This window comes from Adiantum capillus-veneris, chromosome 13, assembly GCF_014529385.1.
Source record: "Adiantum capillus-veneris isolate H3 chromosome 13, ASM1452938v2, whole genome shotgun sequence".
NCBI classification, from domain to species: Eukaryota; Viridiplantae; Streptophyta; class Polypodiopsida; order Polypodiales; family Pteridaceae; genus Adiantum; species Adiantum capillus-veneris.
This window is the reverse complement of record NC_140943.1, coordinates 42377926-42450014: the sequence shown is the minus strand read 5'-3', so window position 1 is coordinate 42450014 and position 72089 is coordinate 42377926.

The window sequence follows — 72089 nt, the reverse complement described above, 5'->3', positions numbered from 1 at the left end:
ATATCCATGAGTATTTATGCGTAACGTTGATTGGTGAATGATACTTTTTTGAGTATGAATAATGATTGAGTTGACTAATATGTGTAAATTCTAGATGGAATTGGTTGTAATAGCTTTGATTGGGTTATTAAACAAAGTCTATGAAGTACCTTTGATTGTTTTATTTCGTAGTAGTAATGGCCCCTAGGGTGACTTATAATTGCTTTAGAAAAAGGGTATGAGGTTTTGACGATAGTATAATTGAATTTTTACATCTCATAACTAGATCTTGTCTTTTGGCTAAGTATAAATGACTACCTATAATTAAAAAATTATGGTTTAAAATTCTCCCTTCCATCCACCCTTTTGATCTATAATGTAGCCCACATTAGTGCCACATATTATCAACTATTTACTTTTGCATATACATTATTGAATATAGGGTTTTGAATTTGACATGATACAGCAATCAAGCATTCCTCCTAGAGGAATTGGAGTGGCTGTTAATGCCAGTTTCCAGGTCACACCTCAATCAACTATCATCAATCATGATATCAATGCTATGCTTTGGAAAGCTTAGCTTGGAAATTTTAGTGGTGAGGGCAAAGATGCGGACAAAGTTTTCAAAGATTGGATTGAGCATATGGATGATTTGGCTCATTCATCCACCAAGACAAAGGCCATCAAACATGACAAGATGACATAGCATTGGTGTTAGCGGATCTCCGCGACGGACGTTTGCAGCATAGCTCTTTTGTACTAACATAATGTCAATATGCAAGGAAGCGACTCGGGGTGGGGCACGAAGACTTAATGAGAGTGTCAATCTCACCAAAGTGAACTCAAGGGCTACTTGTTCTACAAAAAAAGCAAATCAATAACTTTCTAGTCAGACAATCAGTATGCCTCCAATCAGGGGCATCCAAACGAATTTGGAACTCCACAAAACCTAAGGAGAGGTATCACAACACTTAAGGGCTCAATTCTATCAAGTTCTCACCATCTGCGAAGGTACATAAATCATGATCCATCATAAAAAAATGTGCAAAAAACTGAAACAGAAGTACTTGGAAAGGTCTTCCTTAAGCATAGAAACACTTATCCATGGTCAAAACATCAAAAAACAACCATTTTAACCTCCAAGCCAATGCATTTAGCTCACAAACAATGCGTCGCAAACCACAACAAAATTGGAAATGATTACACTTAGATTGTAGAGCAAGAGACAAGGAATGCAATGTGCTATTCGGAAACGAATTCTGATTACCAGCTCAGGAGAAAAGAAGATTACAAGTTGTAGCAGGAAGAGGCCTCCACAATGCACGTTTTTTTATTCTTCAAGCTAATGATAATTCTCCCCTCAAAACTAAGGGTTTTGACTTAGAAAGTTAAGGGGGCTTTCCCACGACCATCCGGCCTCTTACAAGGGTGTAGACTCAGAGAAGTAAAGAGGGTATTGTCTAATCACATCATGATTACAACTCATCCTAGGCTGAATTACATGGCTTTATTTGGCACAACAGAGTGTTTACAGGGTTTTGTGTGCATACGCATGTATATGCCTGTATTCACCAAACATTCCTCCCTTTCTATTCATTGCACGTCCTCGTGCAAGCTGTCTCTGAGCAAGTCTACTACCTTCTTTCGAGCGTTGCAGTGAGATTTCTAAATTTCTAAGCTCGTGCTTCAATATTGACTTTGGTGGCCAGCTCTCTGAAGGGATTATTACTGAGGGTACTTTGGCAGGCGATGTGGCGGGCTGACAGCTCTTTTGTCATTGGGTTGAATATGGAAGAGTCCACTTTGAAGAAGCCTGTCATGAAAGCCTCTTTGAGGGTCTACATGTAATAAGAGGGCAGAAACATGACTCTTGCGTACAATCCCATGATGACATTCTTGCTTGGGATTTCAGTCTCCATATCCCAGCAAATGCCCTGCGTACCTTTGACAAAAACTTGGGCCAGGGATGCTTTGCTGCTTTGATATCACGGAAAGCTGTAATGCATGTGATAAGCATTAGCATTTTGGCAATCTTTACAAGCATCTGGTAGGCGAGATTTGGGATCTCCTTCATCATGTTGATTACCTCTTTTAGAGTTTGATTCATTTTAATACTTGGATGGTGGGTTGTTATTGATAGGCTTTGTAAAAGTTACCTGGTAGTTTAGCACTGCCAGTCTTTTGCTTTGCCAAATGTAAAAACTATCCCAAGATCTCCATCTGTTGATGGGACAGTAAGTGGGGTCGATCCTGAGATGCTGGGAAGCGTTCCTGTAATATGTTTCATCAGCTGGAGCCATTTTTTCCGCCAGAGGGGCTGATTGTCTAGGATGGCCTGAATTTGAAGGGCCGTAACAGGAACCTCTCTGTAGTCCCCTCTGCTATTTGGAGCATCTTTTGCTACCATAATCTAACTTCTTGCCGCATCAATGGTAGTGCGATCATCTCGTGCCCATGATTTTTTACTACCTCATCTGGAGTGATCATGAGGAGGGCAGCCGATTCCAGCACCTTCAGTTCATATTGCATATACGCCTTGTGTGAAGGGTCCTTTACTTCTAAAATCCAGCGCTCCATTTCATCCCTTGTCGACTCCGAAGTGGATGTCGTGACTGGATCTGCAGATTCTTGCGTGCCTTTTTCAATGCTGGTAGTGGGCACCTCTGTTTGATGAGCTTCAAATGTTGATTGTTCAAATCCTCCTCCCTGCTCAAATTCCCCTAGGACTTGCTGATATTTTGGCTGATCTGCTCTCAAAGCATTTTTCTCTTGCCTCAGCTAGCTGCCTTTTTAATTCATCAATTTCCTCATCCTTGGCCTATTGTAGGGCCCTATGACCTGCCGTCATGATCTGTCTTTCATATTTCTCTTATTTTAGGGCTTCTTTCAACTCTTTGATTTCTTGGCTCAAGGAAGTAGATCCTGCAGTCATCGTTGAGGAGGAGGGGGTCTCTTGTATGGCCAGGAGATGAGTTAGAGATTTGCTAACCATCGCATACAAGCCTTGTAGCTTCTCATTTTGTTCTCTTTCTTTAGTTAGCTCCTCCTCGAGGTGTTGCTGCTCGATCTGCAATGTGGAGTTTGCCTCATTGAATTGTTGCGCTTCCTTGTAATAGTACGCTGCATTCTTCTGTTCTCTTTGCAACTCCGATTGTGCCTGAAGTTGTGCCTTCTTTAGTGCTTCGATTTTTTGCTTTAACTGCAAGGAGTCTGCTGCCATTCTAGATACTTCCTTTTTGTTGTTTTGTAACTCTAGCTCTCTTAGGTTGTAAAGAGCCCTTTGACATTGAAACTGTAGCTTGATCTGCTCTAAGTGAGTGTCAATGTCAAGGATTTGACTATCTCTGCTCCTTCCTCCATGGCCACTTGTGAGTGTGGCGATCTTGGCCTATACTGGCCTTTTTGGCTCTGATCCGATTGCTCAACCACCTCAGCTTGCTTTTCTCTTTGTTTCGAATCTTTTAGAGCATCAGAGGTTGTGGCAGGCTTTGTTTGTGCGGACTCCGTTTCTTGATCCATTTTGTGTTCCTTCTGCTTTCCCTCCGCCCCTTGCTCCGGCAGTCCTGCACTTTCTCCTTTCTCTATTTCCGAAGTCTCTGTAAGTGGCTTAGCATCCTTGGGAGAACCAAGGTCTTGACCTTGTTGGTTTTGTGTGTCATGCTGTTCCTCTCCTTGCGTGTGACTTTCCTCTTTTTTGCGTTTTACTAGATTGGTCAGATGATTCAAGATCATCGACATGTGGCTTATTTGTTTCTTCTCTTTGCCTCTGCTCCATCTTTCGCTTGAGCTCATTGTGAATGTGCTGCCGCATGGCATTGACAATCTCCCGTTTTTCTTCAGCTTCCTGCCTCTTTTGTTGCTTGATCCTTTCCAAAGCCCCTGTTTGCCTGCGTAGTAGCAGAATATTTTTGGCTTCATCATCTTCTTTTTCATCATCCGCTTCTGTTCCTTGGGTTTGATGCTGATCTTGCTTTTGTTGGCGGAGCTTTTCCCTCACTGCCTGAGCTTCTTCCATTGTCCTCCTGGCATGAGTAATGGGGATAGCCTCTGCCAAGTGCGCAACCTTTTTCTTCAACCGGGTATATCCAAGTATGTATGGGATGTCCTGCTCCTCCTCCAAAGACTGGTACTCTGAAGGAGTGTCTCTTGGGTGGGACCCCTCTTCTTGGCTACTCCAAGCATCTGACTTGGTCTTCTCACTGTCAGAATCCTTTAGCGGTGCACTTTGCCTTGTTTGTTTGAATTCTAATTTCGGCCTTGTAGAAGGTTCTGCCATTGGTCTTACAGCTCTTTTGGATCTGTGGATCAGATAGATTTGCGCTTCGCTAGGTAGATCCTTGATCATTCCTAGTGCTTGATAGGCTACACGTGTGAGCATTGGTCCCCCGTTCATGTAAGCTTTACTTCGTTGACTCCCCTTCAGGTTTGCTTCCACAATAGTGTCAAGAAGATAGTTACCAAAGTCGTAACTGACCACCCTGCCTTCAGCCAAGCCCATCGCCATTACCACTGCCATATGCAACAAAGGTTCAATATATCTGAGCGGCTTCTGCACCTTGAAATGTTGCAATATAAGGCACAATGGCAATTTAGTTTTTGAGTAGATCAGGTCTTGATAGGTCAGCTTGTGGCCTCGTTGCTTCAAAAAGGCTTTATCATTGTCTATTGCCTTTAGTTTATGCAAGAGATTGTGTGTCCCTTGCGGTAGGTGGAGGGCTTCATTGATAATTTCCGTTGTGATTTTACCTTGACGACTGTCCCATCCTTGTCTGTCAGAGTTGCTTCCCCATTGTACCGAGTTGAACTTATGAGCTCGTGAGCTCGTCTGAAGTCCCGTTCCCCAAGGAGGCAATCGTAAGAAGTTTTCTAGATGTAGGCACCTGACCCCTGCTTGCACTTCTAGTTTTTGGTGCAAAGTCCACATTTCTTGTGGAAAGATTGTGGCCTTTACAATTTCTCCGTCTATTGCTTGAAACCTGTTTGCCGGGATTGCTTCAAGTACCTGTTCGGTGAGGTGATCTTTCTCATTCGATGAGATATTGGTTATCTCATAAGGTGCCGTATTCCACTCCCTTTGTGCTTTTCTTTGAGGTATCCTATTGCCAATTTTAGCAAGTGAAAATAGGTTTTAGCCATTGATCAAAATTGTCAGAAAGTGTAAACTTGACCATAGAATGAAAAAATGAGCATAACTTTGTCAAAACTACTCCAAATTTGACCAAATTTCACCAGTGTATCTAGGATTACTATAGGCACAAGACTGTAATGTAACAGATGAATTTTGGCAAAAAGGAACATGGATCGCGATCCATGTTGGGAAGCATTTGAAAATACTGACTTTGGAAAGTTATTCCTGGGCATATGGAGATGCTACTGAGCAATTTTCTCTGGATTTAGGGCTGAAGCTACATGGATCGCGATCCATGTTGGGCAACATTTTGGAAATTTGATGATACCATCTAGTACGGTTCATCTAGATTATGCCTTGGTCCAAAAATTTTGGGATGTGGATCAATGGTTTGACACTTGAACTAAATTTTGGAAACCATTTGCATATTTAGAGATTTTTGGCTTTTTGAAGTGGATTTTGGGATTCAAATGGTTTGAAACTCCATGGCTTGGCTTTCTTGAACATACTAAATCAGATGGCATGGTTTTTGCTTATATTGGGCAAAAAGGTACATGGATCACGATCCATGCTGGACATAATTTTGATACAGTTCTTGTGCACATTTGTTCCCATAGGTTTTCCTAGTACACTGGTGAAATTTTTTCAACTTTGGACATGTTTTTTCCATTTTGACCATATCTGTTTTTGGCAACCACTTTTTGGACTCATGTTTTGCCTATGATCTATCATTGTTCCGATTTTTGATGATTTAGGTATGTAGTTCATAGCTTTGCCTGGTTCCTTGGCAAATTCCACCAGACATTGAATTCTTTTGAGAAGACAAACTGAATCTTGCAATTTTCACCATTTTGTAAGTAAACTTTTTCTTAGTTTTGATCCTACCACCATCATTAGGTTACAATTGCTTGTTGATAGGCTCCAAGGAGAGTGTGAAGTCTCCCAATTGACCTTAGCAGTAATTTGAAAATTTGACAGGACTTTATCTTTAGCCATTCTTTATAGGTCTTGCTAGCATCCCAACACCTGTCCTGTCCTGAGTTTTTTTCTTGGGATTCCACCTTTTTTCCTGTGAAAATGACCAAAAGACCATTTGCAGACTGAAAGTAGCAATCCAGGAGGGTTTGATGATCTTTAGAGTACTTTTTGTGATCATTTTATTTGTACATTGTCCAGCTAGTGAGCCAGTTTTATCCTGATTTTGGCAAAAAGGGACATGGATCGCGATCCATGTTGGGATGCATTTTGAAAATCCAGTCATAGGAGTTTGTTCCTGGCCCTCTATTATTACTCCTGTAGAAATTTCCATGATTTTAGGGTTTGGGGAACACGGATCGCGATCCATGTTCCACCACTTTTTTCTGTTGTTTTTACCTTGGGTGATTCTGTCAGTGAGTTGGGGTCTACTGATAAAATATTTCTGGTTTTTGATGGGTTTTGGACTTCCCTATTGGCCCTGCTAGTTTGCCGATTTTTGTGACCCTATACTGCTTTGATCTGTTGTTTTGGCAGTGTTGATGCAGTATGGGACACACACACATGCTCTTGCAAGGTTAATGATCATACCTGTCAAATCTGGTGTAGTAAGATCCATGATCGCAGTGGACAGAAGAAACTCCGGAAACTCTATGCTCCTGTGGCTCTCTCTCTCTCTCTGAATGCAAATGAGCTTATGTTGCCCCATTTGACTATATGTTCTCAGTGTACCCGGAATGCCCCATTTATACTTACCTTCCTTGATCATATCTTGTTGTTCATATCACCTGCGGTTTGAACCGTTTGTCATTCTGACACTCGGTTTACAAATGGCGTTCGATCTGCAGTTTTGATCCTTCAAAAGTTGGCTCAAAGTTCATCTTGTATCGAATCTTTTCATATTTTCCATGTTCGAAGTCCTTGCTTTGAAGTTTTGGCGTTTGCTTTCAAAAGTCAATTCTGACTTTCCTGGCTTGACTTATCAATTTTTTGTTGATTATCTATCATTTTTTGCTTTTTCTGTAAGAGAAAATAATTTACAATGATTATTAGTCGGCCAAAAATTGGCCAAAATTAGTGTCACCTCCCTTATATACATACTCTTATTCTGGTATTAGATGGTGACGGTATGGCTCATGATTATGCCAACTAAGAGTCTATCAGGCTCTGAAAAACTTGTTGTATGTTTTTAAAAGAAAAAGAAAGGAAAGAAAATGAAAAGAAAAGAAGTAAGATTATAATAATAGTATATACAAATGATAATCCTGCTACATTTCCCCCCTTCCTAGAGTGAGTCATCCCCGGCGAACTTGTGGCAGAGTGTTTGGGAATAAAGCACGTGTCTATGCATAGCCGTATAGTGTGGCTCTATGATGCTGATGGAGGATATGCATGGGGAAACAAAATGCTGTGCAAGAGATAGGTGCTGAACAATATGTTCAGTGGTTGTTGGTGGCGAGGTTCTCTGGAAGGTGCGTGGTCCGAACAATAGTAATTGGAGAAGACGTGCTCTGTGTTTGACTGTGACCTGCAAAAGTTTTGATGTTGACGGCTGGGTTGCGTTTTGGCATTGTTTGGGTTGCCATCAAAATTGCTTAGGTTTGGATTTGCTAGAAGAGGCATCGCGAAGGCGAGGTTGTTTTGGTTGCCATACCCATTTGACTGTGTTTGAATTTTGAAGATAGTGGTCCATTGGGTTAGGCCGTGTGACAACAGCGGTAGGCAATTTGTGGTGGTTTAATTTTTATGTAGGCAATGTAGGCTCACGTGTATTGGTTTGTCCTTTAGGTATCCACAATTGCCTAGGCTTGGTTTCCATGATTGATTTTTTAACCCATATTTTCTTGACCATGGTGGTGGAGTATCATTGAGATGGTGCATGTGGCGATGGTAGAGGTTCCCATACATGGCCTATTTTTACGAATTGCGTGAAAAAAGATTGGCCCTCATGTTAGAGAAGTAAGGTGTTGTCCTGCCAGTTTGGTGTGGGTTGATAAGTGTGAATCCAGGGCACTCCTAGAATAATTTCTTGGTTAAGATGTTGATCTTCGACCACATGAAATTGATGCAAATAAATGGTTCCAGCAATGGCGCCACTTTGCGATATATCATGAAAAGAAAAGAAGTAAGATTATAATAATAGTATTCAGCAATGGTGATTGGTAAATTTATGTGGCCCAGACTGTCCATAGTGCCTTTGTTTGCTGCTTTGAACCCCATAGTGTTAGGCATCAGAGGTTCCTACGTGATTTTTCTGAAAGTGGAGTAGTTAACCACATTAGCTCTGGCCCCTGTTCCACTAAGGCTCTTTTGGTGGTGTCGTCAGCAAGTTGTAAATGAATGCGTAGAGCCATTCCTCCTAACCATGTATATGCCATTTGTATGGATGCTATCGGAGCATTCTCAATAGCCATGTCCTGTGTGCTTTCCTTTGGAAGTTTGCATGTTCTTTGTGTTTCAATATTTTGAGTTTGGCTTCTTGCTGTGCTTGTTCTCGAATGTCTTGTGCTTGACGTCTGCGCTGAGCTGCTGCATGGAGTGTTGCGAGTTCTTCTAGTGTCAGCGGAAGAAGATATTTCTTTAATCTACAGCCACTCATCCAATTAGGCATCTCCTCTCATGCTAATGTTGTAAGTTTGATGGCGTCACTTTGCGATATATCATGTATTACAAAAGGCCCCATTCCTCGCTTTTTGCGTTTTTTGGAGTGCTGTTTGAGGGTATACATGAGAATGTAATCCCCTTTTTGGAACTCCTTTTCAATAATGTGTTGATCATGAAAATCTTTCATTTGTTTTTTCTTAGCATATATCCCAGCTATCGCTCTAAGTCTGGTTTCATCTAATTGTTTTAGGGTGTCTAGTCTCTCCAATAGCTCATGGCCCGTCAATCCTAATTGTGTTGCCACTCTTAGGGATTTGATTAGGAATTCCAATGTTAGGATTGCATTAATCCCGAAACCAGGTTAAAGGGAGTCGTTCCAATGGAAGTTTTAAAAGCTACTCGATAAGTCCATAAGGCTGTGTATAGCTTTTGATCCCAATCATTTCTTGAGTCACTGACTATCTTGGTGAGCACGGTGCATAGGATTTTGTTGGTACTTTCTGCCTGCCCATTAGCTTGCGGGTGATAGGGTGCCAATTTCTGATGGACCACCATGAATTCGTCAAGGAGGCTTTCAATGACGTCGTTCAAAAAGTATGTTCCCCTATCGCTCACTATTTTGATTGGTAGTCCATATCTCGTAAAGAAGTTTTTGAAAAGGAACTGAGCTATAGTTTTGGCATCATTTTTTTGGGTTGCTTTTGCTTCCGCTCATTTTGTCATGTAGTCTGTTGCTACGATGATGTTGAGGCGGTCCGGGGCGGGCAACAAGAAGAGCAACCTCTAGACACCCTTCAAGGCTCCCGTGCTGCTCAATGGGGCTGGGGCACAACACAACACAAACCAAAACAACAAACCCACAGCCAAATCCTAACTACACAAGGGGCACCACCTAGTTTAAGAGCGAACTAGGACGCAAAAGAGGAGAATCGTTAGAGCAACCCACAAACAAGCAAGGAATTTACACTAACCCTAACACCAATGGAACACTCTCACACACTAAAACACGAGAGAGAGAGAGAGAGAGAGAGAGAGAGAGAGAGAGAGAGAGAGAGAGAGAGAGAGAGAGAGAGAGAGAGAGAGAGAGAGAGAGAGATAGTGCTCGGGCTGCTTTGAAATGTATCGGCAATGATCAAGCAAACACAACTATATATTTAAGAAAGAGAGAGAAAGGGGGAGGGGGTGCTTGTTGCATTAATAACTTCTTACAAATCTGTCATGACAAATCAAAGTGAGATTAGTATTTGTTCAACATAGCTTGCGTAAATTTCACCACAACACATCACAAGAAAAGCCACCCCAATCACTGTCTTAAGGCCAGGGGAGTCCTCTCCACCCTGTCGCCCTCTTACAGTATGTGGGATTTATGGCTAGATTGATGACAACACCAGAGACAAGCTATCAAGAACTTAACAAAAAACACCAAGACACTTACGCATCATTGTTGTCCATTACTTCACGTTGGAAGGGAGACAAAGTATCCAAGCTTAGTCCAAATCCACCCTCCTTGATTCAGCAAATGTTGGGCTTACACTAGTAGGAGAAATGATAGATTTCCTACTCTCAATTGAATGATCACTCTCTCTCTTACAATGGCATAGAGTTCCCTTGCTAATCCCCTATTACAACACATGCACGTGCATAAGACAATGAGCTTCCACTCAAGAGCTCCTTCTAGAGAGGTTGAGCTTTGCTTCTCAAGCTATAGCATAGTGCTCTTGCTTATGGCTCCCCCTTTTGTGCTAGCTACACCCTCCTTTTATAGCAATTTTGAAGGCTAGGGTTACTCCTCTAACCATGGTTGGGTTAGATTTTCAGCAATTTATCTAATTTCTTTTGCTTGGAATTATCAAGAAGTTGGTGGGGAAAGAGAGAGGAGAGAAATGGAGGTGATAGGACTTTTCATAGTGGGTTAGTGTTAGTAGAGTTATTATTAATTTACAAATGGAATTGGATATTTACAATGGGAGTATCCATGTAGGATACAAATAAGGAAGAAAAACTCTTAAGAGGTAAGAAAAGGTGGATTTCTTACAAGGTTGATGCTCCAAGTGTCTTGAGTAGGGCCAATTTTGACGCTTGTTGACGGTCCACTAGCTTTGACGGTACATTTTTTCTCCACTCTTGACCTTCCTTGAGAGACAAGGTAATTGAAGCTGAGTAATCAACCACCATGATGCTGTCTTTTTAAGAGAAGAGGCTGAATTTTGTGGTTTTTTTGATAGATATGGGTAATTTGGAGGAGGAAAAATGAGACTAGGCGGTCAATTTTGGAATGGAATTGTGTGTGGGAGGTATGAGTTCACCATGGTTTCTCATATTCTTCAAGGTTGAGGAGAAGGTGAGTAGGGTGCAGAGAGGAGTGGTGAGAGAGGTGGGGATGATGAGTGGAGAAGTGTGTGTGAAAGAGGAAAATGATAAAGTGGAAGAGGGAGTGTGGCTGCATAGCATGGGAAAATTGGGGTCCACTAATAAAATCATAGCTCACAGCTCGTAGCTCAAAAAAATATGAAAAAATATGAGGCAAAAGTTCAGCCCACGAGCTACAACTTTTGTTTGTATCACCTTTTCAAATTCGGAGAGCAAGTGAACTTTAAAAATTTAGCAAAACCGACCGTTTTTTTCCACTGCACAAGGTCCTTGTGGGGTCCTTCTTTGGATGATTCTTTTGAATACCTCCAAGAGTGAGCCCTCCATAGTGCATGTATGCATGCCACCTACCCTTGACCTTATTTGGTAGGTCTATAATTGAAGATATTGTTGAGATTATGATATAAGTGAATAGTACAACTAAGAAAATCAAATATTAAGGGGTCTAAAAAATATGTACATGTCAAATATAAATAATATAAGTGGAAAAAATATAAAGGGGGCAAAAGAAATCTCTCTCATTATAAGGCTACCATAAAAAGATAAATATTTTTGGTGTTCTAATGTTTTAGAAAAAAAAACAAAATAGATGTAGGAAGGGAAAAATCACAATAGTTAAAAAATATACACATAAATAAAACTAGTTTTTTTTGGATTTTTGTTGGGGTGGAGTTACACCAAATATAAGAGAAGCTTACATGAAAATATTTCTATATGGAATAAAGAGTATGAAAAATGGTAAGAAAAATTGTGGTAATGGTGAGGCAATGTGCAGAGCATAAATAACACACACCTAGGTAGAAATATTTAAATAAATACCAAAATAATTATGAAAAAATCTTTTATTTAGGCCCTATATACAAAGAAATATTTACATACGCATGGACCATAATATACTTATATTTTTTATATTTTTTGGCTCAACTAGCCCAATGACTAGCTAATTGAGGGTTTTTTATTTCAGTAAGGAGATATGGAAAAAGTCCCCTAACTCACACGCACCTATATACAGTGAAAGGGTGAGGGTAACCACGGTGTTTGAGTGATTTGATAGGGTGAGATAACTCACTATGGCAATTACAAAGAGCCGAAAAACGGCTATCAATGTATTGTGCGTGAGTCCTATATCTTGGAGGTATGATGGGACCAATGAAGTCAATGCTCAGCACGTACGCCCATCATTGGCCTCAGTGGCATTTTATCTCTCCTTTGGGGTGGTTTTGTGCGTTGACATTCATCACATCCTTTGACATATGTCTTTGCATCCATAAACAGGGTTGGACACCATATGCCTGAGTGCAGCACGAGCCTTGCCGTTTTATTAGCAGAGAAGTGTCCCCCTGGCTATCCTGAGTGTGCTTGATCTAGGATAACATAATATTTGCTTTTTGTAGCACACAGTCGTAGTTGTTTGTCCTTTCCCCGCCTATGTTAGGATATAAGACGTAGCTAAATATATCTTTGAGTAGATTACTTAATGGTGAGAGATAGATTTCACACACAAAAGATTATAGAGTAGAGAGAGAGAGAGAGAGTACACACGATATACGTGGTTCACCCAATGTGGGCTACGTCCATGGTTTTAGTACTTCAAAACAAGAAGTAGTTTACAAAGGGATTATACCCTTAATGGAGCTCTCGCTTTGCTTCACTCTCACCACCTCACACTCACCTAGTTGCATCAACTTCACACTATAAAATGTGTGTAGAAATGGCCTCCTTTTATAGGCCAAAAGGGCTGCCCTCTCTCATGAGAGGCAGCCATGTGTAGCTGTCTTTGTGTGAATAAGTCCAAATCGGACCCTCCAATCCGCCCATGTGTAGACAAATCCGCTTTTGAATTCGGCCACCGGCCACCGGCCAACCAACCGGTCGATTTTCGACCACTTTCCGGCCGCCGTCCGGCCATAATATTCCGGCGAAAAGGAATATTCCGGTGAGGGAAAAAAAATCTCGGGGGCTTCCGCCCCTGAGGCCCCTAAAGTTGCCCCTGATTTTTGGCCCGTGAAAATTTTGGTTTTCGGTGAGTGATTTTCCTTCATGCACGATGGCTTCTCCTCATAATGGGGGCCTTACAAATGTGCGCTTTTACCACAGAAAATTATAGAGTAAATCAGGCTCCATACTTAACAATCTCCCACTTGGAGACTGATCTCCAAACCAAACCTGTGACTGCTTTCCATCCTGGCTTCTTATCCTTGAATGCCGATTGAAGATGAGCAAAAGCTCAACTTCTCCTTGTTGACCACCTTTGTAAACATGTCTGCATGATTTTCACTTGTATGCACCTTTCCTAGCTTTAGCTGTCCCTCTTCCAAAAGAGTGCGTATGAAGTGATATCTCACCTCAATGTGCTTTTTCCTTGAATGAAAGGCTGAGTTCTTCACAAGATGGATAGCACTTTGGCTATCACTGTACAAGACACAATTGTCTTGTTTGAATCCAAGCTCTTCTAAGAATCTGTGAAGCCACATAATTTCTTTGCTTGCCTCCGTCATTGCTACATACTCTGCTTCCGTGGTAGAAAGTGAGACCACTTTCTGCAGCTTTTAAGCCCAGCTTACTGCTGTGCCTCCAACCATGAAGACATAGCCAATAGTTCTCCTTTGAGTATCTTTGTCACCTGCCATATCTGCATCAGCATACCCTTCTAGAAGAATATCAGTTTCTCCAAAATACAAAGCATTTGTTGTTGTCCCTTTTAGATACCTAAGTATCCACTTCACAGCTTGCCAATGCTCTTTACCTGGGTTGTCCATGAACCTACTCACAACTCCCACTGCATGTGCAATGTCTGGCCTTGTCCATACCATAGCATACATTAGAGAACCTACCGCTGCATCATATGGAACTTTAGACATATAGGCTATCTCCTCTTGTGTCTTTGGACACATATTCTTCGTTAGTTTAAAGTGACCAGCCAAAGGTGTAGAAACTGGTTTTGCATTTTGCATTGCAAACCTTCTTGATGTAATCTTCTTGAGATAGCGTTATTGTCTTCTTCGTCCTGTCCCTTGATATTTTCATACCAAGTATCCTCTTTGCAGCACCTAAATCTTTCATTGAAAAAGATTTAGACAGCTCCTCTTTTAGGTCTTTGATGTCCTGCATGTTAGCACTTGCAATCAACATGTCATCAACATACAACATTAGGATGATGAATTTCTCATCTCCCAAATTCTTCGTGTAGACGCAGTGATCCGAGTTGCATCTTGTGAACCCATGATCCAACATCCATCGATTAAACTTCAAGTACCATTGTCTTGATGCTTGCTTTAAACCATACAAGCTCTTCTTTAATCTGCAAACCATTTTCTCCTTACCTTTTACTTCATACCACTTTGGTTGAAGCATGTAGATTTCCTCCTCTAAGTCACCGTGAGGGAATGCCGTATTTACATCCATTTGCTCGAGATTTAGATCATGAGCAGCCACAAGGCTTAAGACAAGCCTAATTGAGTTCATTTTTACAACAGGAGAAAATATTTCATTGAAGTCAATACCTTTCTTTTGAGAAAAACCTTTTACCATAAGCCTAGACTTGTACCTTTTCTTCCCACCTTCTTCTTCCTTCACCTTGTACACCCATTTGTTTTGAAGTGCCCGCTTACCTTTAGGCAACTCAACAAACTCCCATGTTTGGTTGCGATGTAGTGAGTCCATCTCCACTTGTATGCTCTTCGTCCATTCTTCTTTGGATTCATGTTGCATAGCTTCTTCGTATGATTTTGGATCTCCAGAATCTGAGATCAAGAGATGGTTGAAGGAAGGAACACACCTTTCTGGAGGTCTACTTGCTCTTGTAGATCTTCGGGGAATAGGTTGAGGCTCCTCATTTGGTTGACGTTGTTGCACATTGTCACCGTTTGCAGTCCTTGAGTCTTCACCGTCCTCAAGCTCCATGTACTCATCAACTATTTCTTTTGTTTATTTTCTTTCCAAGTAATCTTTGTACATATTTTGTTCGTTAAAAATTACATCCCTACTCCTTAAGATTTTACCATCTTCAGATTCCATAGGTGATAGCCAAAGTCACCTTCTCCATAGCCAATGAAGAAACACTTTTTGGACTTTGCATCTAACTTTGATCTTAGGCTTCTATCAATGTGCATGAAAGCCTCACATCCAAACACTTTGAGAAATGCATAATTCACCGGTTTACCTGTCCATGCCTCTTTTGGAACTCCCCCATCCAATGCCGTTGAGGGTGACCGGTTGATTAAGTACACAGACGTACTTATAGCTTCCGCCCAAAGCTCAAGCGGTAGGCCTGCATGTAGCTGCATGCTTCGTGCTCGCTCCATGATTTTCCTGTTCATCCTTTCCGAAATCCCATTTTGTTGAGGTGTCCTTGGGATTGTCCTTTGCCTATGAATGCCATTGCTAGCACAAAAGCTTTCAAAAGCTTGGGTGCAATATTCGCCTCCATTGTCGGATCTGAGGCATTTAACCTTGGTACCTGTTTCATTCTCCACAAAGGATTTCCACCTTTGAAATATGGAAAATACATCGGATTTATTCTTCATGACATAAAATACATCGGATTTATTCTTCATGACATAAACCCATGTTTTTCTAGTCGCATCGTCTATGAATGTTACATAGTACAATGAGCCACCTTTGAAATATGGAAAATACATCGGATTTATTCTTCATGACATAAACCCATGTTTTTCTAGTCGCATCGTCTATGAATGTTACATAGTACAATGAGCCACCAAGTGATGGTGTACTTGCAAGACCCCAAACATCAGAATGAACCAACTCAAGTTTTTTATTTTTTCTTTCATTTCCTGATTTTTGAAATTTTACCCTCTTTTGTTTACCATAAACACAATCTTCACAGAACTTTAAGTCCACTTCTTTCAAACCTGGTAGAAGCTTCTTTGTTTGAAGGATTTGTATTCCTTTGGCACTCATATGCCCAAGTCGGTAGTGCCACACCGCACTGTCAACTTCTATAGTTGCTGCACAAGCTGAAGGTTGCGTGCTAACAGTACACAAGTAAAGTGTACCGACTTTTTCTCCCTTGGCAACCACCAAAGATCCCTTTGAGATCTTCCACCGTTTGTTTCCGAATGCAATGTTGTGACCTTCATCGTCCAATTGTCTTGTAGAGATCAAATTTTTGCGAAGAGAAGGAACATGCCTAACATCTTTAAGCTTCCATTCATTTCCGTTAGCAGTTTTGACAGAAACTGTACCTTTGCCGACAATCTCACAAGATTCATCGTCTCCTAAGTATACATACCCAAAATTACCTTTGGTGTAGTCTTGGAAATGTTGCTTGTGTGGTGTTGCATGGAATGAAGCCCCGGAATCTACTATCCAGGAATTAAACACATTGTCTAATGAGAGAATTAGAGAATCTTGCTCTACTTTACCTGCCACATTGGCCTCCGATGTTGGCTTGTTGTCTTGAGACTCTGTCTCCTTCTTCTTATTGGACCAGCAATCCTTCTTAACGTGGCCCTTCTTGCCGCAGTTCCAACATTCAAGAACTGACTTTGTGCGTGACTTGCTCCGCCTTGAGCGTTCACGACCCTTTTGGTTTTTGAACCTCTCCTTAGGCCTTCCTCTTGTTTCCACTGACAATGCAGCACTTGATGATTCTCCTGTGCTTCTCCTTCATATTTCCTTGCTTAGGAGAACACCCACAACATCATCAAACTTAAGAGTATTTGTGCCAGAAATAGAATTACTTACAGCCATCACAAGGCTGTCCCAACTATCCAGTAGAGATGATAGTATAAGGAGAGCTCGCACTTCGTCTCATCGAAATTGATTTTCACCGATCGAAGTTGACTTATGTTTGTGTTAAAGTCATTTAGGTGTTCTGCAACTGAACCATTCTCTGCCATCTTTAGATTGAACAATCGCATCATAAGAAATACCTTATTGGATGCCGATGGTTTCTCGTAGAAGTCGTCAAGTGACTTCATCAAGTCCTCCGTGGTCTTCATCTCTGAAACATTGAAGGCCACCGTTGATGCCAAGCTTAGTCGGATTGTTCCCAGTGCCTTTCAATTAAGGACAATCCATGCTTCATCTACCATCATTGCGGGCTTGTTTGCAAGACCGCCTAGTGGCAAATAGAGGTCCTTCTAGTAGAGATAGTCTTCAATCTGCATCTTCCAATGCTGTTAGTTCTTGCCGTTGAACTTCTCAATATTGAGCTTCCCTTCCTCTGCCATAACTCCCACTCAATTCAAGGAATCATTTCCTTGAGATAACTTAGCTACGAGAAAACCTTGCTCTGATACCAGCTGTTAGGAAATAAGACGTAGCTAAATATATATTTGAGTAGATTACTGAATGGAGAGAGATAGATTTCACACACAAAAGGTTATAGAGTAGAGAGAGAGAGAGAGAGAGAGAGAGAGAGAGAGAGAGAGAGAGAGAGATAGAGTACACACGATATACGTGGTTCACCCAATGTGGGCTACGTCCACGAGAAAGCAGCCACTCAATGGCTTTAGTACTTCAAAACAATAAGTAGTTTACAAAGGGATTATACCCTTAATGGAGCTCGCGCCTTGCTTCACTCTCACCACCTCACACTCACCTTGTTGCATCAACTTCACACTATAAAATGTGTGTAGAAATGGCCTCCTTTTATAGGCCAAAAGGGCTGCCCTCTCTCATGAGAGGCAGCCATGTGTAGTCGTCCTTGTGTGAATAAGTCCAAATCGGACCCTCCAATCCGCCCATGTGTGGCCACCCTTGTGTAGACAAATCCTCTTTTGAATTCGGCCACCGGCCACCGGCCACCGGCCATTGACTTCCGATCCACCCACCACCGGCCATTGACTACCGGCCACCGACCAACTGACCTATCGATTTCCGACCACTTTCCGGCCGCCGTCCGACCATAATATTCCGGGGAAAAGGAATATTCCGGTGAGGGAAAAAAAAGTCTCGAGGGCTTCCGCCCCCGAGGCCCCTAAAGTTGCCCCTGATTTTTGGCCCGTGAAAATTTTGGTTTCTGGCGAGTGATTTTCCTTCACGCACGATGGCTTCTCCTCATAATGGGGGCCTTACAAATGTGCGCTTTTACCACAGAAAATTACAAGGGTAAATCAAGCTCCATACTTAACAGCGTATACAGTTGGTTGGCAATGAGCAGATAGTGTTTGGCCTCTTCTTCGACAGTTCTCATTCTTACTTTGCCCCATTCCTCTGGAAAGATTTGGTGTTTTAAGTACTCAACAAAGTGAGCACTCCATTTAGATGCTTGTGCTACGCAAAACATGGTGGCATGTTCCACTGGGGGTTGCATTATACAACTATCGCATGATTTTACATATGTATAGACACTGTGTTCCATGTTTGGTTAGTAGACGCCCAGTCTCTGTAGCCGTTGGCCTCTCTATGTTTCACCAGTGTGAAATCCCATATTTTGTATATGAGCTTGTTTGAGGTAGTAGGTGGTATCTTCGAGCGGTACACATAGTCTCAATATCCCATCCTTACTGTGTTTGTACAACTGTCCTGCTAAAAGATGGAGATTTTGTGTTTGATGGATAATTCAAGGTTGTCTTTTTATCTGCAATGAGCCAATTGTGAGTAGAGGAATTACCTCTTCGCTCCATCTCGGCACCATTTTGATGTTAAACAAATATGAATCAGCAAGGTCATCATTGACACCCTCAGATGCTTCCCCATGAAATAGTCGTGAAAGATGATCTGCTCTTTGGTGTGTGGTCCCCTTTTTTACTACCACCGTGAAGTCAAACTCAAGTAGCAGTATAAACTAGCGGCGAACAATTCTTCCAGTGTTGCAAGATTTGTTTACTAGATATAGCAATGCTTGATGATCGACAAAGAAGACAAACTTGTTGGTAGTGTCTAAATGTTTTGATAGCATAGATCATTCCCAGACCCTCTCTTTCTGTGGTGGTTTAATTTTTCTCTGCGTTATTTAGTTGTCGACTAGAGTAGCAAATGGGAAAATCCATTTTATTCTCTCCTGACTGGGCTAATATGCACCCGATGGCGTAGGCTGATGCATCCACATGGACATGAAAGATTTTGCTCCAGTCAGGGGATTGCAAAATTGGAGCTGAAATTAACTGCGGCTTCAATTTTTGGAAAGCCTACTCACATTCCTCCGTCTAGTTGAACTTAGTTATGAGGGTGTACAATGGCTTAGCTATTACATCATACATATATATGAAACGCCTGTAGTACCTGCAATGCCCCATAAATGCTTGCACTTCTTTTATCTTCGTTGGTCTTGGTAGTGCAACAATTATTTGTACCTTTTCTTGATCAATTGAAATTCTGTTTTTGGACACAATGTGGCCCAAAATTCTACCTGGTCTTACCATGAAGACACATTTTTCCAGGTTTAAGTAAATACGATACGTTCTACATGTTTCAAAGACTTTTCCAAGATGAGTGATGTGGTCACTTCGTCAATGAGAATGAACACAAAGATCATCCATGTAGATCTCCAAAAATTGTCTGAGATATTCTTTGAATGCGTGGCTCATTAGTCTTTGAAATGTAGCAGGGGCATTGGTCAAGCCGAAAGCTAAATGGGCGTATTATATGACACCCATCTTTATTCGGCCGTATATACGATATCACATCAGCAAATACATTATATTGTATAATTTCTCAGTATTTAGATCGAAATATTAATTCGATCTAAATATTAGTTTGATCAAAATATTAGTTCGATCAAAATATTAATTAGATCAAAATAAATCTGTTTATATACGATGAAACGGACTGTTTTTCTCATTCCATTGATCTCTTTTCCCTCATCTCACCTATAGGTGAGCTTTACAACACGAAGAAAAATATAAAAATGCTAGTTTGAATTTAGCCATATTTCTTTTAGTGAAAATTTAGAGCTTGGATTTTTTGGTTTTATAGGCTTTGGAGTTTTGAGTTATCTGCTCTGTGTGAAGTATATCTTACACTGAGAGGTAAGTTAAGTAAGATAGTTAATGATTACTTGCCTTGTGTAGAGGAAACTCACACTTGGAGGTGATTCAAGGTAGTTAAAGTTAGCAATTATTTGATTTGTGTTGAACTATGTTCACACTTAGAAGTAACTTTAGTTAAATAGTTAAAATTAAGAGTTACTTGTTTTGTGTTGAACTATGTTCACACATGGAAGTAACTTATGTTACATTTATCTAATGATTGTCTGTCATGTGTAAAGTAATACTCACACTACAGACAATTTAGGTACATTAAATAATAATCTCTCTCTTTGTGTAGAGGTATTCTCACACCTAGAAGAGATTTAAAGAGTAGTGAATTTTGATTGCTTGCCATGTGTAGAGTTACACTCAGACTTGGAAGTAATTTAGATAGGTCTTTTAAACATATCTTGGTTTGTGTAGAGTTTACTCACACTTGGAAGTTATTGATATAGATTAAGCGATTTATTTATCATGATTTAGGTGTAAAGTGAAAGCTCACACTTGAGAAAAAATTATTTTTGGTATTTAAAATTTAAAGAAGTTGAAAATGTTGACGGATAAAGTAATGTAAATGGTATTAGAGTTTGATTTTAGATGTGTATTTAGTAACTAGTTTTGTTTGAGTTTGCAAATCTGAAGAAGATGGTGAAAAGATATGAGTGGAACTACGTAGATGAATTGGCCAGTGGGAAGACTACATCAAAGCTGAGGTGTAGGACCTGCGGCCATAATTTTAGTGGAAATGCTCACAGGGTAATAGAACATGTTTTCAAAATTCCTGGAAACAGGACAGCTTGCAAAACCCCCCCAAGAGGTATTGCTGAAAAATTTCCCGACTGGGTGCTCAAGGAAAAGAGAGTTCTTGAGGGCAAAAAAGGAAAGGTCCCAAAATGATGGCTCCATCTATGGCTAGGGACATCGAGATGACACTCGAGAATGATCAAAACCCTCACTCGACCCCTACTTTAGGTCAAGGAGGGTGTCATTCATCCTTTGCTGGGAATTGTAGCTCTAATCCTACCGGAAGCTCTACTGCTAACATAAACCGAAGTGAAGCATGGGCTGGAGGAGAATTTGCACCAAGTGATCCTACTTTGCAGCAGGCATTTGGGAAACAATGGCTACTTGAAGTCCATCTTAAGTGGACTCAAGCATTTGTTGCATGTGGAATTCCTTTTAATGTCATTCAAAATCCTATCTTCAAAGATACTTTAATGAGCACGGCAAAGAAGGGTTTTGTGGTTCCTGATTATAATAAGATGCGTACGGAATATTTAGATGAAGTAAAAACTACATCAAAGAATATTTTACAACACACAACTCTTGATTTTGTGCCGGTGTATGATGCACAATTGCTCTAGATGGTTGGACAAATTGCCAGAAGAAATCATTGATTAATGTGATGTTGGTTTGTCCAAGAGGTGCCATCTTTCTTGAAGCGACTGATAAATCCTTGAAAGAAAAAACTAGTGGTTATCTTGCTTGTGTTTATGAGCGTTCGATTAGAAGAGCAGGGGGACCTAAATATGTGATAGCCATTGTCACAAATAATGCATCTAACTACAAAACAGCTGGAAAATCAATTTAAGCAAAGTATCTAGACATTACATGGGTTCCGTGTGCTACTCACACTTTGAATATTCTCTTAAAGAACTTTGAATTTGCTCTTAAAGGACTTTGAAAAAGTTCCTTCTAATAAACAAACTCTTCTAGATGCAAACCACTTGGTGAAGTTTATAAGAGAGTATTCATTTTCTTACGCTTTATTTAGAACAAAGTCCCCAACAAAAAATTTACAGATTTTTTGTGTGACCCGTTTTGCGACAGCATATTACGTTCTCTCCACACTTTAGCAAATAACCCCTTGTTGAAATAGTGGCAGATAGAAGATGGGACATTTGGCTTGATAAATATCCCAAGTATGAACTTGCTACTTTCAAATGCTACCAGCTTGTAAACTCTCCTGTTTTTTGGAGAAATGTAGATAAAATAGTTACTGTCACAGAACCTTTCACTCATCTGATACGATTAGTGGACAAAGAAGCCTCTACCTTTGGATGGGTTTACTGGTACATGCATGAAGCCACTCGCAAGTTAAAAGATAGTACATCGTATGCAGGAAAAGTGAAAGCCATGATGATGACATTTGTCAAACGATGATGGGAGAAATTGCATACTCCTTTACATGGAGCAGGTTTTGTCTTGGATCCCAAGTTCCAGATGCACGAGCAATCTTCAAACAATGAAGTGATCAGTGATTTCAAGAAAGTGTGTGCTCAACTATTAGGCAATGTGGATGGACAGGTGGAATACACACATAAGATGACATATGATAGTAGAGAGGGAACATTTGGGGATCCTTGGCATATAGATGCTATCAAGACGATGAGCGCACCAATTTGGTGGAAAGAGTACGGTGGAGAAAAAGTGGACTTCAACATGTGTCTGTGAGAGTATTGTCTGTTGCCGCCTCAAGTGGTAGTTGTGAAAGAAACTGGTCTTCATTTGCTTTTGTACATACTAAAAAACGAATCGATTAAGTCCTAAACGAGCTGCGGACTTGGTGTATGTCTTTTGTAACATGCGACTTATGCATAAGCCAGCGAAGTTAGCCACACGTGCCACAGAAGAAAGCTTTGGACGCTTCCAAACACACGAAGCAGTTGCAAATGAGCTCAACTCTGATGATGAAATGGAATGGAACCCGGAAGATATTGATCCGAAATGTTCAGATGTCGAAGAAATTGATGACATGGTGCATGTGCTTGAGGGGACGGATGAGTTGTAAAGTTTGTACTATATTCTCAATTAATTTTGCAATGCAAAAGTTATGTGGAGTTTAGCTTTACAATACATACCTTCTCTCTCTCTCTCTCTCTCTCTCTCTCTCTCTCTCTCTCTCTCTCTCTCTCTTCCTCTCTGATTGTCTCTCTTTCTCTCCATGTGCTCTCTATCATTGTTAAAAAGAGGGTAGAAGAGAGAACATAACTTACACAATTGCAACAACATCTGTCACATCCATTTGTTCCAACAAATAGAGATTTACATACCAAAAAGAGGTTTTAATTACAAATCTTGAGATTTAAGATACAAAAAGAGCTATGTATTGTTTGGGAGATTTAATTTAAATCATGGGCTTGTTCTCCAAAGAGATCAGATACATGAAATTTTGAATTGCCAACTGAATCACTTGGATCGGCATTGCCCATCTCTTCTTCGTTATAACAGGCCCATACCTTGCCTCGTACCATGCCAACTTTCTTTCTAGATCTGCTATATGAGCGTATAGCATGGCTGGGGTCTCTCCTTGACTTGCCAAATCCACACCTTGGGTTGCAAGCTGCTCAATAACTGCGGTTTCTTCAAGCAAATATGTGTAACCTCTCTTGCAAGGAGGGTCTTCTTGATTAGCTTCCCGTGCATGAATCTTCTCGGTTGGGCGCCATTTCCCAACACCTCCTGTAGTGGGATGATCGTTCCAATCAACTTTGAGTCGCAATACATAGTAGCAATAACATTGTTGTACAAAGTAAATTGCCACTTGATTATTATTTGGTGGCAATCTATACACTTGGATAAATCTTGCAACGATATTTTGTGCGAGGACAGTGTGTTGTAGATCTAAAACCTTCAAGGGAGCAGAAGCCTTAGCATTTCCATTGACTCAAAATAATGTGTTGCGTACGTAGTGATTCGGGCATAACTATGTGCATTGCCTGTAATTCAGTGGCTCCCCTTGAAGTTCTGATTCGTCTTGTTGGGTTGCAGCCAAAGCACTGAGATATCCTTGAGCCACCCGAATCTCTTCCTCTTTGTAAATTTGTTGAGTCAATGCATGATTAAGCAAAGGATCATTAGGCTGCTGTGCGTTCTGGTCGGGAGCAATATCTTCCATAACTGAAATGCAAAATAATAAACTTTAGCGAGATAGGTCTTAGCACTTGAAAAAGAGAGATGGTTTAGAGAATTGAGCGATCTAACTTGAAATACTTTAAAACTTCAACTTGAAGAACTTTAAAAACATTGCACACGTGACACCACACATGACACCATTAATGCCAAAAAAGTTGATTACTAGTTTAATCATCAATAGGCCTCAAGCCAGATTCGGTTACAATATGATAGCCAAAATTATGGCTTCCATTCAAACAAAGGCTTAAATCCCATATCTTAGGTCTATCTAAGGGTTTGGGAGATTTTCCACTAGCAAGATGTTTGTTTACATTGCACAAAAATTCGCGCTTGAGAACCTTGGTGGGCTCTGGAATACATCCAAGCAAGCGCCTAAGAATATATGAGAGACTATATATATATAAGATGCCTTGGTGAATGGAGGAGGATTGGTGCTGATATTTTCAGGGGCAGTCCATGGATAATCTCGCTCAAATTGAGCTCTACATTGAGGGGTGAGATTTGGTAGCTTGGGAAATGTTTCCAAAGTGTTTGATGGTGTATTTTGTCCCCAGTCCGCAATGGCAGCATACACTCCTCGCTCGCCAAAATTGAGTAGAATATTTCTTGTGAGTAGATCATTGTGAATAAATTCGTGACGATGCACGAATTTATTTGTCTGCAGAAGAGCATTGCAAATTGACAAAATATTGTCTGCGAACTACTATACAGTTCTAGACGTGTGTTGGAACTCTTTGATTGCAGGCTTGCTTCCATCATGATGACATGCCTGAATCCACTGCTCAAGATGACCTCCATTCCAAATCTTGAAGATCAACATAGGTCTTTTGTTGTACCGAACAAGAGCACAGGGAAATATCATGCCACAATGCTGAACAGTTGTAGTAGTTGCCTCCTCTAGCACGATCTGCAATGTCGGCTTGCTTCCTACTTAGTATTCATATATCGTCGCCGCATAGACAGGATATTGAAGAGAGGATGAGCCACTGATACTTGTTTCACATTTGCAAAACGTCCCTCACCTAATTGGGGTGCTTGCAAGTGAAAGATGGAATGCTCCCCAAGTAAGTGTAGGACAGGAGGACACATCGTATCATCCAGGGTTACAACGAAGGACTGAGCACTAGATGGAGGAGGTACATCCTCTTCTGTTCTAGGACATTTTGAAGAGCCTTCAATCTTATCTTTGCTCTTCAATTTTGAATGTAGCTGTGCTACAAACTGCATTCGCTCTTTGATTCCGGGTTTAGTTTTGATTTCTGGTCGAACCATACTTTCAAAACTTCTAGTGACCTAGCCTAATAATTTCTTTACTGTGTTATGCATCACTCCATTAGTGCGCAGAGCTGGGTCAAACGAAACTGGTAATGCACTGCACAGCTTCAGCCAACAATGTTCCACAAGTTCAATCACAAAATCATCGAACTTTGCCTGCAATGGATCAAATCCTTGTCGCAAATGATTGTCTGAAGCTCTATAGAGAGACAAAATAAGAGCATCACTAATATGTTTGCGATGCTGACGTGTTAAATTTGTCTCTACCATGACTGAAGCCTGAAAATACATGAAGGAAATATAAATAAGGTAAATCCAGAATAGATAAAAATTTGACATATATGATTGTTAATAGATCTAAACAAAACATTTCGTGGACAATAATAACCTCCAGTAATGAAAGATCTAAACATTTCATGCATCATAATAACAACAGTAATGAAAGACACGATGGTCAAAGCATTCAAGATTGAAAAATATAAAATATATATCTTCTCCCTGCAGTGCGACATGGGGTCAGCAGTAACCAGAGATGAAGAATTTATTAAATCCAATCTCCTTGCAGTGCGACGTGATGGTTAGCAACAACCAAGAACGATGGATTTAAAAACTCAAAACCTCTCCCTGCAGTGTGACACGGTGGTCAACAATAACTAGAGACGAAGAATTTATTAAATCCAATCTCCTTGCAGTGCGACGTGATGGTCAGCAACAACCAAGAACGATGGATTTAAAAACTCAAAACCTCTCCCTGCAGTGTGACACGGTGGTCAGCAACAACCAGAGATGAGGAAGCTATTGAATCCAATCTACTTGCAGGCGCGATGGTCAACAACAACCAAGAACGATGGATTTAAAAATCCTAAACCTCTCCCTGCAGTGCGACATGATTGTCAGCAACAACCAAGGACAATGGATTTGAAAACCCTAAACCCCTCTCTGCAGTGCGACGCGATGGTCAGCAACAACCAAAGACGAGGAATCTATTAAACCCAATCTCCTTGCAGTGCGACGTGATGGTCAGCAGCAACCAAGGGCAATGGATTTACAATCCTAAACCCCTCCATGTAGTGCGACACGGTGGTTAGCAACAATCAGAGATGAAGAATCTATTAAATCCAATCTCCTTGCACTGCGACGTGATGGTCAGCAACAACCAAGGACGATGGATTTGACAACCCTAAACCCCTCCCTGCAGTGCGACACGGTGGTCAGCAAAAACTATAGATGAGGAATCTATTTTTTTAAATCCAATCTTCCAATAGTGCGACGCAATGGTCAACAATAACTAGGAAGAAAAGATGCATGATAGCTAACTCCTCCCTCTAGTGCGACTCGGTGTGGTCAGCAACAACCAGGGATAGAAAGTCTAATTGTACAACCTAAGCTACTTCCTGAAGTGCAATACGGAGGTCAACAACAGTCAAGGATGAAGCGTCTAAAGTCTAACCCCCCTTGTAGTGTGTCACGAGGATCAACACAGCCAAGGACGGGTGTCTAAACCTGCAGAATAACGCTGAGGTGTGAGCAAAGCTCCACAACAACAGTGCTAGTAAAAAACAAAATACAAACTAACACTGAGGTGTGAGCAAAGCTCCACAACAACAGTGTTAGCAAATTAACTGCAGAAAAAAAACAAGAAAAAATACTATAAGAAAAATCACCTGCTCTATGGATTGCTGCATATGTATTGTGCTCGCTGTCTACTGCTCTCTCTAAAGCTCCAGCAACTCTGTCTCTATCTCTCTAGCAATCACAATCGTAGGAATTCGTTCAAACTGCTGCAGTGCCTTTTTTTTATAAGTAAAAAAATATATTTCGATCGAAATATTTTTTATTCGGATATGCACATATAATACAGATATATAGTGTATAAATTTGTAATATACGTACACTTTATAATATACGGACATATAAATGCAACTTAGGCTGAAAGGCATTACCCTGTAGGCAAATCACCCCACTCTGTCGCAAAAGTTGTCTTATGTTGATCTTCCGCTTTGATCGTCAATTGGTTGTAGCCTGAGAACCCATCCAAGAAACTATAGGCCTCTTTCCCTGCTACCCTCTCAATAACATGATCAGTTATTGGCAGTGGATAGTTATCCCTGATGGTGGCTACATTTACCTATTTGAGGTTTATATAGACACGCAATTTGCCATCCTTTTTGGGTACCACCACAATTGGGGACACCCAATCAGTGTGTTCAATCTCGTAGATAAACTCAACATCCTTCAGTTTGTATATCTCCTCCTTAATTTTCTTGAAAAAAGTTCCATTATACGTGTAAGGACGTTGTCTGCATGGTTTGGCATCATTCTTAAGGGGAATCGTGTGCTCAGATCTCAAGATCTATCCCCTTTAGATCTTTGTATGACCATGCAAAGACATCTTTATATCATCTGAGCGTATCGACTAGAAGTTTCTCTTCCTCTTCAGTAAGGTTTGTGGCAATGTATGTCGGTTTAGGATCCTCACCTGGTTCTACTAAGTTGATGCTTTTAGTGTTTTCAGGTCCATCATATGAAATTTCTGGTTCCTTGGGATCTTGTTTGGGTTTTTGCACCATGATTTTCCTATCCTGAATGGTATACTTCTTATAGTGGGAAGGTGCATCAAATTTATCATCATTTGATTCCTCATTAAGTTCCATTTTTGTTGTCCAAACTTCCTTCAAGGCTCGCTTCAATTCATTGTATTCGACTTTGCGCTCCATTTTGGACAACTTAATCGATTTTTTTGGTATTTTTCTCTTTTTCTGGTTTTTGTATGTTTGTTTTCTTTTATTTGGTTTTGGTTGAGTCAGGTTTCATGTATTTCTTTGATATCATGTCCTTGAGGTAGTCAGTCGCTTCTACTAATCTTAAGTACTGTGTTTTGTTAGTTAATAGAGTTACTGAGTGCTTGTTGTGCTTGTTTTGGTTGTTTTTGCATTTATCTCGATACCTGCGTTGTCTTTGATGGTTTTGGTTCGGAAAATCATAGTAGATCACCCATCGATCCTTCCATTTGATACTCTGACTTGAGGTACTAGACAACTCATCATCTGCATTATCCTCTAGCATCTTATCAGTCGAGTCTTGGAAATCTTCTTCATCCGTTTGGTGAAGGTCTCTTACAGAGATTTTGTCCACTATGCGTCATCACTCAGCCACCCCGTCTTCCCCCTCTGTCTTCGGAGTTAGGTTGACACCCATCATCTGGAATGGAATGATATCATACCCTTCCTCATCACAAAATTAAGTGAGGGTCGCCTCATTTACACAAACATCAAGAGTAGCTAGTATTTGTTGCCATCCAAAAGGTTCTATTTTTGGGACTCATTCATGTCCATAAGAATCCTCCACCCTGGTTCTCAAGGGGCTCACGGGTACAGCCTCAGGTCTGGTGTGCGTAGTCATGGTTTTTACCTCTTCTAGATTTACTTAATATTGGTGGAGTGGTCAGTCCCAAAATATGTATATCTTTCTAACTCCTTTCGATCCATTAGAGAGTACTTTTGTCCATACTTGTGCATTATGACCACTTGAATACTTCTGCCCTCCGTGTACGTATAAACATACAAGTTTTTTCGGTCTGTCAATTCTTTGATGCGGGGCTTGTCACATCTGTAATAGAGTGTTTGTTCTCCATTATTGAACTTATAAAGCCCCACATATGTGTTGTCTGTGTTAAGGCGCTCTGTCTCATTGGTGCGTTTGGTTTTGTTTCTCCATTTTGGGTGGTGTATTGGCCAGCTCATTATCTACCTTGTCCTTGGTGCCGGTCATTCCCCATTTATCCACAATAAAAGGGTTATGAACCACCAGGTACATTACTCCCTCTCGGTCGAAATATCTATCCCCGTCATAATCAACATCTACAAGGACTCTGAACTCGCCCGGCTTATTTTCCAACTTAACACAATAGCGGTCCATTCCATCCTTATAGATTTTGGCCTTAAGCACATTTACAAATTGAAACTTCAAATACAACAGTTTTACATCAGATGCAGGCTGAGAAGGACCTGCACCCATCAAAGCTGTTCCCTTAGGGTTTGATTTGTTAGAATCTTCAGTCATGAGGCTGTATGATCTCTCAGATGAAGTGTCAGAGAAACTCTCCTCTAAAATGGGTTCCAAAGGTGGCAGTGGTCTCTGATTCACACTTTCTTTCGTCAAGTGATTGCTCCCTTGATCAAAGATGTTGGGATTCCTATTCTGGTACAATCTTCCTGACCGCAAATTCATGAAGAATTGGTAATACAAAATCCAAACCGAGTTACCTCATTAAATAGTTTGAATCTCCCATTTGATCTTTCTTGTTGGGTAGTATCTTCTAGTACCTGCAACCTGTCAACAAGAATTTGCTTGATAGCTGTGAGCTTACAGCCGTTCTTGTTAGTTCTTGCTTTTATTCGACAAAACCTAGCACACAAGTCTCTACACCACCTCAACAATTTGGGTCCAATTTCAATTTTGAAAGAAGCACCATGTTGCTATGGACTAGCTCTTTGTATGGTAAGTTTCTGTCTCTGTTCTGACTCAGAGGTACATGGATCGCGATCCATGTTGAGAAGCCAATTGAACTTTTGTTTCTATCATCAGATTTAACATGATTAAGACGTATTATGGTACCAAATTTTTTAGAAATGAACCTCTGGATTGGAGGCTAAGTTGATTTTGTCACTTTTCATAAGCTTCTGTCAGTTTTGAGATGTTGGGATGGTTTCTTGCACCCAAATTCAACTCTAGAAGGACCAGTAGACTCTCCGTGATGCCCTCTAGCTATCGTACCAGTTTAGTATCAAATTGTGTCAGGGAAACATGGATCGCGATCCATGTTCCTTTGTGTCAAAATACACTGAATTTTGTCCCACAGCTGGTCCTTGGCCTAATGATGCTGGCTATATGGTTTTTGAATGCTTTAAAGCTTTTTAGGAAATACAAAAGTCAGTTTTAGGGTTTATTTCAGTGGTTTTTCCCTTGATCTGATTTTTGCTTCCTTTTGCCCTGAAATTTTCTGATAAGGGTCCTTTTGGAGAAAGTGTTTCAATTGTTATCACTTCCCTGCTTGCGATCCATGTTTGGCAAGATTTTGGACTGACACTTTGTGAGCTGATCACACAAGGTATGATGATGCTATTTTCCAAGTCTTTTTGGATTTGATCAGTTTTTCCAAGTGAGAAGCAAGATTTTGTGTCTGTTTTGCAGTTTTTTGCAAACAACTCCTTTTCTGGTATTTTGACGAGCATTTTTCACTTTCTGTCTATGGCTCCTTTTGGAAAAGTTGTTCACTTAGTAATCAAGAGTACACTGATCAAATCTTACTGTGAGATGTCTACCTAGAACATGGATTGCGATCCATGTTGGGAAGCATCTGAACTTGAAATTTGGTTCTGTTGATTCCCTGCTTCTAGTTGATCCCAATTCTCATCCTTTTTTGAATTTGGACAAGTAAAAGTTCAGTTTTTCATTGTTTTTTTTCTTTTTTCAAGGTTTTGCTCTGCTTACCTTAATCTTTTGATTTTTTTGATCTTTTAGCACTTTATTTTTGACCAAACTCAAGGTTTTGATGCCTGAGAACCCGTTTTAAGCAAAGGAAATAGTTTCAGCACATTTTGCCCAAAAGGTACATGGATCGCGATCCATGTTGGACAAGCAATTTGAAATTTTTTAGCACAGTCTTTTTCAACCATTGTTTTTATCCCCTTCTTGAAAGCGTTGCTGGGTTTGGTCCAATTTTGAAGCTCTGACCATCACTTCTTCAACTTTTCAGAGTTATGGTCTTCAACACCAAAATAAGGTTTTTGACAGTTTTTCCCTTGATCCTTTTGGCCCCAAATGATGGTGTAATTTGTTTCCTAAACTGAAATGAATCTGAAACCATAATTGAACTTAACAGTACAAAAATAACAACAAAGTGTGTGGTGGAACAACCCTTTCCAAGCATGTGAAAAATCAAAGAATGAAATACTATCTTGTACTTCACACAAAGCTTTCTTTGCTCTTAAGGAATAGCACTGGCTAGTCACGGACTCCAGTCTCTATCAAGCACTAAACCTACGTCTAGCTGCTTCACTGTCTATGTGTAAGTGGAACGGGCATCGAAAGCTTGAAGGGATATTTTTTTTGTTTGTGTACACTGAGTCACTCACCACCTATGGATTGATTTCCTCGACAGCAGCGCCAATGTTAGCGGGTTGCCGCGACGGACGTCTGTAGCATAGATCTTTTGTACTAACATAATGTCAATATGCAAGGAAGACACTCAGGATGGGGCACGGAGACTTAATTAGAGTGCCAATATTACCAAAGTGAACTCAGGGGCTACTCGTTCTAGGACAAAAGAAAATCAACCACTTCCTAGTCAGACAATCAGTATGCATCCAATCTCACCGCTCTAGGTCATCACGCCTTTTCGGCATCCAAACGAATTCGGAACTCCACAAAACTTAAAGAGAGGTATCACAACACTTAATGTCTCAATCCTACCAAGTTCTATCACCATCTGGGAAGGTACATAAATCACGATCCATCATAAAAAAATGTGCAAAAAACTGAAACAGAAGTACTTGGAAAGGTCTTCCTTAAGCATAGAAACACTTATCCATGGTCAAAACATCGAAAAACAACCATTTTAACCTCCAAATCAATGCATTTAGCTCACAAACAATGCATCGTAAACCACAACAAAATTGGAAATGATTACACTTAGATTGTAGAGCAAGAGACAAGGAACGCGATGTGCTATTTGAAAATGAATTCTGATTACCAGCTCAGGAGAAAAGAAGATTACAAGTTGTAGTAGGAAGAGGCCTCCACAGTGCACGTTTTTTGATTCTTCACCCTTCAAAACTAACGGTTTTGACTTAAAACGTTAAGGGGGATTTCCCACGACCAAGGGTGTAGACTCAGAGAAGTAAAGAGGGTATTGTCTGATTACATCATGATTACAACTCATCCTAAGCTGAATTACATGGCTTTCTTTGGCACAGAGTGTTTACAGGGTTTGGTGTGCATACGCCTTTATATGCCTGTATCCACCAAACAATTGGTGGAAGATCGTTGTGATGAGAACAATTTCAATTCAAACACAGTGACTTGAGCTTATCATAAAGCTTTGGTAAAGACAAATTATCAAAAGAAGGTATATTGTTCTAATTGCATGACAAATTTTCTTGATTGTACTCAAGGAACTAGAGACTTTGAGTCTCATATTATCACCATTTCTTGGCCCTTCTCAAGTACGCCCAATAGGAACAACTTAGGAAGTCAAAGTAGCACACTTTGTTTGAGGTTTACACAATTCTTTGAAGACTAGACTCCAGAGCCTACAACTTACAAATTTTGCAAATGTTCTTGATGTGGGTAATCTCAAAATATTGAATGGTGGTAAAATAAAATTTGATACTATTCCAAATCGTGAATTTAAAAGACCTCAGCTAGAGGATGACTCTAGACCTTCACATTCTCAGACTTGAGAAGGAATGTTACATAGGAGGGCAATAAGAGATCACCTTTGCCTCCATTTTTTTGAATCTAACCATGTGTCTTAAAATAATCCATTTAATGATCTAGAAAATTATGAACTTACAAGACAAAATGATGTTGGAACTATAGACACTAATCCCAATAGAAATTTTAGAAAGTCACAGCTTAGACCTAATGCAACATAACAAAATTCTTATTAGAACTAGAGACCACTACAAAACCAAGGGAATTTTAGACCCAAGAATTCAATATTTACAAGAAATGGACCACCCAATAACAATAGACTGCCTCGCCCAAGAGGGATCAACAACCTTAAAGTGGAGCTCAAGCCAACCGGACTCAGAATGCTCAAGGTGGAGGACATTAATCAAATTTTCGTGTTCATATAACAACTGGAGATAAAGGAACAAATGGAGACTTTTGGTACCTCTAGACTTGCTAATGCACCAATATTATTCCATACTTTTGTGAACAAAATCTCTCTAAGACATGATCATGACTGAATATCTTATGGAATAGTCCATTTAAATTATAATTATAGCGGGGTTTGAGACTTAGAGGAACAAAATTTAACAAGATTTTTATGTAGAGTATTTTTATAAAAAGCATCATAGTAAATAAGTCGGTGCAATACGATGAGTGTCTACATTATGATGGGGCATCACAATGTGGTTTAGTTCACTTATAGTCACATTAGTTATTTAGATCCAATTTTATTGAGTGGGTTGTTGTACATAAAATTGAACATCAGGCTAGATGCTTGGCCACACATAGCCCTCTTGCAAGATTTTATGCAAAGTAATCTTTGAAGCAAAATGGACCCCACAAGAACCCTCATTATTCTCCTCTGAAATTCTATAAATTTTTTCTTCCATGTCACCCTTCTCATCACAAGATCAGCCCCTTTCATATACAAGGTATCACCAAGCAGCACATACCTTCTAGCACGACAAAGGAAGGCATATTTATTTATTTCTCCAACTTTGCTGGTGCATACCAATTTGTAGAAACTCTTCTTCCCTCTCCAAAGCTTCCCTTCCCAAATAAAGAAGAGAATCAGCCCTTATCACATAAAATTAGCCAATTGAAGCTTGTGCTGCACCATGTGCTTCTTCATTCTCAAAATTGTCCACATGTCTTAAACTCCAAGCTTCAAAACGCTTAAGTAGATTCTTCTCTTGAAAACACATATTTTTTAGGCTTGAATTCTTACTTTTCCACACCCCAAGTACTTGCTTGACCACAAAAAATGCATCACCTCTTACCCTCACATGATGGATGCCAAGCTCAAGGCAAAGGTGTAGTCCTTTCACAAAAGGAGAATATTGGGTTCTCGGGGGGGGGGGGGGGGGGGGGGGGGGGGGGGGGGGTCACTTTGTATAAATTGTGTATATCGCCTCATTCAAGGACTATTTTTAGAACTACTTGTTTTGAATTTCTTACAAATAAAATACACCCTTTTCATAGTCAATCTATAATTTATTTTCTCAATTTCATTTATTGGTACCCTTCTGTGTGTGAAAATGTGAGAAAAATAAAATTTAATAACCCCTTCCGCTACACTCATGTGATAGTCACATAATTATTAAGTGATTGCCTCGATATTGATCTTCATTGTTGCTTTGTGTTGTAAGCTTCAAACTCCTTTTGGTTACCAAAGCACCTTGAGGATCATAAATTACAACACCTCCTGAAGCCTCACCATAAGCTTTCCTATTAGAGCCATCAAAAATAATAAATAGGCATTGTCTATGTTAGGAGCTTCTATGTGTTGTTTCTTCACACCATACTCCTTGATAAGAAGAGGGATTTCTTTATAAGTAAGAAAACTAGCCAATGAAGCCCTTGTACTCTCTTCAACGAGAAAAGAGAATTGGAATTCCTATAGCTCCACAATCCACTTCATGAGTCTCTTTGATAAAGTAGGTCTATTCACCAATTGAGGTAGAAGAGTGTAGCTAGTGAGAAATGTGAAAGGTTTGGGAAGAAGGTAGTTCCTAATCCTTCTACATGTGTAAATTACACTCACCATAATGAGCTCCACTTCTGTATAGCCTCTTTACATTTCTAGTTTAACCCTACTAGCACAATAGATAGGCTTCATGTAAAGGGAGTTGTTATCTTTTTGAATAAGCATAGCTCTAATAGCATCTTCACCTATTGATGGATTTACATAAACTCTTTATCCCAATTAGGAGATTACATAGTAGAAAGAGAACCAAGAACCTCTTTGATGCCTTGAAAAACCTCTTCACATCCATTTGTCCATTGTACACGGTCCAACCTTGTAAAAGATAAAAAAAAGTTGAGAAGACAAAGGAACGAACCTTGATATATGATCCACCTTTTGAATAAAATTATCAAGTTTCTTTGTATCTTTAGGTGATGGGAGGGGCACCAAAATTTTCACTTTGTCACGATCTACTTCATCCCATTCTCAGCGAGCATATGTCTTAAAAACTTCACTCTTGGTTGAGAAAGATGACACTTCTTTCGGTTGAGTTGACCTCCATTTTCATCATATTGCTTCAATGAAATACCAAGCTTTGAACAATGATCCTTTCTAGAGATATGAACACAAAGGTCATCAATAAGATCCTTCACAAACTTGCCAAGAAAGGGAGAACACTTATTGACATACTTTTGGTACCCAATATAACCATTCATATGACCAAAAGGAATCACACAATAACAAAATAATCCCCATGGTATGATAAATGTGGTCTTCTTTTGATCTTCTAGATCCAAGACGAGCTGAAAATATCCAAAGAATCCATCACATACACTATACCTCTCATGCCCTGCAATAGAATCGATTATGTCATCTATATGAAAGAAAGAGGGTATGGATCTCTCTTCATGGATGCATTTAGAAGCTTAAAATCAACACAAATTCTCCACTTCCCATACTTCTTGGGTGTAACAACAACAACACTCACCCATTCTGCATTTCTCACAAGAAATAAAACCAGCTTTGAGAAGCTTGTCTACCTCTTCCTTTAAAGTTTAAAGTTTAAAGTTGTACCTGTCCCATTCTCCTAATTAGCTTTTGGCATATGGACTATGATCCTTTCTTGATTGGAATGTGGATTTCCTACACTTTGAAGCCTCTAATTTCCTTATAAGAAATAATGAATAGATTATCAAATTGTCGTATCATGCGTAGATACTCACTCTTCTCATGACTAGTCAAATTTGAAGATAGCGTGCTTTGAATCAGCTTCTGTTTGACATTAGGTTGAACTTTGGGTTGCATCAGCTCTTCAATGTGCTCATAAGGAACAAAAATGTCCTCATTTTCCACAAGGGAAAGAAATATTTGTTTCTCATCATGCTCTTCTTCAAGCAACAAGGCGGAAACATCTACATCACTATCGTTGCTATCTTTCACCTCACTCTTATCATCCCCTTTGTCTTCTTCTTCACTTGAGTACTCTTCTTCATCTTATTTCTCATCAAAATTAGCATCCAAATATTTCTTGCTAGCCATACCAAACATTTGCTTATCACCCCTTCTATTGTAGAGAATGATGGTACCATCTCCCCAATCATGTATTGCTCTGGTTGCCTGTAAATGGTTGTCTTCCAAGGATGAGAGGGAAAGCACCAATACTCGTGGGCATAACATGACAATTGACAATCAACATCAAATATATCCACCTCCAAGTCCTTTATAACTCCCAAACACTTCACCCTTGATTGGTTTGTAGCTTTGTACAAAAGCTAATTTCTTCACCATATCCCAACTTTGATACACAAGCTTGAGTGATACCCCATATTTGTGCACCTACATCAATATAAGCCTCTCCAATGCACTTCTTCTTATGCCATGCATCCACACTAGGGAATATATCATGTAATGTAGAAGATTTTTAGCACCAACGTTGGGTGATGCTCGTCAACAATAAGGCTAGAAACCTCTATTTGCTCAATGAAACCTTTGGCACTTTCATTTTCCTTTCCATGAAACTCTAGAAAATTAAATGCCATGACTCCAAAAATCTATAAATTGAAGGTAACTTGAAGAAATTGCTTGTTGCCAAGCACCAAAACACTGTTGGAAAAACAAGAGCAAGGGGCACCTCTATAGCAATGTCTCCCAATAGCGCTCAAGACACAAGATCAAAACCACATATGGAATCAAAATAACCCCAAAAAACCACAAATCAAAGACAAATGATCCCTATATAATTTACAAGCACACATCCACCCCAAAAGACCATCATGGGAACTAGGAAGCACCTGCCCTGGCATCTTGGAATTACAACACATGCAAAACAATGCGCTTGAGAAAAAGAGATTTCCTCTTCATCAATATCCTATTTAAAACCACAATTTCAAAGCGTACATACACCACAAAACATGTGAGCCTCCACAACTTACTCTCTACACCAAACTGCCTGCGAGTTGCGATATCATGTACCCTGCGGGATCTCCCAAACCACAGCTTGAAAAGGGATACATTCAAACCTAAAAAGTTCTTTGCATCTTTTTCTACTAAAATTTTTAAGACCACAAATTTCAAATCTATGCACCTCTATGTGCAAAATTGCCGCGAACAACAAGCTACCCTAACACAACTACACATTGGAAAGGCTAGCCAAGGGCAAAAAACTACATCATAAAGCATGGAGGAGGCACAACGATCCAAGACCTGAACTTTTTTTTAAATATCTAAATGAATGTTTTTTATGTTTTTACATGAGTTTTAGCTATGTACAATCCGTGGCTCAAAAAAACTCACCTATGGGTACTTACAGTAACTAACAGTTCTGGCTACACCAGTGACTTGCAATCCATGTACATGTGCTAGCTAAAGCAAGCTAAATAGCCCACACAAAAACAATCCCACACACTTTTGACACATGGCGTCGTGCTCATATGTACAGATTTACAAAAAAACAGTGCTCAAAAATGTGTGCAACAATGTGTAGGAAAATTACGCTCTTACATGATGTTTTTTTGTGTACATAGGCATGTATGGGCTTACAAGAAGTGTACACGATAAAATCATTATTTTTATTATCATGTTTAGTACGTTGATAAATGTACAAGGTGTGTTTATGATCATGTAAATACATAAAAAGCACACTTTGCCTTCACGTCATGTAGGCAGTAGGGATTCTATTTTAGCCATATCTCCCAAACCATTGTAAATAAGGGCGAGCCCTTCTAGTATAAAATTAAACACTTGTTTAGAGATTTTTTTATTTTGTGTTTCATGTAAGAATACACTTGAATGAAGAGTTATGGTCAAACTACAGCTTGTTTCCCACAGTGCATTCAATATTTTGGACCCCCCATGCTCCTTAGAGAGCCACTCTATAAACTTATCCAATGGGGAAACCCAATCTGCCAAATTAAGACCTTGATGAGAAATTCTAATAAATGTATTTAGATCAATTTTATCACTTCATGAGTGAGCTATTAAATTGCTTTCCATACGGGACTACCTATACGATGAGGTGCTACCAGTGAGGGGTACCATATAGAGTTGTGGGTTTGATGTGAGGTTCATATGTGTTTTATGGTTTGTTTTGTTGAATCAATTCTACTTTTTTGATATCCATAAACTTATGTTTTGATGCATGGTTACCCAACCCAAACGGTATAGGTACTTTTGCATAAAATGGCTTTGTTTTTGTGTCACAGTTGCTAGCATGATTCTCATATGGGTAAAGTGATGTGATAAGGTGATATTCTATGTTATAGGGCTGAGCGCAATGTATTAGTATGTGTTGGAATTAGGGTTGTAGAGAAACACACACAGCTTGGAGAAGACAAAGGAAGCTCAAGGCACACAATAGAGAGTGTGTTACTTAGTGTGCAATGGAAAGATAGATAGCCCTAGAGTGATGGGCGTATGTACAATGCACGGGGGAAAAAACCTCCTAAAGAGGGAAAAAATGCCTCGACGGTCCTAGTGTGTTCACACACATCACTACCACATGTATATGGTAACAAATCCCCTCTGGAGTGATGCGGTGAACGAGAGTTGGCACATGAGTAAAGGGAAGTGCCATGCCCTGAGGACAGGATCAGTCCACAAAGGGGAGTAAGCCCAAAGTTTTGCGGAAAGCTTCAAGCTTCTCACAAGACAATGCCTTTGTGAAAAGATCTGGAAGGTTGTCCTGTGTTGGCACATAAGCCAAGCTGATCTCTCCTGCTGAGAGCCTCTCCCTTACATAGTGGTAATGCACCTCAATGTGCTTTGTGCGAGCATGAAAAACTGGGTTCCTCGCAACTGCCAATGCGCTCTGATTGTTAGTGTAGATAGTGTTGGCAGTTTCCTGTCCAACACCCAAATCAGCCATAAGGCGTCTGAGCCATATACACTCAACCGTAGCTGTGAAGAATACCCTGTACTTAGCCTCACAACTCGAAGTGGCCACAGTAGGTTGCTTCTTGCTCAAACATGATATACATGAACTGCCAAGCATGAAACAAAAACCACTTGTGGACACTCGTGTGTCAAAACAACCAGCCCAATCTGAGTCCGAAAAAGCATGTAAGTCTGGCGGCAATGATCCCCCCTTGGGATAAAACAAGCCAAGATGTAAAGTGCCACTAAGGTAGCGAAAAATCCTCTTGACATCCTGCCAATGCTTAGACCCTGGGCTATGCATAAATCTGCTGACCTGTGAGACTGCAAACTGAATATCCGGCCTCATGTTGCATACATAAATGAGGCAGCCAACAACAGTTTGGTAAAGAGTGACATCAGCAGGATCACCAGCATCATGTAGACTCAAATTCAAACCTGTTTCCATGGGAGTGACAATAGGTTTGCAATCCTCAAGTCCAAACTTACATAGCAATGTCTCTATGTAACTTTTCTGACACAAGGCAATACCACCATCACACTGCTTAAACTGTATACCCAAATAATGATGCAACAGCCCCTAATCTTTCATCTTGAAAGTAGCATTCAAATCAGCCTTAAATTCAGCAATATGCCTCTCATTTGGTCCAGTGATCAGCAAATCATTAAGATAAAGAACCACAATGGGAAGTACATCACCCTCACGCTTTACATACAATGTGCTTTCTATTGGACTGTTACGAAAGCCTTGTTTGACCAAATGAGTGTCATCTTTCTCATACCAAGCACGAGGAGATTGCTTCAACCCATACAAAGCCTTGTTACATTTGCACACTTTGTCCTTTTGTCCTTTTATGACAAAACCGCGAGGCTGCGTTACATAAACTTCCTCAGATATGTCACCATTCAAGAAAGCAGTAACAATGTCTGATTGATGTACATCCCAACCAAAATGAGCTGCCAATGCACATAGAAAATGTATAGTAGTCATACGACAAGTGGGAGAAAAAGTCTCTTCATAATCAATGCCTTTTTGCTGTGCATAACCCTTTGCAACAAGTCGAGCCTTATAGCGATCGATCTCACCATCTGGCTTGCGTTTCAACTTGTAAACCCACTTCGTACCAATGACCTTTTTGCTAGGAGGAAAATCACATAAAGTCCATGTGTCATTTTCTATAAGTGCATCATATTCTGATTGAATGGAAGCCATCCAATTTTTTGAATTTTGTGCTTCATCATAAGACAGAGGCTCCTCAACATCATGTAAGCTAGACACAGCCAAAGCATAACAATCTGATGCATAAGATGCATGGCGAGAGCCTGAACGAGTATGACTAGACAAAGGTGCATCCAATTTACTGTCACGCAAAGTATGCACCAGCCATTTTGGCATACCTCTAGCCCGCTCATTTTCAGCCCTTTCCTCATCAAGTACATCATGTACATCTGCATGAGTAATGGGCTGATCTAAAACATTTTCAGAAACCCCCATAGACTGTACATTTGCCTCATTGGAACTTACATTCGTATTTCCACCACTGAAAAGAGGCAACAAAGTGTCATAAATGTCCTGTGAGCCTACATTACTGTCTCTAGTACATGACAGCAAGGGCTGAACAGAATCTTCCACAAACACTACATCCCGAGAAACCAGAATACGTTTTGTTTGCGGATGATACAACTTGTAACCTTTTCTTTCAGCACTATAACCAACAAAATTACATTTGACAGCCTTATCATCCAATTTTCTGCGCTGCACTTGTGGCACCAAAGCATATGCCAAACAGCCAAAAACACGCATGTGCTCAATAGAAGGCTTTCTATCATGCCATGCTTCATATGGAGTAATAGACTGCAAAGATTTCGTAGGACACCTGTTAAGCACATAAGTGGCACACATGATGGCCTCAAGCCAAAAAGAATGCGGCAAAGCTTGAATTTTGACCATACATCGTTCCATTTCCGTCAGTGACCTATTTTTCCTCTCAGCAACACCATTTTGCTGAGGTGTATAAGGCACTGTACATTGGAGTTTTATCCCACGACTAGCCAGAAATGCATTAAATTCATGAGACATATACTCCCCCCCTCGATTGGAACGGAGGGTGCCCATAGTACATTTCAAGACATTTTCAGCCATAGCCAGACTTTGTTTGAAGCACATAAAAACTTCGGACTTCGCTTTAAGCGGAAATACCCATGCATGCCTGGAGTAATCATCAATGAATGTCACGAAGTACAGGTAATTGCCCAAGGATGGAGTTTGCATGGGCCCACAAACATCACTATGCACAAGCTGCAACCTGTATGTGGCCCGAACTGAACCATCCTTTGGTAATTTAGAACGCTGCATCTTACCCAAAATACAGCCTTCACAAACATGTTTGATAGGTGCTTCAAGAGGCGGCAAAGAAGCAACCATATCAGATTTGTGCAAACGCAGCAAACTGGCAAAATTCAGATGACCAAAACGTGCATGCCAAAGTTTTGCATCTGAAATAGCCCTTGAGTCTGCAATAGAATTTGCAAAATGTTGTCCACACTTGTCATACAAGGTGAGCTTATACAGCCCACGACACAAAAGGCCAGATGCAACAATTTCATCACCAAAACTGAGATCATGAACTGTACATCTATCATCCACAAATTTGACTACAAGTCCAAGTCTAGTAAGTGCGGATACAGACAAGAGATTCTTCTTGATCCAAGGTACATAAAGTGCATCAACAAGTGTGAAGGAACTGCCATTAGCAGTAGTGAGCACAATCTTTCCAACTCCTTGAACTGGATAAGAGGTGTTGTTGGCACAAGTGACTGAATTCCCATGAGGGACAAACTCAAGAGAGGTAAACAATTCACGATGTGAGGTAATGTGCTTTGTAGCACCACTGTCGAAATAACACACATGTGAATCTGCAGCAACTGACAAGCATGCATCATGGACAACAGGATTGTAAGTGCACTCTACGCTAAAAGCCCATTCTACATCAACATCAGCATTACAGTCTCCTTTCACAGAAGACTCAACAATGGCTACATTTGTAGTGGAACCAGCATTTGCAGTGGAACCACCCTCTTTCTTCTTAGCCTCTTTGGCCGTCGACTTAGGACACGACTTGATCAAGTGATCATTGGCTTTACAATAATGGCAACGCATCTTCTTTTTTCCCTTATCACCAGAATTGCCAGATGAAGTGCTGCCAGCAGAAGCATTATGAACATAATTTTTGCCACTCGCAGCAGAACCATATGAAGTGGCTGCATTACTGTCACCACCCTTTCTTTGAGAAGCAATAAAAGCCTGTTCAACTGCACGCTGCCTAGTCCTGTTTTTTTGGGAAAGTGACTCTTGCAACAGCAATGTGCATAATGCATCAAACTTGACAACTTCAGGATTTCCTTGGGTCATAAGTCTCCAAGTACTAGCAAAAGTCTGGTAGGAATCTAGTAAGGTATCAAGAACAGTCTGCACAAGGGAACTATCTGAAATGACTTCACCTGCAGAAATAAGCTGCTCATTGATATCCTTGACACTAGCAAGGAAAGTGTCCATATCATCTTCCTCATGCATAATCTTCGACTCCAGCTCTTTACGCAGCAAAGCAATTTTAGACTCATTGCGGCTTGCATAAAGACCTGCTAAAATATCCCAAGCCTGTTTTGCAGATTTTGTTGAATGGATGTGAGGAACAATGGTGCGCTTCACAGACAACGCAATCAATGCATGAGCCTGCGCATCCTTAACATACCAACGAGCTTGTTCTGCCGTAGGCAAAACAACTCTAACAACTGCAATCCTTGCAGCAAGACCTACAACATCCTCAACATCGCCTACATCCTCAGAACCAGGACGTACATCAATGCCCTGCACAATGTTCCAGAGACCCTTTGACACAAGAACATGTTGCATCAGATAAGCCCACATAGGGTAGTTGTCCCCGTCCAACCTGTCCTCAGCAGCAAACATCTTGAACACATCTGTGTTGTTGTTGTCAACCATGGTAAATGCTGCACCTGATGTGAAAACTGCCCGAGAATAGGAGAAACGGAGCGGGAACAACCTATGCTATATAGCACAAACCGTAGAAGACTATAAGGCACCTGTTATGCAGAAAACGAAACTGACAAAAATTCTGCACGAAATGACGAAATAGCCTGTGCAGTACTGCCTGTAGTGGAAATGGAGACCGAAATGAGCCCAAATCAAAATTCTGCAGACCAAGCTCTTTGAGCCAAGTGAGCAGGCATGTGCTGGAGCAGCTGGCGACTAAGCCCGGGAGGACGTGACGTGATTTGATACCAATTGTTGGAATTAGGGTTGCAGAGAAACACACACAGCTTGGAGAAGACAAAGGAAGCTCAAGGCACACAATAGAGAGTGTGTTACTTAGTGTGCAATGGAAAGATAGATAGCCCTAGAGTGATGGGCGTATATACAATGCACGGGGGAAAAAACCTCCTAAAGAGGGAAAAAATGCCCCGGTGGTCCTAGTGTGTTCACACACATCACTACCACATGTATATGGTAACAGTATGAGTTCAAGTACTCTCTCTTGTATGTTGTGTGTGCATCCAAAAGTAGGAAAAAGTTATTTTTTGTACCTACATGTGAAGTTATGGCATATGATTGATTTGAAAGTGATGGGGCTCTTTTGTATCATGATTAAGGTTAAATGATGATTTTATATGATGCATGCAAATTTGAAGGATAAATGTGGATGTTTCATGTGCATGTGTGTACTCATTTCCACCCATATTCTATGCTATAGGGCTGAGTGCAATGCATTAGTATGAGTTCAAACACTCTCTCTTGTATGTCGTGTGTGCATCTAAATATAGGAAAAAGCTATTTTGTACCTACATGTGAAGTTATGGCATATGAATGATTTGAAAGTGATGGGCCTCTTTTTTATCATGGCTAAGGTTAAATGATGCTTTTATATGATGCATGAAGCTTTGAAGGATAAATGTGGATGTTTCATGTGCATGTGTGTACTCTTTTCCACCCTTCTCGGTCAAAACTAGCTCTACGTGTAAATGAATATGATGTGCAGTTTTGGTACATCACTTGCAAATGAGTCAATGCTTCTAAATTGGTGATTTGAGGTTATGTTTAGGCATTTTTCAGAGTCTTTCATATGCATAAAAATTTGATCTTTAAGGCCCACGTGTGCTGGCTCATTTGATTGTAGCAAGGATAGTCAAAACTCCAAGTGTGAGAGTTGGTTTTGGTGATGGATATGGTTTATGGTCAAGGGCTAAAGATCCTTGTGTTTATGCTTGTGATTTTTGGTTGTGGAAGCTGGTGTGGCTCCTGGATTTTTTTTTGGGTTTTGGTTATGTTGCCAAAATTTTCGCAGTCATATTATGTGCTAAAATGGTTTTTTTAGGGTGGATGTGCATCACTAGAGTAGGATGGATCACTCACCCATATGATGAGGATTTAGATTATGGTTTACTATTTTAGGTTGGATTATAAAGTGGTTTTGATGGATTATGTCAGACGTATAAGGGTAGACACCTTGTAAAATCGTATTACCTTAGAAAAGATTATATGTGCATATACAAGATGATAAGATATAGATAAACTCATGTGTTATGTTTCTCATGATAGCATCAATACAAGATTAGAATCGCCTACATCACTTAGTCTTAGATAAAAGGGTCGATAACATGTGGCTTTGTTGGATTGGCCTAGATCTTTTTTTTTTCTGGTAAGGCTCATTGTGACACGGTTAGTGCATAGGGGGTTGAATGACCTACATGGGTGATGAGTCGAGGATCTTTCCGTGGCTCGGCCTAAACACTCAGTGTGGCACCAAAGAGGTGTGGTGCATAGATTAGTATGGTTGGTGTTGATATTCTACCACTTGGTGGTTCTTGGAATTATTTCAAAGCTCAGGTCATGGAGGGAGGTGAAGTAGCTCCTCAACCTATGTCTAGCACAGGTAAGTTGGAGGCATTCTAGCTTGCTCCCAACAAAGTGAAATTCTCTCTATCTATGGTAGGAGCAAATGTGGATGGGTGGACCAATTGATTTTACATAGGGTCTAGTGCTTCTGCTTAGTCATTTATGGATTTAAAGTTATGGTATACTCAGTTTTTGATAGCATAAACTCATGGTTTTCCTGTTTCACTTAGATGGGGCATTGAAAGATTCTCTTTTGTGATTCTCTTGTGTTATCTATGCACTCTCTCTCTCTCTCTCTCTCTCTCTCTCTCTCTCTCTCCCCGTAAATGCGATGCACATATATATTCACCCTCCACTTGGTCATTTCCTTTGAGTATGATTTTAGTCATATATATTTAGGGTAGCACTAGTCACTAGCTACCTCTAGATACAGTATGGCTCATGGCTTAAACTCCATGCTAGCTCGCGCACTAAGAAGTCCTCCCCTATGTTATTTCTTTCGCACTCTAATGCATATTGAAATTGTTATATTAATGGAAAAGTGTAAATTGTATAATTCTTGCATAGAACCTAGAGAGAGGATCCCTTGTATGTAATCAGTTTCTTCGTCTCTTTATCTTCAAGCATTTTCCATTGATCCTTTCAAATTTGGATCTTTGTTAATGCTCCAAAACTAGTTAGTTATCTTGGTATGCAAAAAAATTTTGGTTTCTTGCTTGGTTTTGGTCCTTTCTATTAGAACTTTTGGCCTTTCTTCAAATTTTTAAGCTCCTTAGTTGGACCCTCTATGCTTCTCATGATCAGTGCAAGTTTCACTTATCTCGTTAGAGTTTAATGCAAGGTACATGGATCACAATCCATGGTCTGCAGGATTTGGTCTTCAAATTTTTATCTTAATTGGTAGAGATTAATCACATCATACTCCTAAGGTTTCTCTCTCTCTGTGTGTGTGTGTGTGTGTGTGTGTGTGTGCGTGCGTGCGCGCGCACGTGTTTTGCTATATTAAAGATAATACTTATACACAACAAAACACTTTGTTCAAAGGAAAACTTGCTTTAGACACTAGGAAGGTGATTTGTACAAAAGCTTCTCTATTTTTGACTCATTCTTGTACAATATGATCAAAATGAAGCATCATTCTAGTTATCAAGAGAATAGAAACAATCTACAATGAAAAATATCATCATCTTCAAAGTTGGATTGCAACAAACCTAATCACCTTCAAGAAAAGGTAGAATTCTCACCTACATCCATATAGACAAGACATCAAATTTTGTTATCCTTAGCTACATATAACAAGTGTCAAAGGACCTATCAGTTGTTATCCATCTCTTACTTAAAAATTAATAGACTAGCTATTGTCCTGTAAGTGTAAAAGTATTTCAAGTACAAGTGTATAAAATGGTTTTGATTCATATGAAGGGCTTTCACTTGCTTTCCCTCTTTTTAAAAAATAAAAATAAAAAAATTAATCCACTTTAGTAAAATATTGTTTTGTTTTAAATATTTTCCATATGTCTCACTACAATGAAATTCCAGTGAATTACATCCCTAAAACATTCAAAATTCACTTACCTAGGGACTAGTTATTAAGGTGGTTAGCAACCTCAAAATTAAGAATCCAAAACTAGTCAAAAGTGCTTTAGTGTTCCCGAACTACACAGGTATTGCTAGCCAAAATATACCAAAATTCCAAATATTTTGGTGTGGTATTGAAGAGGAGCAATATTTAAGCTTCTTAACCTAGGTTGCTATTTGTTACCCAGCTGAGCCATCTTCACTCATCAATATTGTAATTTTGAGTAAAAAGAGGACTTAGCACCTAAACTTTCTCTCAAATTAGTATCCATGTAATGATCAAAGTATTCATCTAGATTCCAAACATCCTAGAGCCCAAATTTTTTCATCCATCCAAGAGGTGTGCTACCAAACTTCAATAGTAGAAAATATCTACAAAATTAGAATCTACAGATGCTACTTCCGTTGAAGTCTTGATCCGGTATCCCTACTTCAATTGAAGTGTTACATGAAGCCACTATTAAATCAATTGGAAGTCAAGGAAGACTAATCCCAATCTAGAAAAACCTAGCAAATAAATATTTTGCAACTTTCTAAATGAATGCCTTAGGGCATATCAGAATATTATCATAGAAATCCTTTTGTTGAGGCGCCAATGGTTCAATGACTTCTAATGAGCTCAAAAGTTAATTCAAAATTAGGGTAGATTACCATTACCAAGCAATCAAATGCATAGATAAAAACCATATTTACTGATTATGGTATCAAGAAAACCATGCCAGATCAAGGATGCACTCCAAGCTAGGCCAAATAGGTAGTACATGTGCTTAATACTCTTGAGTATTCAGATGCATAGATGAAAACCATATTCATTGATTATGGTATCAAGAACACAAGGCTAGATCAAGGATGCACTCCAAGCCACTCAAATAGTCAGCACATGTGTAGGGTCAAAAGTTCGTGCCTACAGATAAGAAATAATCTCAAGATAAGGACCACCTAAACATAAATCATACACTTCTATGAACCATCATTTTACTACTATCAAAATCAACTCCTTTTTAATGAAATTTGACCATATGTAGAACGAACCCAAATTTAGGTAGTACAACCAAGCTCCATAGGATGGAGAGAATATGTATCTCTTGAAGGCTCCAGAATAAATCTATGTCACAAGGGGGAAGCTACTAGGTTGCACCCAAAAATGCAAACAATTCAATAGTTCTTGCACACATTTCTAAGGCATTAGTAAGGTAAAAGCAAACAAATGAGCTTCCAAACAAAAAGATTCCATAAGTTTAATGTATTGCAAAAAAGAAAATATTTGGCCAAATCATTTCAAATTAAAATAGGTATTTTAAATGACTCTTAAGTTATTAAGAGGAAAAAGGAAACCAACATTAACTTTCCATGAAAAAAGTAAATAAACAAGAGGCCAAAGTGACTAGGTATTTTAAGGAGTTTCCAAATTCAAAGAAGATATAGAAACCTAGTTTGAAGTAAGTATATGCATGCACATCAAAGAGGTAAAGCTTCCAAGTCACAAATTTTTGAACAGAGGCCAAAGAGTCAAATTAGGATCCAAGTATACCTTAGATTTCAGAATGATAAGTTTCAATCAAACCTAGGGAAGGAGGCCTTGCTAGCCATTCCCTTTCTTTTAGCATATCTTTGATTTTAGAATAAGCAGTTTCAATCAAGTATAAAATCTAGGAAAGGAGACTTTGCTAGCCATTCCATTTCTTTTAGCATACTCAAAGGCAATCATCAATCATTCTTAGAAAGCCTTATTTTAGTAATTTGTAGAGGGTGGAGTCAGCTCTAAGAATTCCTTGGATGAGGGTTTAGTTGGACAAGTTACGTGGAAAATTTATCGGCAGTTACTCGATACTGTGTGACTATGTGTCCAATCAATGGACACCTATAAATAAGACCCTTTCATCCCATTTTGGAGATTGGAAATCTTGTATTTCTTGGAACTCTAGCCACTAGGCATCTTGTAGAGCTTGTGAGCATTGAGTGTTGTACCAATTGTACTTTTGAACCAATTTATAAATCTAAATCTACATTTCCAGTTGTCTTAGACTATGTTATTTGAAGTGTTTCGTTTAGGTTCATTTGTCTATCAAAATTCTCACCATTTGGTCTTTTGAAGTCTAATTTTGTTCATCATATCCAATCTCAAAATTTGCATCCAGCTTTGGAATAGCTCTCAAGTGACCAACTCATTCCATTTTAGTGATCACGATGGTGAGCTAAAGCTCTTGATAAGAACCACACTCCCGTATAGAACTAAGAGTCAATAAGCTATTCATAATGCCTCCACGTCATCTAGTGCAAGAAAGGAGAGCTACTACATTTTGTTGAGGATCGGGAGCATAAGAGCACAGTTTTTGAGGAATTAGAGTAGGGATATGATGAGGAATAACCACACTCCCAAGGTGAGGAAATTGATGCCAATCGAGGTAGAAAAGTGGTCGAGGAGCATTAGCATTTGAACATTTAGAACATTCACAAAGATGGCATTGAAAGAGAGCTAAAAAGATGCTCTCATTCACATGGCTCTCAACATTCATATATGAAGAGCAAATTGAAAGTTCATATTGATGCCAATGATGCCAACATGATTAGGTATAGTAAGCAACCACGATCACACACAAAATCTAGTTTCACGAAGAATCATGGCATAGTTAAAGAGACTGATGAAGACTACTATGCCATACCAAAGAGAGGGGTGTTGAAAATAGGGTTGCAAGGAAACACACACAGCTTGGAGAAGATGAAGAAGCTCAAGGCACACAACAAAGAGTATATTGCTTAGTGAACAATGAAAGACAAGTTATCCCTAGAATTATGGGTGTATATATAATGCACGGGGGAAAAACCTCCTAGTGAGGAAAAAAATGCCCCGACGATCCTAAGTGTGTTCACACACATCGCTACCACATAAGTATGGTAACAAATCCCCCTTGGGAGTGATACACTGAACAAGAGCTGGCACATTTTGTCTACAGGGGAGTGCCATGCCCTGAGGACATGATCAATCCACAAAGGGGAGTAAGCCCAAAGCCTTGCAAAAAGCTTTGAACTTCTCACGAGACAATGCCATTATGAAAAGATTTGCAAGGTTGTCGTGTGTTGGCACATAAGCCAAGATAATCTCTTCTGTTGAGAGTCATATTGCACCTCAATGTGCTTTGTGCAAGCATGAAAAATTGGGTTTCTTGCAATTGTCAAAGCGCTTTGACTGTCAGTGTAGATAATGTTGACAGTGTCTTTCCCAACACCCAAATCATCCATAAGGCATCTGAGCCATACACACTCAATTGTAGTAGCTGTGAAGATTGCATTATACTGAGCTTCACAATTGGAAGTGTCCACAATAGGTTGCTTCTTACTCAATCATCATATGCATGAACTACCAAGCATGAAACAAAAACCACTAGAGTGGACACTCGCATATTATAACAACCAGCCCGATATAAGTCAAAAAAAAAGAAGTAAATATGGTGGCAATGATCTCCCCTTGAGATAAAGCAAGCTAAGATGTAAAGTGCCACTCAAGTAGTGAAAGATCCTCTTGACATATCTCTAATGCTTAGGCCTTAAGCTATGCATAGATTTGCTCAACTGTGAGATTACAAACTAAATATCACACCTCATATTGCATACATAAATAAGGCATCCAAAAGAAATCTAGTAAAGAGTGACATCAACAGGATCACCAACATCATGAAGACTCAATTTCAAACATGTCTCCAAGGGAGTAGCAATAGGTTTGCAGTCCTCAAACTTGTTTTTAGTGCTTTGTGCTGGATTGTTACAAAAGCCTCATTTAACCAAATAAGTGTCAACTTTCTCATACCAAGAACAAGGTCACACTCACACACAGTCAACTCTTTTGCTCACTGTCTACTCTACTTCTCACTGTCTACACTCATTAGCAGCTCTACTAACACTTGCACAATACAGACCTTGCAAAACTAACAAAAACCAGTACAATGCAGCACTAATAGAGCTTATAGTTACGAACAGAATCTGACAAAAACCTGCTAATTTTCCCTTTACAGTCACTTAACAGTTCTCACAGAACTCATCAAAAAACAAAAAACAGATGGAATAAAAGCTTCTAGAGGTAGCAATGAGTGCTCCTCAAGCTTAATGCAAGGCTGTCCTCGGTAGCGGCACCAAAAATGTATGCTTTGTTGTACATGTCAAAGGTTGGGAACTTGCCTGTGCACTATGTGCAAGCCTTGAAAGGCTGCAAACTCATAGTTAGAGAGTCCTAGCAAGCTCAAAGAACAGTGGTGTGTCACTCACCTCCCAATGCTTCTGTTGTGAAGGATCCTGTGCTGCAAAGAAGAAGGAGCTTCTACTTATGCCGTGCTCTACCGTCTCGCCACCGTCGATGTCGTTGCAATGCTCAATCTCTCTCTCTCTCTAGCATACATACACACATACACAAGGGAGAAGGAGACAGAGATGAAGCAAGAGAACTTCTTAGCTTACACCTCAAAGAATGAGGTTTTTTAGGTCAAATGGACCTTTTATAAGAGTTTGGCCCATTCACACATGGGTGCCCATAGTGGCCAATCAAAGTAAAAATAGTATCAAATGAGATATGTGGTGTGCCTCTCATTGGAATCACCCAAGCACCTATAGGATCGACAAGCCTGGTCCCTGACTCAAAACAATGTGATATCTGAGGATGTTAACTGGGCCGACGCCCAATTTCCATAGTCATCGGCACACCAAGTGATAGGGAGCATTGGGCAGTCACCAAGCTTTCTATTCTCTCAATGTTGACTCCACTGTTGCATGTAATGACTTTAACACCAATGTCAACACCAAGCGATAGGGAGCGTTGGGTAGTCACCAAGATTCCTATTCACCCAAGATTGACTCCATTGTCTAGCTTTTCGTTGTCGGTTAACATGCCCCAAGGTCTTTACTGTCGTTTGTAATGGCTTTAACACCAAGGTCAACACCAAGTGATAGGGAGCGTTGGGCAGTCGCCAATCCTCCTATTCGCCCAATATTGACCCCACTATATGGCTCGTCGGTTAACAGAGAGAAAGAACTTAGTACACATGGATACTAAAATTAAGCCTATGCTCTTTCTTAATCAAAATTTCATTTTTATGGGGGTTCACATCACTATGCATGTCACATAGCTAGTTCTCTCAATATTCTCTTTACTCTCATGAGTCACTGGAAACTTTCTCAAGCTTCTCATACAACACTTGGGTGTATAATTATCTTCTAGTCTTGAGTCTTCCCAATAATGGTTGTAAATGCCTTGGATTTCTTGGCAACCTCAACAATTCTAAGAATATCTATGTGCATTGCTAGGTAATACAACATATCCCCTAGTTCTAGCCACATCCTAAGTTGGAGTAGCCTCAAGCTAGCAAACCAATCCTTTGGGATTTCATAAATGTAGATAAACAATTGATGAAAAGGTTCTTGATGAGTAAGGTAGCTACAGTGAACGCTCTTCCAGCAAAACCCAATCCTTGGTACTGAGAAGCCATTGGTTGCGACCTCAAGACAAAAGAGTTCTCTTGAATCCCTTGGTAATCACATTGCCTTATTGTTGAACACTATGTACAAGACTTCATTTCCCTTTCTACAACACTCAGAAGTCACATTGGGAGCCATTTCTAACTACAAAGAAAACAAAAAAAAATCTTATTATGATTATCTAATACTCCAATCATCCCATTATAAATCAATCCTACTCAAAGTTTGCACAAGAAGATAACTCAAGCAACCATTATCACCAATCAATCTCGTTCATAGGCACTCATAAATACAATAATATTTTCCAAACAGCATTCAAGAATGTGTACATGATGCATAACTGACATGACTAATATGAAGCTTTAGGCTATCCCTATAACCTTAGGCTCTGATACTAGGTGAGAGTGCAAGAATCATAAAATTTACACTTCTATTATACATATTAAGAGTATAGAAGGAATAACATAGAGGAGAAGTTTTCAATGCCCAAACTAGCATGGAGTGTAAGCCATGAACCAAGACTACATTAGAGGTACCCATCAACTAGTGCTACCCCTAAATGTGTGTGAATGAAAGCATACTCATGAAAATCACCAAGTGAAGGGTGAATATATGTGTACCACATTACAAGAATATATATAGAGATAAGTGGAGGGTAAAACAGAGTGCAGATGAATCAAGAGAATGACAAAAGAGAATCTTTTAATGTTCCATCTAAATAAAATAGGAAAACCATGAATTAATACATATCAAAATATGGCTATACCATGACTTCAAAATCATCAAAAACTAAGTAGAAGCACCAAACTTTGTGTGGGATTGATTGGTCCATCCATCCACATCCACTCTTACTATGGACACGGAGAAGTTTTCTTCCCCAAGAGCGACCCAGGACACATCCAACTTACTTGAGCCAAACATAAGTTGAGGTCACATCACCTTTCTCCATGAATTTGACCTTTGAAAGGATTCCAAATACCAATAGGTAGTAGGAAATAAAAACCAACCATACATGTCTTTTTGGTGCCACACTGGGTGTTTAGGCCAAGACAAGGCAAGATCCCCAACTAGTTAGCCATGTAGAACGTTCAACCCCCCACACACTAACCATGTATGAGCCTAACAAAAAGAGAAAAAATATAAGCAACACTCCCAATCTAGAAAATTCTTAGGTCATTGAACCTTTCACCTAAAGCTAAGCAATGTAGGTGACCCTAATCTTTTATCAATGATTCCATGAGAAACATAATATAAAATAGCATCTTGTATATGCACAAACAATCCTTTTCAAGCCAGTTAGGTTGTACAAGGCCTCTACACCCTTGTGCCTTGATATAGACCATTAAAAGCCACTTCATAACCTAATCAAGATCCAAAAAACATAAATAAATCCTCATTACTTGGGTGAGCACTCTATCCTACTCTGGGTGATGCACATCCATCCTGCAAAACCACTATAGTATGTAACATGGGTACAAAAAATTTGGCAGTACAACCATAATCCCAAAAAATATCCAAGACCCATACTAGCTTTCAAAACCAAAAATCACAATCAAAACCATAAGGGATCCTCAACCCTTGACCATAAACTATATTCCTCTAGCTCCCACACCACTTAGAGTTTTGATTGTACATGCTACAATAAAACTAAAACAACATACATGGCCCTTACAGGAATATTTTCTATGCATACAACAAAGCCCTAACCAACAACTAAATATGTTCTTAAAACACCATTTTAAAGTTTTTTAACCATATGTAAATGATGTACCATGATCGCACCTCACTCCCTTGCACATAGAGATAGTTTTGTCCTAGAAGGGTGAAAAGCACTAAAAATGTTCATATGAGACATCAAAATCTATTTTGAGGCTTCATTTATAGCACAACATCATCACAACAACCAAATTATAATACAAAACAGCCCCACCACTTTGATCAACTCTATGCCATAATGTAGGTGCAAAATAACTTCTTTTTTAGTTTTTGGATGTGCATACGACATGAAAACCAAGTGTTTGGCCGCATACCAATGCATCAATTTCAGCCCTATAATATAAAATATCACCTTGTCACATCACTTCACTCATATGAGACTCATGCGAACAACCATGACACAAAAAGAAAACCATTTTTATGCAAAATTGCGCATACATTTGGGTTGACTAACCATGCATCCACACATACAATTATGGACATCAAAATCATAAAATAAACTCACCAAAATAAACCATAAAACATATATGAACCTCCCTTCAAATACACAGCTCTATATGATAGTCCTCCTTGTATAACCCCTACACATATTGGGAATCCTATACAAAGAATGATTCATAGATCACAACATGAAGTGATAACAATGATCTAAATACATTTATCAATATTTATAATCAAGGTCTTGATTTGGATAAACGGTTTTCTCCATCTGATAAGTTAATATGGTGGATCTCCAAGGAGCTTAGGGTCCAAAATATTGATTGTGGTAGCAAGTTGTATTTTGACCATAACTCTTTACTCTAGTGGAATTTTCACATGGCACATAAAAGTGAAAACACTCTTAGTAACGTGTCTAATCGTGGATTCAAAGGGTTTGACCTGATTCAAATGGCCAAAATAATGTCCCTACCACCTACGTGACATGAAAGAATTTTGTATCTACATGATCATAAATACACCATATGCATATTTCAACATGCTAAAAATGACGGAACAAGCAAGGAGTATCCTTGTGCACTTCTAACTAGCCCATACATACCTATGTATATATAAAAGTAACTGATATTGAGGTAGGTTTCACAAGGAAAAAGGGTAGTAGACGAATTATGATCTAGAATAATTCATCATATCTCTTCAACTCTCCCTCTACCTCAATCTTTGATCCAATTTCTCAATCTTGTGGGAATTTTGAACCCACGAGTCCATATATAGTACAAAACTTGAGAAGGTAGATGATAGGTCATAAAAGACATCCAAGACATCATGAGCATAATGTATATCTATTGGAACATTAAGAAAATCTATGATGATAGGTGCATAAGAGAAACTTCTAGAAAATTCCATAGGTACACCCATTTCCCCCAATTTGAGATTCATGTCAGTTAGTGAAGGACCTCCCAACTTCTAAGTAGCACCGTCAAGTATCCTCCCTCTCGCCCTCTCCCTCCCCTCCCACAGTGCCCCCCCCCCCCCCCCCCCCCCCCTTTCCCCACCTTATATCATGTACGGTGTATGCATGTAATTATTCAAGACTACCCCTATTGTATACACTTATGTACATTCTCCAAAACCCCCCTCTTTTTCACTCATGTGATACCATATGAAAGTACACAGTGAATCCCCCCAAGAACTAGCTTTGCCACCTTTTCCTCTGTCACTTCAACTTTCAAATTTTTGGACATTGCTCTACAAAGTGACTATATTTTCCGCACATGTAGTAGCTAAAATTATGTCTAATAAAGTAAGCTCTACCTCTATCCCCTGACCAATTTTTTTTTGATAGCATCCTCTTCTGGCCAAATTGTCGGTACCAACTCCAATGTCGATGTTCTTAAAGTAGTTAGTACCAACCAAATTGCTGGTACTAACTCAAAATTGTCAATGTTCTCAAGTAGTTTCTCCTAAATATTTTGAATGGTTCTGTGTTTGTCAAAGCTATCATGGAAACATTTTTTCCCTCCTTGAAATGATGAATTTTGATCCACAAGTACACAAAAGCTTTGCAATAAGTGTACTAGCAACATTCATTAGAATTTTGATTTCACAATTTTTCCACAAGTACCCAAAATCTTTTTTGTAAGTGCACTGGCAACATTCATTATTAGAACAATGTTCTTTGGATTTTCATTTTGTGCACCAAGTCTCTACTTTCCCTACTAGAGGACTGGTCCTAGAGATATCAGAGATCTTCTTGGACACCACCTCAATCTTGTTACTTTAGTCTCCCTTTTTCTTACTCTTGGATGTGCCTTTTAAATCACTATCTGAAGTGCTGAAGTTGCTTGACGATCCTTCAATAGTGTTAAGAGATAGAGAAGGAGAGAGCTTGAGTTGTTCCAAGCATGCACACACACACACACACACACACACACACACACACACACACACACACACACACACACACACACACACACACACACACACACACACACACACACACACACACACACACACACACACACACACACACACACACACATGCTGTTGTTTATATGTAGTTTAACTCCTTCTAGTATATAGGAGTGGCTTGTTGCCACTTCTTAAGTACATTAACTGGGGACTAGTCTCAGTAACTTGTATTGGCATGGGAAATCTCTTGTTAAAAATGGTTTGAATTCAATAGGTGAAATTCTAAATGGGAAATTAGTGGGTGGATTCTTAATATATTGTACTTAACACCTTAGGAGTTAAGTGGGATAATGGGATTTTGGGCGGGCTCGCCTGACTCTGTATACGTTGTCCTCATCTGCTTGATAACATGGTGGCTCCCTCCTGGCGGCATATGCTCTACAACATGCTCTCTCTCTCTCTCTCTCTCTCTCTCTCTCTCTCTTTGTGTGTGTATGTGTGTGTGTGTGTGCGAGCTGGCACTAATGGTTCTTCTCCCTCATGAAGTCGGACCCGCCATACTGTTGTGGAAGGAATGTGGCTATTGGCACCAAACCCTATAAAAGGTGAGCTTCCATGCTCACTTAGCATTGGTACCTAGGTGCTTCTATGGTGTGTGTGTGTGTGTGTGTGTGTGTGTGTGTGTGTGTGTGTGTGTGTGTGTGTGAAAGGTTGTTTGTACCTTGAGATTGTGAGGGTTTTTGCCCGCAAATGTGTGTATTGTTAGAGTGGTTGGCTCTATGGTGAAAGGCAAAGACAAGCAAGCTATTGTGGAGCTGGATGCTCCGACTAAATCTCAAGAGACTTAAGACACTGATATGGACTATCGTCCGAGCTGCTTGGTTGTGTTGTGATTCACCTTTGGTATGGTAATAGAACTCGTGCATGTTCTTGGCTATACTAAGTCGATGTATGACTATTATGTTATGCTGATTATTGGCAATTTCTAATGAGTACCCTTAAGTATCTACGGCACTGGTTTCTTTTTACTTATTTCAAGTTCAATGAATTATTTCAGTATATGTTTACTAACTTGTCATAAGCGTGTATATGAGCAGTGCAATACATTGAAAGATTTCTTCGATGCAGGATAATGGTTACCTTGTGATTTTTTTAGCTAAGAAAGTAATGATTGATGTTTTCTCTTACAACTTGGTGGATGACCCTATATTATATGGTAGGTATTGGCTTACTTTGGGGGTTTAAGATAAGCGGCTTGGTCTATTTCTTTGGGACAACTGCTGTGGTTATATTTCTCTGATGAGATGCCTCTGGGGTTTGTTATTGAGCTTGCCTTGTTGCTCAGATACGGTCTACGCATGTTGATCATTGTGTGACAAATCTTTGGCAAAGTTGCTCATGTGGCCGAATATGGTTGTGAATATGGTTATGAAGGGTTGTGAAATGTGGCCGAGTATGGTTGTGCATGGTACCTTATGGCTGCTCATGTGGTTGAATATGGTTGCTTATTGCGTTAATTTCATGTTATTTAAAGGGAATTGTCGGCACACTCCCTTGGCTTCTGGAACAACTGGGGGATTCTCGAATGTCCCACCTCTATGTGTTTATGATTAAGGGGAATTACTATCTTTTATGTGGTTTTTCGACTCCATCTAGGAAGGTGTAGTGTATACACACTTACTAACATCTCTTTGTGTTACATGCGACTCCAAAGTATAGATTGACTACACATATGAGCACTATTACTGACCCAAAAATAATAGCAGCAATTAATGCCAAACTCTCTAAAGTTAAGAAACATGTATATGTGGCCCACTTTGGGGCTAAAAAGCCTCATAAAACTCGTCTCTGGCCTTATCTCATGAGAGCTTCCAAAGCAAAAGGGGGTCCACTTGGTTTCCCTACAACCCCTTGTAAATGAAACTATCTCTAAATATATGTTATGGTTAGCTTTACCTTTCTTACTATTTGTCTTTTAGCAATCTAGTTGGATGACATCTATAACATGTGGGATACCCATGCATGACCTGCATATGGTGCCAATGCTAACTATATATTGTGTTGTTTCCATGGGTGCAGGTGAGGGTTACCTTCTCAACTATGGTTTTCAAAGTTCCTTGGCTTGAAGATGGTGGTCTTATATATCTTTAGGGTCTTGATTCTCTTGTACTTGTGTATAAAGACTGTTATGTACTATGAATGGGAATTATACCACCTTTTCATTGACATAGTTTCTAGTGTCTTTTGTGATTTGAAAGGATTCTTTGGTGTATATGTTATATTGTTATTGGAACACACACACACACACACACACACACACACACACACACACACACACACACACACACACACACACACACACACACACACACACACACACACACACATAAAGATGGAGGCAAAAGATTGTACTTATTCTTCTTCACACAAACTCAAGGTAAGAGGTCTACAAACATAAGGGAAAATAAAACATAAAAGGGGAACTAGTACAATGGTCTAGTATGAGCCACTAGTGAGTGAGGTGAGTAGATAAGTGTGCCATCACTCTAGTAGGTAGACCAGCTTGGTGTAGTACAACTGTAGTATCATTGGTGAAGATATGTGCATCCACCAAGGGGCACCACTGATGATGACTGTTGGTGGTAGTCATCCAAGAGTCGTACATGTTGAGCTTCACATCTCAACACTCCTCTCAATCTCAATGGCATCTCTCATATGCCAAGCATCACTCAAAACCATCGAAGCTTTGCCTCTCCAAGGACCTTTGTGAAGATATCTGCAACCTGCTCATCCATCACCACATACTCCAAGTCGATGTCACTTGCTAAGACTCTCTCTTTGATGAAATGGTAGTGCACCTCAATGTGCTTTGTCTTGGCATGAAACACTAGATTTTGTGCCAACTGTATGCTATTGAGGTTGTCACAATAAATGACAACCAACCTCTATACCTGAACTCCAAAGTTGTGAAGTAGCAATCCCAAGCATGCTACCTCATATGTCGCCACTGTAGCACCCTTGTACTCTGCCTTTGTACTCAAAAGAGAAACCATAGGTTTCTTCTTGTTGCTCCGTGTGCTATCAACACTCCCAAGTGAGAACATGAATCCGCTAGTAGACCTGCAATCGTATGTACTAACATCCCAATCTTCATCTGTGTAGCCATAGAGATGCAACTCCACATCAACCCTATAAAAGAGTGCATAATCCAAAGTAGTACTCACATAGCAAAAAGTGTATCTCAGTGCATCCGAGTGTGGTTGCCTGGGAGACTACATAAAATGACTCACCAATCCAGCTGTGTAGCTCAAGTTTGGATGTGAGATAGTCAAGTAGATCAAGCTACCCACAATCTTCCTGTACATGGTAGCATTATCAACAAGCACTTGACTTGCATCATTCCCAACTTCAAATTTTGATCTAAGGGCATTGAAATTATCTTACAATCTTCCATACCATACTTTTTCAACATATCCAAATAACACTGCCTTTGTGATAGCCATATACCTTCTTCTATGCAAATAATTTCAATGCCCAAGAAATACCGCAAGTCTCCCAAGTCTTTCATGTCAAACTCCTGCATAAGTAGAGCATGCACACCCTCTACCTCAGCCACATTATCACCTCCAACAATCTAGTCATCCACATAGATACACATTACCACAATTCCTGCCTTATTCTTGCACACATACAATGAATGGTCTGCACCAGACATCTCAAAGCCCAATGAAATTAGAAATGCCACAATCCTCTCATACCAAGCTTTATGTTCTTGCTTTAGCCCATGCAATTCTTTCTTAAACCTGCATACAAGGTCACATAGCCTCACATTTGCATAACCTTGTGGATGCTCCATATACATATAGTTTCCTCCAAATCTCCATTTAAAAATGTATTCTTTACATCCATTTGTTTCAACACCCATTTTAATGCTGCAACCACTGCAATAAACACATGAATGGTAGCCATCTTAGCTACAGGACTGAATGTCTCCTCATAATCAATCCCGTAAGTTTGTGCATAACCTTTGGACACAAGTCTAGCCTTGTACTTGCTCACACTACCATCAACATTATGCTTTATTTTCTAAACCACTTACATCCAATTGCCTTCTTTTCCTTTGGTAATGGCACCAACTCCCATGTTTCATTTGCATCAAGTGTAGCCATCTCTTCATCCATAGCTTGCCACCATTTTTCATCCTTGACAGCATCCTTAAAAAATGTGGGTTCTACTTCCTCTTCTATAATATTTTCCATAAATACACAATGAATGATCCACATAACTGTCATAAGTCAGTCTCTGCATAGGATTTCTTCCTCTTTCTGACCTGCGTGGTCTAGGATCACTTCCTAGTGCCCTATTCCTTGCTTGCATTCTTATTGCACCTAGAGTATTCACAAAGGGTATGCCAAACTCCTCATCCAAACTCATCTCAGCACCACTACTATTGCCATCATCATAAACAGCACTCAAATAATTGTTTTGCCGCCTTCTATTTATATAGTCACGTTCAAAGTGACCATGTATTCCACAACCCCGACATGCTACATTTCCGTGTTGATCTGCATTAGCTCTGTGCATTTCCATGACCTCTTGGGCTCCCTTGCCTCAAAAGTTTCCTCAACCACCACCTATGTTCTGACCTTGATTATTGTTATGCTATTGTGCTTGGTGGTTGCCTCTTCCTTGGCCTCTTCCACGACCTATACCACTTCCTCTTCCTCTTCCTCTGTGTTGAAAAGGAAATGTTCAGAATTGTTTCCACCCTGCATAGAGGAGTCTTCCTCAAGTTCCTTCTCTTGAACAATCAATAAGGACATCAAATCTGTAAACGAGTGAATGTTCTCTCAAAGATGGATGCCAATTTTACCCAAACATCGCAGAAAGACTTCTACTTTATAATCATCATTGATTGTAACACGAATCGATGCAAGTGACTCACATATGTTATTTATCTTCAATGAATAGTCATTGATGGACAGGCTTTTATTCTACATAGTATTTAGCTCAATCTTCAATTGCAGCTTCCTTGCCTTTGTGTTGGTCACATCCAATGATAGCAAAGTGTCCCAAGACTCCTTAGGATATTGAGCATCCTGGATATGCCCAATCATAGTGTCCTATACACTGACAAAAATCTTGTACATGACCTTCTAAGATCCTTGGTTCCAATCTTTAAATGTCTTAATTTGCACAACACTCGCACCTTCCTTTGGCAGTGGTGGTGCTATCTCATGCTCTCCATCAATGTAGTCCCAATAACCTTTGCCCATAAGGAAATTGGTCATTCTGAACTTCCAAGCATGGAAGCTGTTCTTGTCTAGCTTCTCATTGACAATCTGGTTAAGCCCATCATTGTTGGATGACATGTTTCCAACCCTTTACACAGTCTTCAAGTAGCCTGCTAAAAATAGTTGGTTATCATTTGTAACCACAATGTGCGTACATACACTTGCTTCACTATACTAAGCAGTATCTGTGGATACTACAACAAAACCAAAGCTTTCTGCACCACATATATGTAGAGTCTTGAACCTTAGCATTTATGCATGCGAACATAATCTAACTCCAAAATGGAGGTCAAAACGTGCCCGAAATGGAATTTTGGCCCACAATTCAGTCCAAAGGACTAAATAGAATCCTAAGATGCACACTCAAAATCATTTCAATTGGAGATCGTTGATGATGTCTCCCGGGAATATCGAAGCCGCTTCCTAGATTGCTCTTGCTTGTTGCTCCAAGATCCTCAAACACAACCAGACTTTGATACCATGTCAAGAGATAGAGAAGGAGAGAGCTTGAGCTCTTGCGAGCACACACACACATACAAACACACAAAGATGGAGGCAAAATATTGTACTTCTCTTTCTTCACAAACTCAAGATAAGAGGTCCACAAAACATAAGGGAAACTACAACATAAAAGGCGAACTAGTACAGTGGTATAGTATGAGCCGCTAGATAAGTCTGCCATCACTCCGGTAGGTAGACCACCTTGGTGTAGTACAACTGTAGTATCATTGGCAAAGATATGTGTATCCACCAAGGCGCGCCACTGATGATGATTGTTGGTGGTAGTCATCTAGGAGTCATACATGTTGAGCTTGACATCTCAAAAAATAGAAGATTCATTAGAGCTGGAACTCTCTTTCCCTCTTTCGACTTTTTCTTTCTTAGCTTATTGATCCAGTATTAAGGCCCTTTGCACCAGATTATAAATATTTTTGTTAGTGTTGGTACCTCCTATTCTTTGAGTTTCTTGCTTCTAAACCCACTCAAGAACCATGCACTCATTTGTTTCTCTAATGATGGTTCATTCAATTGCATTGGGAGCTCTTTAACATAGCTCCTAATAGATAGTTTCCCTTGCCTAATTTTATCTAGTTCACAGAGGATATCCTCACCCTTATAGTTCTCACTGTATTCAAACAAAAAAGAAATTTTGAGCTGATTGTAAGTTATTAGTTTGCAAAATGGATAATGGTTATTCTCCTTATTACCATACATATGTGGTAGTGATGTCTGTGAACACACTTAGGATTGCCGGGGTATATTTTCCCTCACTAGGAGCATTTTCCCCCATGCATTATATATACACCCATCATTCTAGGGCTAACTTATCTTTCATTTTGCACTAAAAAATATACTCTCTATTGTGTGCCTTGAGATTCTTCATTTTCTCCAAGTTGTGTGTGTTTCCTTGCAACCCTATTTCCAACAATTGGTATCAGAGCAGGTTACATCCTCTAAGGCATAGTCGCCAGCATCGCCGGCACCTGCTTGCTCACTTTCTCCAATTTTAGTGAGCTTGGTGAGTTGCAATAGGTCATCAAATACTTTGGGAAAGCTCGTAGAGCTCGGTTTTCTCAGAATTTCCATTAGATCTCGTTTCAGACTCCATCCACTGCAAGTAGTACTATGCAAGAAATTTTGTCTTTTTGTGCAAAATTTTTGTCGATGCAATTTTGTGCATAATAGGTTCCTACAGTCTTCTTTGGGTTGTGCTATATAGCATGCATTAGTCTCAGAGGTAGCTCCTCTTTTTGAGCAGTTTTTACATCAGATCTAGACACTCACCATGGAAGATGTTTATTGCTGGTGATAAACTAGACGGGGACAATTGCCCAATGTGGGCTTACATATCTCCTTGTGTCAAAGGGAATTTGGAATGTTATGCAGAGCATTGATGAATGTTCAGATTCTATGGATATAGGAGCTGTTCAGGATGTTGCAGGTTCTGACGGTAGGATTGCTACTGCTAGAGCTATTTTGCCTGTAGCTGAGTAATCTTGTTGGGATGTTAGCGATACGCATGTTCATGATATAATTGCATTATATGTGAAGCGCACTATTACTCCTCACACTCGCTCAACTAACTTAGCTTAACAAGCTTGGGATATTTTGGCTAGTCTTTATGCAAGTTGCAATGAGACTAAAATTGCATTGCTTGTAAAGAGCTGGAGTCAAAGATCATGCATGAGAAAGATGACATGGACACTTTCCTTGCTAGTGTGAAGGATAATAATGAGAAACTCATTCCTACAGGCAAAATCATTTTTAACAGTACACTTGTGCAAAATGGTCTTGATGCATTGCCAGATTCTTATCAGACTTTTGCCAGTATTTGGAGACTTATGACCCAAGGAAATCATGATGCTGTCAAGTTTGATGCATTATGAACATTGCTATTGCAAGAGTCATTTTCAAGGAAGAACAAGGCTAAACAACACTTTTATTGCATGCTCAAAGAAAAGGTGGTGACAAGAATGTAGCCACTTCTCAGGGTTCTTCAACGAGTGGTAAATCACCTGTTCCTAATACTTTTGTTGGTAGCACCTTGTGTGGGAGTTTTGATGAAAAGGACAAGATGAAGATGCATTGCCATTATTGCAACGCTAATGATGATCACTTGATCAAGCAGTGTCCTAAATTGAAGACAAAAGAGACCCAGAAGAAAGAAGCTTGTTCCACTACAAGTGCAACTATTGTAGAATCTTCTATGAAAGGAGATTGTGATGCTGATGTAGATGCATATGGGCTTTGAGTGAAAACTACACTTATAATCCTTCTTTTCATGATGCATGTATGTTAGTTGTTGTAGATTCACATGTGTGGTACTTCGATAGTGGTGCTACAAAGAACATTACCTCACATTATGACTTGTTTACCTCTCTCGAGTCTGTGTTAAGTATGGAGCCTGATTTACCCCTTGTAATTTTATGTGTTAAAAACGCACATTTGTAAGGCCCCCATTATGAGGAGAAGCCATCGTGCGTGAAGAAAAATAACCCGCCGGAAAACAAAATCACTCGCTGGAAACCAAAATTTTAACGCCCAATCTCGAGCCTCTCGGCTTCGTCGGAATATTCATTTTTGCCAAAATATTATGGCTGGCCGGCGGCCGAAAAGTGGTCAAAAAACGACTGGTCGGTTGGCCGGTAGTCAATGGCCGGTGGTGGTTGGTGGCTGAATTCAATGGTCGGTGGCCGAATTCATAAGCGGACTTGTCTTCTCAAGGGCGGCCATGCATGGGCAGATTGGAGGGTCCGATTTGGACTTATCTACACAAGGGCGACTACACATGGTTGCCTCTCATGAGAGAGGGTAGACCTTTTGGCCTATAAAAGGAGGCCATTTACCACACACATTTCATAGTGTGAAGTTGATGCAACAAGGTGGGTGTGAGGTGGTGAGAGTGAAGCAAGGCGGGAGCTCTATTAAGGGTATAATCCCTTTGTAAACTACTTCTTGTTTTGAAGTACTAAAGCCATTGAGTGGCTGCTTTCCCATGGACGTAGCCCACATTGGGTGAACCACGTGTATTGTGTGTACTCTCTCTCTCTCTCCCTCTTCTCTATAATCTCTTGTGTGTGAAATCTATCTCTCTCCATTAAGTAATCTACTCAAATATCTGTTTAGCTACGTCATATTTCTTAACAACTAGTATTAGAGCAAGGTTTGCTTGTAGCTAAAATATCTCAAGGAAAGGATTCCTTGAATTGAGTGGGAGTTATGGAGGAGGAAGGGAACCTTAAGATTGATAAGTTCAACGGTAAAAACTATCAACATTGGAAGATGCAGATTGAAGACTATCTCTACCAGAAGGACGTCTATTTGCTACTAGGCGGTCTTACGAAGAAGCCCGCAACAATGGCAGATGAAGCATGGATTGTCCTTGATCGAAAGGCACTGGGAACAATCCTGTTAAGCTTAGCGTCAATGGTGGCCTTCAATGTTTTGGAGATGAAGACCACGGAGGACTTGATGAAGTCACTTGACGACTTCTACGAGAAACCATCGGCATCCAATAAGGTATTTCTTATGAAGTGCTTGTTCAATCTAAATATGGCAGAGAATGGTTCAGTTGTAGAACACCAAAATGACTTTAACACAAACATAAGTCAACTTCGATCGGTGAAAATCAATTTTGAAGATGAAGTGCGAGCTCTCCTTATACTATCATCTCTACCGGATAGTTGGGGCGGCCTTGTGATGGCTGTAAGAAATTCTATTTTTGGTACAAATACTCTTAAGTTTGATGATGTTGTGGGTGTTCTCCTAAGCAAGGAAGTACGAAGGAGAAGCATCAAGTGCTGCACTGTCAGTGGAAACAAGAGGAAGGCCTAAGGATAGGTTCAAAAACTAAAAGGGTCGTGATTGCTCAAGACGGAGCAAGTCATGCACAAAGTCAATTCTTCAATGTTGGAACTGCGGCAAGAAGGGCCACATCAAGAAGGATTGCTGGTCTAAGAAGAAGAAGGAGACTGAGTCTCAAGACAACAAGCCAACATCAGAGGCCAATGTGGCAAGTAAAGTAGAGCAAGATGATCTAATTCTCTCATTAGACAATGTGTCTAATTCTTGGATAGTAGATTCCGGGGCTTCATTCCATGTGACACCACACAAGCAACATTTCCAAGATTACACCAAAGGTAATTTTGGTATGTATACTTGGGAGATGATGAAGCTTGTGAGATTGTCGGCAAAGGTACAGTTTATGTCAAAACTGCTAACGAAAATGAATGGAAGCTTAAAGATGTTAGGCATGTTCCTTCTCTTTGGAAAAAATTGATCTCTAAAGGACAATTGGACGATGAAGGTCACAACATTGCATTTGGAAACAAATGGTGGAAGATCTCAAAGGGATCTTTGGTGGTTTCCAAGGGAGAAAAGGTTAGTACACTTTACTTGTGTACTATCATCATACAACCTTCAGCTTGTGCAACAACTATAGAAGTTAACAGTGCGGTGTGGCACTACCGGCTTGGGCATATGAGTGCCAAAGGAATGCAAATCCCTCAAACAAAGAAGCTTCTGTAAGGTTTGAAAAAAGTGGACTTAGAGTTTTGTGAAGATTGTGTTTATGGTAAACAAAAGAACTTAAAATTTCAAAAATCAGGAAATGAAAGAAAAAATAAAAATCTTGAGTTGGTTCATTCTGATGTTTCGGGTCCTGCAAGTACACCATCACTTGGTGGTTCATTGTACTATGTAACATTCATAGACAATGCGACTAGAAAAACATGGGTTTATGTCATGAAGAATAAGTCCGATGTATTTTCCATATTTTAAAGGTGGAAAGCCTTTGTGGAGAATGAAACAGGTACCAAGGTTAAATGCCTCAGATCCGACAATGGAGGTGAATATTGCAGCCAAGCTTTTGTGCTACCAATGGAATTTGGAGGCAAAGGACAACCCCAAGGACACCTCAACAAAATGGGATTTCAGAAAGGATGAACATGACAATCATGGAGAGCACGAAGCATGCGGCTACATGCAGGCCTACCACTTGAGCTTTGGGCAAAAGCTGTAAGTACGTCTGTGTACTTAATCAATCGGTCACCCTCAATGGCATTGGATGGGGGAGTTCCACAAGAGGCATGGACAGGTAAACCGGTGAATTATGCATTTCTCAAAGTGTTTGGGTGTGAGGCTTTCATGAACATAGATAGAAGCCTAAGATCAAAGCTAGATGCAGAGTCCAACAAGTGTTTCTTCATTGGCTATGGAGAAGGTGACTTTGGGTATCGCCTATGGAATCTTGTAGATAGATGGTAAAATCTTAAGGAGTAGGGATGTAAATTTTAACGAAAAAAATATGTACAAAGATTACTTAGAAAGAATATAAACAAAAGAAACAGGTGATGAGTATGTGGAGCTTGAGGACGGTGAAGACTCAAGGACTGCAAACGGTGAAAATGTGCAACAACGTCAACCAATTGAGGAACCTCACCCTATTCCCCAAATATCTACAAGAGCAAGTAGACCTCCAAAAAGGTTTGTTCCTTCCTTCAACCATCTCTTAATCTCAGATTCTGGAGAGCCGGAATCATACGAAGAAGCTATTCAACACGATTCCAAAGAAGAATGGATGAAGAGCATGCAACTGGAGATGGACTCACTACATCGCAACCAAACATGGGACTTGATTGAGTTCCCTGAAGGTAAGCGGGTACTTCAAAACAAATGGGTGTACAAGCTGAAGGAAGAAGAAGGTGGGAAGAAAAGGTACAAGTTTAAGCTTGTGGTAAAAGGGTTTTCTCAAAAGAAAGGTATTGACTTCAATGAAATATTTTCTCCTCTTGTAAAAATGAACTCAATTAGGCTTGTCTTAAGCCTTCAGGCTGCTCATGATCTAAATCTTGAGCAAATGGATGTAAATACCGCATTCCCTCACGGTGACTTAGAGGAGGAAATTTACATGCTTCAACCAAAGGGGTATGAAGTAAAAGGTAAGGCGAAAATGGTTTGCAGATTAAAGAAAAGCTTGTATGGTTTAAAGCAAGCATCAAGACATTGGTACTTGAAGTTCGATCAATGGATGTTAGATCATGGATTCAAAAGATGCAACTCAGATCATTGCGTTGATGGCCGATTTTTGAAAGTCAAAGAAAAAAAGAAAAAGGTTTATTTTTCCTGTGCCGGAACCTTAGCGACACCATCAGAAGGCTTAAGCAACGGCCTGGCACTGTTCCTCACAGCCCATGCAGGTGGCCCGACTAATCCTCTCTCTCTATCTCCCTTGTTGCCTACCAATGGCCGATCACACACACACTCTCTCTCTCTCTCTCTAATATTATCTCTCTTACCCGCACCCCGTTGACCCTCTATGACCCCCCCCCCTTATTGGCCACCCTCGGCCAGGAGCGGCCTCGAGCACCCACCCCCTTCTATCGCTTTCTCTCTCGCACTCCCACTGTGTCGAGCCCATAGCCGCATACGAACACACTCTCCCTTGCTCTCTATGCAAGCCGGTAACCCAAAAATATTCCCTTTGTCTCCCCCACCCGCTCGCATCACCCTTCCCTCGGCCTCACTCTCCCTCCCATGGCCCGCTACACACCCCCTTTCCCTCTCTCCCCACTGACTCTCTCCCCTTCTCTCGTCCTTTAGCTACCATGCGAGACGGGCCCGGATATCATGCCCCTACCTCCCCTCTCGTTGTCATAATAATCAATATCTAAGTCTCCTAAATGATTTTCTCATATTAAACTGATCATTTAATGTGGTGAAGTGCCAGGGGAGAAAAAGCTAGAATATTGGTTAAGCTAGTAGACCGGCCACAATAGGGAACCAAAGGAGGGAAAATAGGGATCCAAAAGGGGGGCCATCTGCAAAAGAGCCATGTGCAACAATGGGCTAAAAAGACCCTAAGGTTCAGCCCATTAAGACTTCCAAAATGCTAAGGTTCCAAAATTCAAAGGTCAACCCTAGGGGAATTGGATGCTTTGTGTGTGTAAAAAAAAGTCTTTGCATATCCCTACATGGGAGGGGGCGAGCCTTTCTTCTAGGGGATGAGAGAGAAAGCCACACACACACACACAAGCTCCCTTTACACAAAATGAATGAGGGACACATTCCCTTTACACAAAGGGAATGAGGGACACATGTCAGCTCCCTAGGCCAGATGCCCACAAGGTGTACCCAATTCCTATTGGATGGCCTTAGAGGTGGACCAATGAGAATTAGGCTAGAGTAAATCTAGTTTAATTAATTTAAAAACACTTAATAAAAAGAACCAATGAAAATTAAGTCTCCTGGATGATTATTGGACAATCCGTGAAGGGGTCCAAAAGGAATTGAGTAGCCCAATGGGCTACTTAATTCCTATTGGTCCGAATGGGGAAAGGTCCAATGGGGATTTAATTCATTTAAATCAATTAAGTTTAATTGATTAAGCTCTCACAAAAGGGGAAAGGGGGGCACATGTCATAAGGCTATCACTTATGCTGCTTAATAGCCATTGGCTTGACTGGGGGAGGTCCAATGGGGAGCCTGCAAGAGAAAATAGCAAGAGGGCTCGCCCAAGAGAGAGAGGGGGCTGATTTTTGCAAGGCATTATCACACACACACTCACACAATCTCATGTGTGAAGAAAGAGAAGACTACTCTTCCCAAGCTTTAATGGAGAGCTCATCACCTACTCCAAGCTTGTGAGATAGAAGCCTACATCAACACACTCTTGGCATGTGGAAGCAAATCCAACCAAGAGCCAAGCTTCAATGCATGCTCATCTCCTCTACCATGCTAATTACTAAGCTAAGCTATGCTAATATGAGTGATTATGTGAGGAGATGTACATCTTTCTCGTAAGATACTCCTTCTTCCTCTCAATCTACTCTCATACCCTGCTAGCTCTCACCATCTTCGAAGGTGTGTGAGGTCTTGGGTCTGAGAACGGGGATAATTAAAGTTGTGGTTGCTAAGTGTTTTGCTTAGTGCATGAAGCTTTCATCTTCATTGCACTAGCTAGTCTTGAAGGAACACAAAGAATTGTATTGTACAATGTCTCTCTTGATGGTAGAAACCAGAATACAAAGCCTTTTGGAGGGGGGACCGGCTCCATGCAAATCTGGTCCTCAACTGTTGTCAATAGCTTAATTTCTCTCTCTTTTGAAAGTATTGTTGATGCTATCTAACTAGGTGTTATGCTTTTTGTTGCTCTCTCCACCCAAGCACTCTTGTAATTCTCATGAGGAATCTATTCTAATGAAATGCCTACTATGTTCATGCTAATTTCCGCTACACACAAGTTTTTAGGCCATTAAATGTTACACTCGTCCACACCCCCTTAGTCCATATTCCCCTCCCCCTCTGTTTTCTACCCCAACCCTAGCGGACCAACAGCTTTATATTCCCCCCCCCCCCCCCCCCCCATCTTCACCTAGACCTACCCATCTTCTCTCTCTCTCTCTCTGTTGGGAGAGTGGCCCAACAGACCATGGAAGGAATCTCTCTCTCTCTCTCTCTCTCTCTCTCTCTCTCTCTCTCTCTCTCTTCTCTCTCTCCATTCCTTTCTCCACCACACACATACCCCCTATCCTCTCTCACCCATTCCCTATCAACACACCACACCCTCACACACTCTTTGCCCCCCCGGTGGGAACCCGAATTTTAATATATACTCTCTCTCTATAACTCCCAAAAATACACGTGGACTAACCCCCCCCCCCCCCCCCCTCATCACCCTCTGTCGCCACGCCGCCACCTCCCGTCTCTTTCTCCCGGACCCAACCCGAAGACATAGTGCCACACACACCTCTATCCCCTTGCACCCTCACCACCTACCCATCCTCTCTCTCTCTCTCTCTCTCTCTCTCTCTCTCTCTCTCTCTCTCTCTCTCTCTCTCTCTCTCTCTCTCTCTCTGTGGCACCCTCACCCTCGCAGACCGCTATTTTGTCTCGCTCTCTTTCTCTCTCTTCCTCTTCAGCCCGCAACTCAATAAACGGATGCTCTCTCTCTCTACCACATACACACACAGCCCGTAGGCGCAGCTCTCCAGCACCACACACACCCACACAAACTCATTCACACACACACCTCTCTGCACACACGGCCCGCATGGCCTATCTCTATCTCTCTCCCTCGTAGGCTTGTGAAGGCGCATAAAACTCTCTCTATCTCGCTCTCTCTATACACACACCACACACACACACACCCTCTCTCACATACACCATTCCCCCCCACCATCCTCGCGTAGTCTGCAACAGCAGGCCGCCAACAAAATAAAATAAAATAAATATATAATATATATATTACATACATAATAAGGCCCCGTTCCCACGCACACTCGCGCACCCACATCTATATATATACACAAATACTCGCTCATGCACCCATACGTACACACACGCACAAACGCACACACATGACAACATACAAAAAAAAGAGGATCCTATGACAATGACGACCTCGACAAAAGAAGAAGGAAAACCCAAAGCACAAGCCGCCAACAACAAAAAGAGGAAATGCACCGAAGGCATGCCCCAGCCGACCCCGAAAAGAAGTACGCGCTACACCGACGCACCAGCACCACACCATTCGCCGGCATCATGCAATCATGACGTCATTTTCAGTAATTTGTAGGTTATGTTCAATATTTCTTCAGTTTTCACCCAAGCCTTGTAAAATTCCCAATTTGTAAATTCCCTCTCTCTAGGTGATGGTCACAAAGGCCCACCTAGAGATTCTCTTTTTTTTTCTTAATAACCTCCCAAAACAAAGCAAGGGGTCAACCACACCGGGCCCACCACTTGCTTTGTCTCCCCGATTAGCTTACCCTAATCACACCGGGATTACCATAATCCAAGCAGCCAACACCTATAAATTGGCACTGAGATGTCACTATCGGAGGGGCAGTTCATGAGAGGTCGGCACTTGGTAGAGTGTAGTGGGAAAAGTTGACACTATTGGCATCACGGGGAGGGGGCTTGTGTGTTGGTTTACCTTGGGAATTGCACCATGTGAAGGGAGCCACGTCCACCTCTCGACTCTAATGGTCAATGCACACACGTATACACGCTCTTGGTAGCAAGATTCACAATCATTGAGTCGTCTTAGAGAACGCACCAAGTAGTTTTCACCATTCTTTCTCCCTACCTCTCTATCACCACGGTGTGCCGCCTCGCTGAAAGGAAGGTCATTGTAAATACTGCAAAAATAATTCACCCTCACACCCCCGAGGGTTTTTATCATTTGTCAATCTGTGTGTGTGTGTGTGTGTGTGTGTAGGTTTGCGGTGTTCATATCATCGTGGTCTGCGTCCTAGCCGCTCAAAGCTAGGTGGTGCCCCCTGTTCGCTTTACTGTG